Source organism: Lactuca saligna, chromosome 3, assembly GCF_052625555.1.
Source record: "Lactuca saligna cultivar CGN05327 chromosome 3, ASM5262555v1, whole genome shotgun sequence".
Taxonomy (NCBI): Eukaryota; Viridiplantae; Streptophyta; class Magnoliopsida; order Asterales; family Asteraceae; genus Lactuca; species Lactuca saligna.
The window spans coordinates 142,749,405-142,821,493 of NC_136419.1; the positions used below are offsets into that span (position 1 = coordinate 142,749,405).

Below are 72,089 nucleotides of genomic sequence, written 5' to 3' on the forward strand. Positions count from 1 at the left end.
TTTTCTTAAGAATATGGATTTTATTCTTTAAGAACCACTAATTATATTAATTCGTAAAGAATACGACTATAAACAATTACTACATTCATTCTGGAAAAAAAAATATCCCTAGTAATGATTCAAGAATTACATTTATTCTTAAAGATTAAAACTAGATGGTTAAAAAAGAAAAAATATAACATCAAATATAACAAAAACACTAATCCATTCTGAAAAAATACATTCTGATTGAATACCTTCTGATAGAATACATTCTGGTAGAATATAGTCCTGTTTTCTATGTTTTCTTCCTTTTCCACATCAATGACATTCTCTTCAAAACCTAAATCCATAAAGAAAACATAATCAACTTTGAAATATTAAAAAATCCAATGCAATCTTAGAGAATAAATATAAATTCTGATATTAAATAATTTTAATTTATTCTAACATAATGAAATCCTCAAATCACTAGATAAAAAAAAATAAAGTGTATGAAGAAGTATGAACTTGTTCAACCATTTTGATAGAATGTAATCCTCGAATCACCAATTTTTAATTGAAAAAAGACTCAAAAAATATAAAATACACCAAATTAAAGAATTAATATTTATCAAAAAAAATAATAAATGACAAACAAAGATTCTATAAGAACACATATACTTTATTCTAACATAATATTACTTACACTCTAATAGTTATCAAGAAACATGTTTATTTTGCAAGAATGATACTGTAAAAATTCTCCAAGAATGGATTTGATTATTCTTATAGGATTTGTATTATCAAGCCAATGAAATGTAATCCTAAAATTGTAATCAAAATAACTGTCATGAAATCGTATTCTGTCAAAATGTCAAAAATAACTAGCATTTCAAGAGAAAAATCTATAACAAAAAAAACGCAATCTAAGAGAAACATTTATTACAAAAAAATAATAATAAATAACTAATAATAAAAGATAATAATATGCAAACGAAAATTCTAAAAGAATCATTATAAAGTATGGATTAAAGTAATACTAAATTGGCTTACTTCACTTACTTTAAATGAAGAACCAACCCATCAAATTATATCTATACTAAATACAAATGTCGGTTGTTTTCTTTTTTCTTTTCTTTACCTTTTACTTTTCATTTTCAATCCTTCCCTTTTAACACTAATATAGCCGACCTTAAATCTTCTTGTTATTGAACCCCTCTTATTTCTTATCTTTTGTCTCCTTCATAAGTAAAAAATTTGTTCCTTCTTTTTTCAATCGCCGGCGCTTTCTGTACTTTTCCTTTACCATTCCGACGAGGTATTGTCTTATTGTATGATTTTACTTGTAATGTTTTTTATGCCCTATTTATGAAGCTATCCAACTTCACAAATTCGTTTGCCTTTTCTCGATTTTATTTTACTGCATATGTATGCTTTCCCCCATTTGGATTATTTGCTTATCCCTTTCTTTTTTCGTTCATACCTTATTTATTTATCACAGACAAAAAAATTTCTTTTTTTGATTGATTTAAAAAGTGTAAAAAGGTTGAATTTTAGTTAATACCCTATTTATCACTTTTTTCTTTCGTCATCATTTTGTGGTAAAAATTAATACATAGATTATTGTCTGCATCCTCCTATTCTGATGTTGTTTTCTTTGATTTTACTTTGCTTATCAGTTTTCTCTTTGGTTCATACCGTATTTATAACTGGAAAAAAAATCCCTTTTGGATTGATTCTAAATTTTTTAAAAAAAAGTTGACTATCGTCGTCATCCTCCTCCTGTTCTCAAAACTAATACGCATATTGTTGTCCGTATCCCACTATTATGATATTTTTGTGTTTCGTCCAAAAAAAGGTTTCTACCCCTATAAGAGCCCTAATGTTTTCAGGTTCTACTGTTCAGGGGCATAAATTCTGATTAAAAAAGTAAACAACAAATTCTGATTAAAAAAGTAAACATTTTTTACTTCTGAAATATAGCTTCTTACTAAATTTCATCTGATGTCCTTTGTTTATAAAACTTATATGAATTTCATCTGATGTCCTTTGTTTATTAAACTTATATGCAAAAAGTAGATAAAAAACTGTTATCATACACTCAGGGAAGTAGCAAGTTGCCATTGACAATTTCCTTTACAGACCATCTAACAAACTTTTTTTGGTTAAATTTCATCTAATGTCCTTTGTTTATAAAACATATATGGAAAAAATTGATAAAAAACTGTTATGATACACTCAGGGAAGTAACAAGTTGTCATGGACAATTTCCTTTACAGACCATCTAACAAACTTTTTTTGGTTCGTTAATGTAAACACCCATAATATGCTTCTTATTTTTTGCTTTTGTTGTTCTATTTTCCGCAGGTACCCTGTTGCTATTTGGTGTTGTAAACGATTCGCTTAAAGGTTTCTTTTTTGTATTTTCAGGTACCCTGCTGCTTAAAGGTTTATTATTTACTTTATCATGTATTAGTGCCTTAATCTAATTTTAGTCCAGCAAACACTTTCTTTTCATAACTAACTTATCTATGCCTCCATCACGAAAGAGACGTTATACAGTCGATGAACATATTGCATCGTCTAGCAACCATCCTACTGATTCTTTATACATAGACAACGGTGACTGTACCTATGTGTGTGAACATTGTTATGCCTTATTTTGGTACGATGAGCGTGTTAGTGCAATGTCATCCAATCGAGCACGGTATAATCATTGTTGCAAAAACGGTCAGGTCAAACTTCCATTTTCTATGATTCCTCCTCCGTCGTTGGTCACTTTATTCGATCAACCTGAATTTCTTGCCGATATACGTGCTTACAACAGTATGTTTGCGATGACGTCTTTTGGTGCAAAAGTTGACGAGTCTATAAACATTGGCTCTGGTCCATACGTTTTCAAAATTGAAGGTCGGGTTTATCATCGGCTTGGTTCGTATTGTCCTCCACCTAATGAACGCCCCCGGTTCTTGCAAATGTATATATACGACACTGAAAACGAGGTATCTAATAGGATGAGCTTCTTTGCTAATGAAAACCAAACACCCTTAAACTCTGGCATTGTCACTCTACTTATTCAAATTCTTGACAATACTAATAAACTGGTTAGACTTTTAAGGAACGCACGGGACCTTTGTCGTTCTTCTGATATACCGACTTTTTCGATTCGTCTATAAAATTCCTATAACTCTTCGCGTTATGGAAATCCTACTCCAGGCTGTATAGGTGCAATTTTGAGTGACTTAGATCCCGAGTCTGATGGTTACGACATTGTTATACGTCACAGGGTCAACGGACCTCAACGAATAAACACTCTACATCCGTTGTACATGCCCTTTCAATATCCTCTATTGTTTATACATGGTGAAAGCGGTTGGTCTCATAAACTACGCCTAACTGGTGACGAGCAAGCGAAAGATAAGAAAATAACAATGAACATGTTCTATAGCTACCAATTACACGACCGACTTAATCTGTATACTTTGATCCTAAGAGGCGGTCGCCTTTTTCAACAATACATTGTTGATGCGTATGCTTGCATAGAACAAGATAGACTTAATTATTTTCGATATAATCAAAATGCCCTTCGAAATGAATTCCTTCAGGGTATACATGATGCGGTTATGCGTGGTCATAGTAAAGGAAAAGACATCGGCAAACGAATTTTTTTGCCATCGACATTTACTGTCGGTCCTCGCTATATGTATAAACATTATCAAGATGCATTGGCGATAAGCAGAATTCATGGAAATCCACAGTACTTTATTACATTTACATGTAATGTCAAATGGCTAGAAATTTGTAGATACATGGATAGATTTCCAGCGTTAAAATCCGAAGATCGTCCAGATATTATAAAGAGTTTAGGGTAACCCTAAACCCCTTTTAAACACCCTAAACCCTAAACCCTTTTATAAACATTTAAAATTAAAGGTTCTTACAGTTCTTAATATTTTTTGGTTCTCATTTGAACCTTCATATATATATATATATATATATATATATATATATATATATATATATATATATATATATATATATATATATATATATATATATATATATATTTCTTTTCTATTTTTTTCTGTCTAAAAGTATCACAAGACATATATACAAGTCTCGTGTATAGATTAATTATACAAATTTATGCGAATAAGATAGCATCACTGACATGTGAAATTTTATCCCACACATGACATGTGAAGTTTTATCCCATAGATCTACATTAGGAAAAAAAATTAAGCCCGATCCATCACTGACATGTGAAATTCTATTATCTTATTTGTGTGATCTCTGAGGAGGTGAACTCCTAAGTCTGCCCATCTAGCTACTTGGCTCAAGAGCCTAAGTCCGATCCCTCCCCGACACCTGAACTGCCAACTGTTGGTCTAGGACGTAAAACCATCATTCTGAAAAACACATCATAACAAATGTCAGAATACTAACATAACTCGAGGGATCGCATACACTATAAGTTCCCTGGTCTTATCTCAGCCTTCCTTGGTTCGACTACGAATCCTCTGCTTTCAGTAGTACGGGCCCATACTATCTTCCACATCTATCCGTACTTTCCTCAAGAACTGCCTTGACTCCACCAAGTCCCTTCTACTGCTACTCTCGTCCTAGGCTTTCCTTAGGGTAATCACCATCCCACTCTCCGCCATCAGCTGCATAAGAAGTCCTTACTTTCTTCCCCTAACTAGCTCGCGAATACTATTACATATCAATCAGACTAGATAATTCTTCGAATGAGAGGTTCTACCCTATAACGGTTAGACTCAAACTAGAGCTGCGAAATAACGCTAAACCTAACCTTCTGAAATTATTTAGTCTAACATATTCATTTACCAATTAGTAAAAGATAGCCAGAAATCCTAAAAGCACAAAGCAAGCTGCATTCAAGCATTGAGTACAGATAATCAAGCATATAATACTCAGGCTATCATACTGACTAATTTGTACTAGCATGCAGTTCTTATAAGGTTGATACATATATAACAGGCACATAAGGCATCCTTCCTAGAACCTTAGTCCTAATCTAGCATGCAGTTCTCATAAAGTTGATACACATATCATAACATAAACTTATATGGGTAATTTGGGAGTACATACTTGAGCTCAGCTGATTGAATGCACCACACCCTTTTCTCTTTATACTTTTTCTAAAGTTCTTTTCTTTTCTCAAAAATCCTTTTATAAAATGGTTTTTCTTTTTAAAATTCTATACCAATTCATTAGTTTGAGTCCAGACACACCTAAAAGTGTGCTAAAATCCCTCAAACCAAGGCCTTGATACCAACTTGAAACATCCCAAAAATATAGTCCAAAAATTTCATTTTTAAATCATTAAGAAAACCATAAATTGTCCATTATCATAAAGAAATTCAAGAGCCATGTATCTCAAAATATCATGTCAAATACTACATCAAAATCAAATAAGAAAACATCAGAGTCTAAGAAAATCCCAAGCTAAAACTGCGGTGTGTGCCATGCGATCATCCCGAGCCCTTCCCCTTCCCCTTACTAATGGAAGTACCTGAAACCAAAACTAGAAAATGTAAGCACGAAGCTTAGTGAGCTCCCCCAAACTACCACATATCATACAATAACACATAATAACACATACTGGGCCTCGCCCACTGCATCGGGCCCCGCCCGGCATCGGACTAATATGGCATCGGGCCCTGCTCAGCATCGGACCAAACTCTAAAATACATATCATAGCAATAAACACATAACACATAAACATATCACATATAAACATAATAGACTTCCTCGGGCTTACCCTGACATTTGACCGAAGTCCGGTACACATAACATATAAGCTAATTCTGCATCATGGTTACCCCGGCATCAGGCTTGCCCCGGAATACATAACACATAACATTCATGATTCACAAAGACATCAAGCATACATATACTCTTCTCGGGTCTACCCCGGCATCAGACCGAAGTTCGGAACATATAAGATGTAACGAGCTAACCCTGGCATCAGGCCTAAACCCGATATATACTAAAATACATAAAAGGGCCGGCATTGGTGCCTTCGACCCGTTCCTACTGGAGGAAAACTCAGCTCGTATGACTGACTGCTGAAAACCTGCGTGAGGAATCCCTGTCTGCTGCTCCGGCAACTCTCCAACTATAAATTCCATAATAACACTTAATCAAAAACTAATAACTTTTCATAGGGTAAAATGACCATTTTACCCCCCAGTCAAAGTCAACACTCTAGTCAAAGTCAACACTCTGGTCAAAGTCAACACTCTGGGTTGACCAACTCGCCGAGTCAATCTTTCGACTTGTCGAGTACTATCGAGATGTTCAATAACGACGTAGCTCATCCACTCGTCGAGTTCTCCAAACTGAGATTGGGACAACACGACACGACTCATTGAGTTCCCTTATGGACTTGACGAGTCCTTCTGTCTGTTTGGACAACTTAACAGATTAAGCCCCTACCTTCTAGATCCAAGGTTCTTTGTTCGTTTTCCCATTGGAAAGGCCTTTCTAAGGGTAAAGTTTCCAACTTTACCCCTCCATAACTCTTCTAAAAGGGTTTAGACAAAACCCTAATTCCTATAAGACATGGATCTTGTCGAAAAGGCCATGGAGTCTCAAATTCACGCATACAAACCTAGATCTAGGGTTTTAACATCTGTTGGACCCATAAAGTCCTTAGCTTTCCTTCCATGCATAGTCTTTTAAAGCTAAAAATACCATAAACTTGCTCATATGCTTGCATGGCACTTCCATGGTTATAAATTTTGCACCTTTATGCCATAAAACCCTCCATAGAGCCTAGATCTGAGGTATGAGCCACTTGGGATGTCCCAACTCCAAGGACCAAGGTTCTTGATCCAAAACTTTCATAAGATGGAAACAAACAGATCTAAGAGAAAAGTGATCAAGTTGGAAACTTGATTACCAGAAAATGTGGCAAATGGAGTGTAGTTCCTGGATCTACTCTTCCCACTTGAGTCTTCTATCTTCCACAAGCTTCAAAAGGCACACAATAACACTCAAAATGGCAAGAACTAGCTTAAGATCACTTATGGTGGATTAGGGTTTCGAAGTTAGTGTTTTGGAGGTGATAGAGACTGGAATGGAGGACAAATATGATGCTCAAATAGGGTGCAAACCCTAAAGATTAGGGTTTCATCCAGCCTGTCCTACTCGTCGAGTCAGGGCTACGACTCGTCGAGTAGCTCACTAAAACCCCCACGAACAAACTGCCTTATACTCGACGAGTCAGGGCTACCAACTCGTCGAGTCCTTCTTTCAAAATAAATAGATAAATACTTAATTAAAAGCGTACCAGGAAACCGGACATTACAATGTCAGATGAAGCTTTCAAAAGTAAGCACACATAGGGAACCCCAACAATTGGTTTGATGTCAAGGGTAAATATATCACCTTTTCGTTTGGAATTTAGAAGAACTTCTTTTGTTTATTTTTTCGAAATCACACATCCTTCTTCATCAAAAACAACTTAATTACCAGTGCCCACAACTAGTTGCGAGACACTAATCAAGTTGTGTTGAAGACCTTCGACATATGCAAACCTGTTAACAGTAAATTTTCCACTCGTGACTTTCCCATAACCTATGACATGACACTTGTTGTTGTTTCCAAATTTAACCACTCCTACATTTTCCAAGCTTCGATAATCCCTCAAATTTTCCTTCCTTCCAGTCATGTACCATTTTTCATCATATTGCTCTCCACATAGAACCTGCAATCAATGGAAAATTTTAGGTCCCCAAGGCTTTTTAGGTCCTTGGTGATTAGATTGAAAAACATTGTGAAATGATGAACCTAAAACCCAATTACTGACTTTGGATTTTAAACTGTCAATTAGATCCACTTCGTTAGTTAAAGGCACAGAAATGTAATAATTCAATGGTTTAGAATTAAGATTGACTTTAGCCTTTTTCTCCTATGTTCTTTTCTCATTGACCTTTTCTTTTGGAATAGCTCTCCACTATCGAATAGAAGAATCCGACTCCTTTGATGAACAACTACCATTTAAAGATTCATTCAAGTATTTCTCATAAGCATTCTTGATTTGTTCTTGAGAAAAATTTTCACTTTGAAAGGACTTTCCTCTTCCTTCCAGCCAGTGATTGAAATGTTTCACATCACTTTTGCCTTTGACATATGAAGCTTTAGATTTCGAAGGAGGATTGGGAAAATTTGGTTGTTTGGGTTTGAAAGTTGCATTTCTCTTGGCATTTACATTTGTTCTTTCAAATTGTTGGTTTGAAAACACAAGTTTTCCTAGTGATTGAAAACGATTTTGAAAACATTTTTGATAACCAACATTGGACTTATGAAAAGTTTGTGGTGCATTCGAAAATCATCTTTAACTTGGAAATTGATTAAAATTCCTTGGTTCATTAAATCGAAAATCTTTTCTTTGAGAATGATTTTGTGAAAACCTTGCATGTTGATTAAAACAATAATTCCTTGATGAATGAGATTTGAAAAAATTCTCATTGTTTGGCTTTTGAAAATTTGGTTTGGGATTGAACTCGAAACTTGTCTTTTACCTTTTGAAAAATCATCTTGTGGTTGACTTTTTGACAATTCTTTTTGAGTTTGAGCGGGTGTTTTATTAGTAAAACACTTGTTTTGAGAAGATGTCTGAACTGGTTTACACTTTTCCTTTTCAGATGATTTAGTTAACAAAACTTTTTGTTTCTTTCGAGATTCAACGTTTTTCCAATAAACCTTATTTCTAGCTTTTGTCATTGAAGTCCCATTTTCTTTTGAAATCTTTTCAAATTGTTCTTTGAAACATTGAGCATTAGATTTTGATTTTTGAGAAACGTTGTCATTTGCTTGTTGTTCAACTTTTGATTTTTCAATTTTAAGTACACAATTTCTTTGTGGTTTTTTGTCTTTGAAAAGTGAACGATTTCTTGTTGAGGTTATTTGCGACAGTGCTTTGGTTTGAGAAAAATCCTTCTTTCGAAGCTTTCTTGTTATCTTCTTCAACAATTTTATTGATTTCAGGTTTAACTTTATCACCATTTCCTGAGGTAACAAACACCTGATTTGGGAAGATAACTTCATCTGTACATTTGAAGTTTGGATACACAACTGAATTTGATTCAAGATAATAAGGACCCTTTTCTTTCATGAATTTGTTGAACTTCTCAGTTTGCTATAATCCATATCGACAACAACCTTCGTATGGTTGCTTCTTTTGGAACATCACCATTGCCATCATCACTGTTTTTTTAACTATCTTCGACAGTTACATGTTTAAGATCATGAACTTTCGAAGATGAGGGTTTATCAGTGTCAACTTTAACCGAAGAATCAGTACAAATTTATTTACCCTTATCCATTAAAGTGACATTAATAACAGGTAGTCACGAATAATTAAAAAAATCCATCCTCCTCAATTTCACTAATATCATCAAAATCATCTTCGATATCAGCAAAATTGTTTTGAGAGTGAGATGTCAAATTCTCAGTTCTTTTCAAAGTTTTGATTTGTTCATTTTTGGTTAAGATGCCATTTACAATATCAAAAAGATCATTCACATCTATCATTCGTCAATTCTAACAACACCATATGCATATGAATCTATTGGGACCTTGTCAAAATCAGATATTTTCTTTTCACAGTCATAGGAAATAGAATCAATTCTCTTCCTTTCAAAAGCTAAAAAGGGAAAAAGTTTCCTATGCTGTTCTTTGATAATGTCAAATTAATGATGCAATGCAGTTAATTTTCAATACAAGTGCTTAGATTTATTATAGTATATATTTTGTTGTTTGTCTAAAATATTGATATCAGTTCTGAGAGAATCTCTATCACACGTTACATGAGTTAATTGCAAATCTAACTGATCTATCTTAGATTTATTAGACTCTAAAAACTTCTGAGTTTCTAGCAGTTGAGAATTGAACTTTTTGGAATCACTACTAGCATAAATAAGCAAATCATTAACATAAGAAATAGCTTCATCAAACTAAGATAAAATTGAATCATGTGTACTAGAAGGAATATTAAAAGATTGAAAAAGATAACGTACCTACAAAGTCATGGGTGACTTATGAGCAGTGGTAGAAATAAAATCACCTACTTGTGACCTTCTCCTCATCCTCTTCCTCAAAGCTTGCGAACATTGCTCCTTGAGTCGGATTTTGCATCTCTTCATCATTTGATCCTAATGACCAGATTTGATACGTCCCCTCCTCATCATCCATACCCTTCGCAACCAGAGACATTCCCTTAGTCTTTGCTCTGACCTCCTCAAACCTCTCTGTGTAGTAGGCTTCGTCCTTGACTCTATTCTTCTTGTCATCCCTCTTCCTGAGCATGCAGTCACTTGCCATATGATTCGCCCCATTACAGTAATGGCAGTCGAATCCAGAATCTCCCTTTAGCTTTTTCTCAGCCTTCTCATCCTCATTCTTCACTTCCCTTCTCTCAACCTTCTTCTCTATATTTACATTCTTCCCTGAAAAACTTCCTTTCACCTCTCTTCCAGCAACCTTCGACATTTGTGCCAAAGGGTCACCCAAATTGTTCCTTGTTTCCTCAGCAATCTCATTAACTTCGTTTTCATATGTCTTCAACACATTGCAGATATCATTTAGAGAAAAGTAGTCAAAGCTTTGTTGGGTTTTTATAATTAAGCTGACATTTCGCCATTCCTTGCGAAGACCCATGATGAAATTTAAATCGAACTCCATTGTAGACCTTTTAACTCTGTATCTGTTACATTTGTATATGAGTTCATTCACACAGTCATAATAGAGCTCAATGGATTCTCCTTCTTTCTACTTAAACTCTGACAACTCTAACAGACACTACTTAACTGAGCTTATCTTTGTTTTCTCGCTTCCCTGATACTTCTCCTTCAGTGTGTCCCAAATCTCCTTTGATGTCTTACAACTACGTACGTAGTTGTAAACCACTGGTGGAAGAGCTTCACGGAGTTCATGCAAGCATCTTTTCTCGTTTTTCTTCAGTTTCTCTGCTTGTTGACCAACATCTTGATTGTTAGCAGAAGATCCAACATTTTTCAACCTAGTCTGAGAACGAACTCCATCAATAATACATTTCCAGAGTTCATCGTCGATTCCGTCCAGATAGTCCTCCATTCAATCCACCCATTGTTCATAGAACTTTGGAATCAATATAGGAATATTTGTTCAAGAACCTAGAAGATGAGAATATGAGGTCATGGTGTTCATGTTAAAATTCACCATTGATGTACGGAAGGTTTTTGAGAAAAGCTTCAAAAATTAAGTTCTATTGGATAAAAACTTTCAGAAATCAAACACTGAATACTCAATTTAATAAACAAAATGTAGAATCGAATCAAAACAGATGATCTATGGTGATTTTCAAAATCAAATGAGCAGAAAATTTTGAATCTTGAAGGAGACTCAAAACCTTTTGAAAACTTAAGAAACTCATATTAAATTTGAATGAATCATGCTCTGATACCACATGTAGTTGTTATCAATCGGGTATAGGAATCGAAATCAGAGTTTAGAATAAATTATGAACATGAGATGTAAATAAAATATGTATGGCTCGATTACACTTTAACAATATACAGAGAAAAATAGAGTACAAGTCGAAGACTCCAAGAACTACTCTAAATCTAGTACCCATCCCATATTTATAGGGATAAAAAAAGCATACAAAAAATATAAGGGACTAAAACATTACAGCTTCGACACAAACTCTGCCTTATACAAAATATTCAAACTAGCTTTCGACACTAAGAATGACCTAGACTAACTTCGACATCTCACCACAACATTCGACATCAACAATTTTTACCCCCAAACTCCTATCTTATAAAGAGCATCATTGTAAATTCATTCTTAGGTAACACTTAAGGGCAATAGCTCTATTATCTATGTGATAAAATATTCATTATGAAAATTAGTTCAATTTGATGATTATTCATGTGACTAATCTTTTCTAAACTAATTATACATCAAAACCCTAGTTTCTAACAATTTGAAAGTAAAGTTAGTTGTTCGATGAATCAAAGCAATTGTGTTAGTGCTAATACTCAAAACTAACTTTTTGTAACTATTTAAATTGATAAAGGAAGCAAAGATGAAATCCAAGAGCAGAAAGTTGGAAACGGGGTAAGACTTACTTCGAAACAGGACTGGTCGCCTACTACCTAAAATGCTTAATTATTCCTACTTAAAAATCAATCAATCGAACAATGTAAATAAGTGAAACAAATTAAGAATTAACATCTCAAGAAACAATAAATGGGTTGCCTATAGGATTGGATGGAGTGAGTATTGAGAGTTTGACGAGTGGTCTACATAGGGGAATCAGAAACCTCGCCATTTGAGTAAAGATCGTGATAATGAGCACAAAACTTGGTGGAAGTGCTGGTTGCGAAACACTTTTTTCCTATTTACACTGCCTTTGCTTCGTCATGCGAAAAGGGTTTCCTCATCTTTAATTTTCAACCTTTAACGCCAAATTCCATACAAGCTAGAATAACTATACGAATGGTCCACATGGTCTCGTAGTCTGTATGTTTGGTCTTAACATTTGTTTTAAACTTTTAAATGACTCTACAAATATATACCCATACATTATGACATTGTCCTCATCCTTGTTAGGCTAGAGAGAATAGTGGCACGTTTGTCACACTAAAAACACTAAAAATGTTGAAACGTAGATTAGGCGTGCGGTTTGTCACTTTTGTCATGCAACATAGTTTATATATGTGTGTGTGTGTGTGTGTGTGTATATATATATATATATATATATGCACATACATATACACACACATACACACACACACACACACACACATATATATATATATATATATATATATATATATATATATATAGACACATACATATACACACACATACACACACACACACATATATATATATATATATATACACACACACTACTTTATAACCCGTGAAACCACGGTTATAAAATTAAATAAAGTTTCATAAAAGAAACTTAAAATTATTAATCAATTATTTCAAATAAATTATTTTAAATAAATTATTAATTAATTTGATATTTTTTAATTATATAAAATTATAATCGTTGATTTAAATAAATACATGAAATTATATCAATTTATAATATATATTAATAGTATTTTATTTTTTATTCTAATATTATTATTTTAATTTAATTAGAGTGTGGAATTTTAAATTTTGAATGTTGAAATGAAGAATCAATAATTAATTTAATGTAATTAGAGTGGGAAATTTCAAATTTCAAATTTGAAATGGAGAATTAATATGTTGACATGTAGAATGATAGGTGACATATAAAATTAAAGATGATTTCTAATATTTTGACACTTGTCAATAGGAAAATAAATTTATTCACTTATCAAAATAAGGAGATACGGAGATGAGAATCACGGTAATAAAATTAATTAAACTTTCATATTAGAAACTTAAAATTATTAATCAATTATTTTAAATAAATTATTAATTAAGATATATTTTTGTGGTTATATAAAACTATAATCATTCATATAAATAAATATGAAGGGTCTAATCAATGGTTTGGTCTAGGCTTTCACTGTAATAGGGTCTTTTGGTTAAATATGCATTTTTGGTTGCTTATGTAATAGTTTACGGCCAAGCTAGAATTTACGGCCGTAAGCCTCTTTACGGCCGTAAACCCAAAGGCCGACCCAGGTCTGTTATAAATAGGGGTGTGCTAGGTTGTTTAATGGTTGTTGATGCCTCAGAGTCTCGGCTGATATTCCACAAGTTGTACCAAATGTTTTTGCTAATAGAAGCGTTTGCAAGCTTGTTTACATTCTTGTTTCTACTCCGTTCTTTGTTATTATCGATTGTGTTTGTTGTTTAATGACTGGTAAGATCCGTTTCAGGACCTTACAATTGGTATCAGAGCAAAACCGGTGTCAAAGCGGAATACAATCGAGTTTTTGACTGTTTATGATTGAAATTGGTTTCTACTACGAAAGGGTTTCAAGATTAATTCACAAAATCACAGTTTTCTCGAACTTCAAGGAGTTCACGGCCCAAGCTTACGGCCGTAAACTGTGATTACGACTGCAAACTCTTATCTGTTCTTGAACCATAAGCTTGGTTCTTAGGTCGTAAATAGAGCATCTTCAACAACCGTACTCATCAAACGTAAATTCTTTTACGACCGTAAACCGAGTTTACGACCATAAACCATTCCTGACCGTGAACTGTTAATTGACCGGAAACTAATATTTTTTTAATAAATAATCTAATTTCTAATTAATATTAAATGGAGTCTCAAAGTCAAACTCATCACCACGAGCTCGATTTTGTAATGGGCACAACCACTCGAATTCCAAGATTGTTGTCCGCTGAAGGATTCCCGGAATGGAAGTACAGGATTAAGAAGTACATCAAAATGAAGGACTTCAAAATCTGGAGAAGTATCATCAAAAATCCTGTCAGAATAACTACCACTGTTGCGGAGAAAGTGGTTGATAAAGCAGTTGAAAATTACACCGATGACGACTTTGAAAAGGTGGAGGAGTAGGAAAGGGTTTTGGCTACTCTGACTATGGCCCTGTCTCCTGATATTGCTCAAGGTTTTAGGGAGTACACTTCTGCTAAGGCTTTGTGGGAAGCCCTAATCGAGGTTTATGAAGGGAATGAAGACATGAAGTAGAGTCGCCAAGATATGTTGTGACAACGGTTTAACATGTTCAACCACATTCCTGGAGAAACTCTTAAGGCACAGCTGCAGCGATTTACCACTCTTACCACTGAGATGACTGTGGCCAGGATCTTTTACACCAAGTTTGAAATAAACAAGAAGCTGTTGAATGCTCTCCCAATTTCATGGGACATGAATGTAGTTGTTATCAAGAAAACTAAGGATCTAAGCCGGTTCTCTATTGCTGAAATGATGGCGGTCATCAAGGCCTATGATATTGATGACAAATAGCGAGAGATAAATCACGTGAATTCATACTCAGCTACGAACCTTGGGATCTCTTCTAATAATGTTATTTCATCTTTCACCTTTCCTTCTGCAGGTCAACCCTTTGCTGCTTAGCAAGCTCAAGTTCAGTCTTTTTCCACTCCATCAGCTACTTCACTTCCTGCTGCATCAGCCATGCCATTCTCACAGAATCAGTCGTTCGTTGCTACTCAAGATGCTTCTTCCTCTAATGTGGCTTCCTCATCAAACAGAAAGGAAGGGTGATGAAAATCTTGCTCTTGCTACAGAGCTTGTTAACTGCTACAATGCACTTGTAGCTGGAGATCTTCCACCCTACTTGTCATTTGCTGATCTCGATCAAATTCATTCTAAAGACGTAGAAGAAATGGATATTACATGGCAAATTGCCATGGCAGTTTTCAGGGGGAAACAGTTTGCAAAGAAGACCGAGAAGAACAACTGGGGGATGAGTGCTGACAAGAAGGTAGGGTTCAGCAAGGGAAATCTACATTGTTTCAACTGCCACGAGCCATGTCACATTGCTTGTGAGTGCCTGAAGCCAGACAGAAGATTAAACAATGATTGGACAATAGTTGCAATAGGAAACAATCGGAGCGGTGCACAAGTCAACAGTGAGAAGGCGATGGTTGCGCAATCCTTTGACTGGTAGGATCAGATGCAGGACCTGAACATATCAGGACCTGAAAATGCTCATTTGGCTAAGGTTGGTTATGATGCTCCCGCTGAGATTGTTGCAGCTGAAGATTAAATGATGGAGCTGCAGTTTGCACTGATGGTATCCTCTTCTCCTGAACCAAAGAAAAGTGAGGTAAGTCTACCCTCATGCTCTCAAGCTTGTATTGATTATGGTAAAATTCTCCGTGAGGAAATTGAAACACTACGTGGTGAAGTAGAGGACCTTTTGGTATGAGGGTTACCAACTTAGAAAAGGACAAAAACCTCTTAAGTCCCAGTTAGAAGCTAAAATAAAGGACTTTAGAAGACTTCAAGAGGACTATAGTAATAAATGTGAGAATTATGACTACATAAAGAGACAGAACGCTAAGTTATTGACTGAAATTGAAACATTAAAGGGCAAATTTGAAACTGCTGATTTTAATATTCGGAAATTTGATGTATCAAGTGAGGTAGTTGCCAATATGATAGACCACGCATGAAATTTAAACATAATCAATCAAAGGGTCTAGGGTATAATAAAGTGCCTCCTCCTTTCAATAATTCATACCAGTTTCAACCTTTGTCCAAAGAAGAGATTGCTAATGAGCCATCCATGGTTTACATCAAGCCATCTGGGTTTTTTTCGGGAGGATTTATTAATGTTGAAAGTACTAACATTTCTACTTCTCCTGCAGATCAATCCTTAAATCATTCAAAGCACGAAGTTGAAGGATCTGTTTCTGAAAATAAAACTGAGTCTGAACCCGAAGTTTTAGTTTTAAATAAAGACTTTAATTTTTCTGATGTTGCTAGTGACAATGTTTTTTGTGATGTTTCTGCACCTTCTGATATTGTTTTGAATGGTTTTAAAGTGTTTGATGATGTGGTTGGCAATTCTAATGTTTGTGATTATAATAATGAAAAACCACCAGTTTCACAAGTTTCTCCATCTGATGCACCCTCACTTGTCTCACAACCTAATTCTTGTTCATGTTCATGTGAGAAAATCAAGGGTGTTGGTATGGAAAACAAATCTGAGAAATGTAGTACAAGTTTTAACAACAACAAACAGATTTGTTTCAATTGTGGTATTGGTGGTCATATAGCTAGGAATTGTCCTAATAGAATGTTTGTACATTTTGAGTCACCAAGAGGAGAGAACGAACCCAGAGGAAGGTCTTTAACAAGAGAGTCCTCTAGAACTCATTCTCGGAATGATGATTGTAAGGATGATCGTAGTAGAAAACTAGCTGTTTTTCAAAAGCATAAAAGGGTCTTTCATAACAGAGTCCCAAACAGTTTGCCAAAACCGAACATAGCCAAGCCAAGGTCGGTTTCGTCAAGAAGCAGCAATGGGTCTTCAAACAATTCTGGTAGAAAACCCAGGTGCTCCAAGCAAACTGATAAAAATCCTATTTCAAAACCACCCGGGACTGTTAGAAAACCTAATTATCAATGGTTGCCCAAAATAGCCTCCAATCCATCATCTATGTCCTCTGAGAAGTTATTAGATAATGATAAATTTGAAAAGGCATCGGGACAACCCAGGAAAGTAATGACATGGGTTCCCAAATCTAAATGAACCCGCACATTTTGCAGGGACAGTTGCGGGGGAATGTCGTCAGACCTTGGTTCATCGACAGTGGTTGCTCCCGACATATGACAGGAGATATAGCCCAACTGAACAACATTCAATCTATTAATAGGGGGTATATTTCCTTTGCGGGTGGAGAAGGAAGCAAGATCACTCAAATAGGAACCGTCACAAATAGGGTGTTAAGTTTCGAAAATGTCAACTTTGCTCCCGAATTGAAACATAGTTTGTTGAGTGTATCTCAGATATGCGATAAAGGCTATTCTACGCATTTCACTGATAAGGAATGCATGATTCTCAAGGCAAGCTTTGTCATTCCAGAAGAGTGGGTTCTTGTAAAATCTAAAAGGGATGCGAATGCTTACATCATTGATATGAATAGTAATCTTCAAGAACAAGTTACGTGCCTCTTTTCAAAGATCTCAGAACAAAATGCAATGTTGTGGCACCGAAGACTCGGTCATGCTAACACCAAGAACTTGAATCATCTTGCAAAGAATGAGATGGTCTGTGGTTTGCCTGTCAAAGACTTTATAACTTTTGAGAAGTGTGTGTCATGTGCTCAAGGTAAGCATTACCGAAAACCACACCTTCCAAAACAGGTTAACTCAATCAGTTTGGTGCTTCAATTGCTACATATGGATCTGTTTGGACCAGTCAACGATCTCAGTATAAACATAAATTCATATTGTCTGGTTGTGATTGATGATTTCTATCGTTTTACGTGGGTTTTCTTTCTATCCAACAAAGTTGGAGTTGCTGATCTAATTAAGAAATTCATTGTGTTAATTGAAAACTAACAACCGGGTGAAGGCGCTTCGTACCGACAATGGAACAGAGTTCAAGAATTCTATTCTCGATCATTTTTGCGTAGAAAAGGGTATCATGCGTCAATACAGCTCTGCTCACACCCTTCATTTGACTCTAAACTACCAGTTTTTTTTGGGCCGACGCGATAAAGACTGCTTGCTACGTTCAAAATCGCGTGTTGATTAACAAATCTCAGATGAAGACCCCGTATGAGATTATATATGGTCATAAGCCTTCAGTCAGTCATTTTCGTGTATTGGGCTGCCCTTGCACCCCTCTTCACCTAGAGACCAACCCGAAGTTTAATGCCAAAGCCGATGATTGTTACTTCGTAGGGTATACTGATCGCACCGCTTATAGGGTCTACAATAAGAAGACAAAGCAGATTCTGGAATCTTATGACGTGCGTTGGTTGGAAGAAAATGAGACGGATGCTAGAGTGGGTCCGGATTGGTTGTTTGATTACACATTGCTTTTCAAATCAACAAATGTGTCTTCGGGTAGCTCATATGGATCTGTGTCCGGTTCGAAGAATGTTTCTGAAGACGAAGACGAAGAATTTGTCTACAGACCTCCAACGGTATCCTCTTCATCATCTGAATGGGAGCCCTCTGCTTCGCCTGAGGGGGAGTCATCTATACAACCTGATAGTCCAAAATCTCCAGCTCAAAATGATACTCCTGATGCTGAAACTACGTCACTCGCTCCTATAGAAAGAGAGTTCATGTCTAAAGATGCTTCTGTTGTCTCTTCAACCTTTATGGAACTACTCTTTCCTAAAAACATTTCAAATGAGTTTTTAGTAGAGCCGTCTGGAGCAGCTCAATCAGCAAATGAAGGAGGTGTCAACATTCACAATCTTCCTGTCTCGCTTAATGATATCAGCCAAGAGATACCCTCAAGGACTTAACGCGATCATCTGATTGAAAACATCATTGGTCAGCTGGACGACGGCGTTAAAACCAGAAGTCAGACTGGAGATGTCAATACATGTCTTTACTCTTGCTTTATCTCTCAAATAGAGCCCAAGAATGTTGAAATGGCTCTGAATGAGCCCAGATGGGTAGATGCAATGCATGAATAACTACATTAATTTGAAAAACTTGGGGTTTGGAAGTTGGTTGAGTTACCAAAGGGAAAAAAGTCTCTTGACACACGATGGGTCTATCACAACAAGCAGGATGATTCAGAGGTTATTGTGCGAAACAAAGCTAGATTGGTGGTTCGCGGGTTTCGACAAGTTGAGGGTCTTGATTACACTGAGTTTTATGCTCCAGTAGCTTGCTTGGAGGATATTCGTATCTTCCTTGCATATGCCTATTCGTATCTTTCTTGTATGGCAAGGTGAAGGAAGAAATCTAGGTTGATCAGCCCCCTGGGTTTGTTGACTCGAAATTTCCTAATCATATCTACAAGTTGGACAAGGCATTGTATGGGTTACATCAAGCTCCTCGAGCATGGTATGCGACTCTAACAAAGCACTTGCTCGAGCATGGATACTCTCGTGGCACTATCGATCAAACTTTGTTTATCAAGCATGTCGGTAATGATCAGATTCTGGTGCAAATCTATGTTGACGACATTATTTTTGGGTCGACCAGTCCGCAGCTTTGCAAGGAATTCGAAGGTGTTATGAAAAAGAGGTTCGATATGAGTTCGTTGGGGGAAATGACCATGTTTCTGGGGCTTTAGGTCAAACAAAATTCAACCGGAATCCTGCTACATCAAGCCAAGTATGTTGAAGATATTCTTGAGAAGTTCGGTTTTCACGACGCTAAATCTGCATCGACACCAATGGCTGAAAGACCTCTTCTGACTCCAGATACTGACGATGATTTCGTAGATCAGACTCTCTACAGATCAATGATCGGATCGCTGATGTATTTTACTGCAAGCCGTCCAGACATCATGTTTGCAGTTTGCCAATGCGCACGTTATCAGGCTAATCCTAAACTTTCACATCTTATTGCTATCAAAAGAATTTTTTGGTATATCAAAGGCAGCCCAAAATTGGGTCTTTGGTATCCAAAGAATTTTGAATTTGATTAATATGCTTTGGCTAATAGTAATTATGGAGGTTGTGAGCTTGACAGGAAATCTACTTCAGGAGGGTGTCAATATCTTGATGACAGGCTAGTGTCATGGCAGTGCAAGAAGCAACACACTATCTCAACCTCAACAGCGGAGGCGGAATACATTGTTGCATCTGCTTGTTGTTCTCAAGTTATCTGGATCCAACATCAGCTGTTTGGACTACGGTTTGAATTACTTAGAAACCCCCATCTACTGTGATAATGAGGCCGCAATTCAAATTGCCAAAAATCCTGTCCAACATTCTAAAACCAAGTACATCGACATTAAAATTCATTTCATCAGAGATTGTTATGAAACGTTCACTTATTCGGCTGGAACAGGTTCCCACTGCTAATAATGTGGCGGATCTGTTCACTAAGCCCTTTAAAAAACCTCGCTTCGATGTGCTTGTGGGATTTCTGAAAATGATTCGTTTTGAGGATTAAGTTTTTTTTTCTTAATTCTTCTTAAATTTTAAAATTTATTCTTCTTTTTGTAGGTAGGCTAGTTTAAATTTGCGCATTTTATTTCCTTTTATTTTTCATTCTCAACCATGCACAAATTTAGGGGGAGAAATAATCAAAAAATCCAAAAACAATAAAAATCTAAAAAAAAATTTAAAAAAATATTGCTGACAGTTTTTTTTGTAGGTGTTGTGATGGGAAATGATATTAGCAAGTGATAACGGGCAATCTGAATCTGTGTAACGTACCTAAATTGAATTGTCTACGCCCTGTGCTCGATGCGCTGGTAGGCACGAAAGATTTTAAATGGACTTGACTAGTTAGAGTTGAACTTAAGGAATTCAAGGATTTGACAAACATTAACCTAGTTAGATACGTTTAGCCTGACATTACGATGCTCGGATAGGTTGAGCAGGGAGATATACATGAGAATCTACCGGTCACATTAAAAGAACCCATATCTAGAACTGTGGATTAACTTTTCCTCGATGTGCGGATTCTGTCCTTAATCCCAGTTTTGATGGGGTGACTGGGGAATTCCATTGAACTAGGTCTGTAGAAAGTTATTTTCTTGCTTTCTTTCTGTTAGTCATATGTTGTTTCCTTTGCGTTATTGAGAGATCCGACCTGGACTGTAACATATGCAATTCTATCTCTCTGCATCTTCTCTCTATGCAATTCTTTCTATCTGTTAGCCACATACTGTCTCCTTTGCATGACTCATAATCCGACCCGGTACACAGTATATGCAACATTCTCTTCTCAATCCCTCTAAAGCTTCAGTTAGTCATATGTTTCATCATTTGCTTGATTGGAAGAGATCCGACCTAAATGTACAGCATATGCATTCTAAATCTATCTTCTCTCTTAATAATTGTCTGTTCACCCGGTGTAAGGAGTATTTTGGAAGTCCTTGATGGCTGGGGCATATCAGGAAGCGGGAAACACGTTCTAATACAATTAAAAATGAACACATACAGATTGTCTGTAGGTCTCGCAGCTCAATTTAGGTGGATAACAATATCCATGGTAGTAGTCAGTTAAATGGTCACAAGGAAATTTATTTAAGAATAAGGGCTAATAATATATATATATATATATATGTGTGTGTGTGTGTGTGATGTCATTGGTAAATTGTCCAAATTCCGTCACAAATGTTTTGTGGTTAAGTGGACCACAATACTGGCGATTGATTAGACGAAGAGGTGAAAATAAGGGCACCGACAAGTGGAATAGGACTGTCCAACAACTTTGATCCCAGTGTCACAAATTTATTCTCAGTAATTAAATTTTTAAGTTGTATATTTTATTTGATTTTATTTTTATTTATTTTTATTTTTTTAATTTAATTTTTATTTAATTAATTGTTAAAATTTGACGGTTATTTTTAATTTTAAATTTTGCAGATTAATTTTATTTTATTTTATTTTATTTTATTTTAATTTTGATCCTCAAAAAGTTTTGTTTTTGAAATTTTTGAAAATATTAGATTGTATTGGACTGTGCCTTACACTGTGTGGTCAGTAGGTAAAAGGGTTTTGGGGTAGTTAAGGAGTTTACAGCCGGAATCCTCCTCATTTCTCTGATTCCATCCGCAAACTCTCCTCCTCTCTCTCTCTACTCGAAAATTTTTCTCGTTTTTTGTGAAATTGCTCTGATAGCTTTGAAGGTATCACGTTTTTTACCAGGAATATGGGCTTGTTTCAAAGATTTGATGATTTTTGAGCTTGAAATCGACGAAAAACAATTTGTCGGGGTTTACAGCCCCAGCTTACGGCTGTGAAGAGTTTACGGTCGTAAACTCCGTTTGCGGCTATAAGCTTACAGTCACGGGTTTACAGCCGTAAACCCCCCTTTACCGCAAACTCCATTTTGACCTAAAATTTAATTTTATAAATTATTAATTCATTTTTGGGCTCAAAGTTAAATCATTTAAAATATTAATTGCTCAATTTTCTCTCTTGTCTTACTTGGTATGTTTTAGTGCAGTTAAAATGGCGGTATTAAAAATTTACAAATATGCACAACCTGACGATTATTCTTGCTGATCCTCCAGTGGCTCATCTGGACTTCAAATCAATGATTCATGGGTTACGAGAATGTTGTTCGGCCTCTGCCATTACTATGAACACTGTTGTCTATCAGAAAATCATATGCAAGTTCTGGCAGACTACCAAGATGACGAGAGATGACGATGGTGCTGTGACTGTGGATGCTGTTGTTCAAGGATGCAAAATTATAATCAATGAGCAGTTCATCAGAGAAACATTACTGATCAATGACCTTCCAAGATTTCCTACCGAGATCGGCATTGAAGACGCTTAGAAGATTTTAAGGAAGATGGGGTATGAGGGCGTCTCTCCACCTACGATGAAGAAGCATCTACCGCCCTACTGGAGATTTTTAGCTCATGTGTTTGTGAGTTGCATCTCCGGCAGGAGATCTGGTGCAGATGAAATCTCACTGAGAAACACTGGTGCTATAGTTTCTCTAGTTGCCGCCCTATTGGAGATTTTTAGCTCTTGTGTTTGTGAGTTGCATCTCCGACAGGAGATCTGGTGCAGATGAAATCTCACTAAGAAACACCGGTGCTATAGTTTCTCTAGTTGTGGGCATCGGTTTCAATTTCTCAAGGTTTATACTGGATGAATTTGTGGTTAACATCAATGCCACTACTAGGGATACCTTCTTGATGTATCCCAGGTTTATTCAGTTATTCATAAACAAACAGTTCCCAAACATGGTAAAGGATGGTGATACGCTCAACATGAAGTCCTTGGGCCCACACACCATTGGGCTAATTAAACAGAATCGTAAAGGAAAGGTCACTTTTCAAGGACTTTACCCATTAGTTAAATTTGGACATTTCGCAGAACCGAATGAGGCGTCTGAATCTCATAATTCCTCTGATAAAGTATCTTCAGAACACACCTCGTCTGAAAAGATAATCTCGGAAGGAGACGTGATTACTGTCTCGGATCAAGAAAGGGAGGAGACAACCGCTCCTAATGTGGCTGTAGCCGAGGAGCATGTTCTAAGATCAGTGCACATTGAAAGCGACTACAATGAGGGGTCTTCTGTTAATGTGACTGAGGCTGAGCAATTTGAAGACCTTTATCTTACTGGTTTTGATCAAGATGACATTCCTACAAATTTCGGAAGCAATGATGATTTCTTAACAAACATAAATCTCAACACTCTGTTGGATAATGTCAGTGATGTTTCTATCCCAGCAACGGAGACAAGGGAAACTGAAGACGTTTTTTACCCCACCCCCATTTCTAAAAAGCAAGTGGTTGGTTCTACGACTCCTACGGTGACCGTGTCAGGGATTCCTCCCATTGACAGTGTTTTGCCTACATCTGGACCACTTCAAGATGATCAATCAACAGACCAGACTGTGCAACCCCCATCCAAAAAAAGACAACGAGATCCTAGGTTCGAGCTTTTGGATTCTAGCTTATCTCAAGGCATGCTAATTACTCCAACTACCACTCCTGTTATTGTAACTACAGAACCGTTAAGTGAAGGCCCTAGTACCATTTTTGAAACCGGTGGCTCTTCTGTTCCTCCAGGGTTTTCTCCCCCAAGGGCAGATCTCAAAGAGGCCTCCGTGCGTTTAGCTCAGCATCTGGCTCAAGAACAAACCGCTGCACTTTCTTCTAAGGCCAAAGGAATTGCCTTTAGAGAAGGTCAGTCAAGAGAAGAAGACTCTGTGATTGATGAACTTCAGAAGAGAGTAAATGTGTTGGATCAGAAAAATATTGAGCTCAGCATTCGAGTTGAAGATCTTCTGAGTGAGAATACTAATTTGAAGCTTCAAGTTTCTGATCTCTAAGAAGATAGATCGAAAAAGACTAAGCAGATCTCTGAGCTCCAAGCTCATTTCAATCTTTTGACCTCCAACTATTTTGATCTCAAGAAGAAGCTTGAAGAAGATATCGGTGCTAAGTATAAGACATCTACTGATGAGTATAGAATTAATCTTCATTCTCATGCTCACCCCATTGTTGTGCCAACTGCTGAGACCTCACGGGTCGTGAACCACTTTGAAGAAGAGCCTGCCCATGCTCCACATGTTGCAGAGATTATCAGAGACAGACAAGCTAAAGCCGCTGAGAAGGGACAACTCTTATTCAAGAGGAGTTCCAAAAAAAACGCACCCGGGAACAAATCCACAATCACTGTTACGGATCTCGAGGCCGTAAGGTTTAGAAATACGTATGGTGATCGGTTGGGAATCATATCTTGGGGTTATCATGATCCTTTAAATATGTGGATTGTACGGAGAAAGAGCGGCAATACGGAGCTCTATAAAGACTGTCATGACTTTAACTATTGGACCAGGGTGGATCTTTCAGAGTTGTCTCAATCTCCTTTCTCAAACCCGACAAATAATCAAAAAGCAACAAATTTAAAACACTTCCTGGAAGATCAAGTGAAGAAGGGATTTCCATCCATGAAAACTGATGAATCCGTAATAAAGCATTATCCTGACATCATTTATCCCAAAACTGGTCATCCCCTCCAGGTGGTGATGTGGCCTACTACAAATCAGGTCAAACAAATTCCAGTGCTTCAGATTTATCCGGATGGATCCTTAAGTTCTATGCTCTATTGGGTATTTGATGAAACCACAGCATCTGTTTTCATCAAGCTAAAGGAGGGATGCATTCATTTGTATGACATAAGGGATTTGTTCCAGTTTAGGAAACGGGACATTCATCATCTAAGCCATTTTCAGATCAGAGTTGCTGAGGAGATATTTGAGTCAGCCACGAAAGAATACACTGCTATGGTTGCTGAGATTATAAACAAGAGAATGTGGAATGGAGCGATGGGGCTAGAAGATGTGATGATTGCGGACAAAGATTAACTTCAAACTAGCACCAAAGCAAAGGGGAGATTGAAGTGTCTAATCAATGGTTTGGTCTAGGCTTTCACTGTAATAGGGTCTTTTGGTTAAATATGCATTTTTGGTTGCTTATGTAATAGTTTACGGCCAAGCTAGAGTTTACGGCCATAAGCATATTTACGGCCGTAAACCCAAAGGTCAGCCTAGGTCTGTTATAAATAGGGGTGTGCTAGGTCGTTTAATGGTTGTTGATGTCTCAGAGTCTCGGATGCTATTCCACAAGTTGTACCAGACGTTTTTGCTAATAGAAGTGTGTGCAAGCTTGTTTACATTCTTGTTTCTACTCTGTTCTTTATTATTATCGATTGCGTTTGTTGTTTGATCACTGGTAAGATCCGTTTCAAGACCTTACAAAATACATAAAATTATATCACCTTATAATATATATTAATTTTACTTTAATTTTTATTCTGAAATGATTAATTTAATGTAATTAGAGTGTGAAATATAAATTGAAGAATCAAATTTTAATTTAATGTAATTAGAGTGGGAAATTTAAAATTTAAAATGAAGAATTAATAGGCGATATGTGGCATGATAAGTGTCTTGTAATATTAATGAAGATTTCTAATATTATGACACTTGTAAATAGGAAAATAAACTTATTCATTTATTAGAATAGGAAGATAAGAATCATGATTATAAAATTAATTAAACTTTCATAGTAGAAACTTAAAATTATGAATCAATTATTTAAAATAAATTATTTTAAATAAATTATTAACTAAGAGATATTTTTTAGTTATATAAAATTATAATCGTTGATTTAAATAAATACATGATATTATATCACCTTATTTTATATATATATATATATATATATATATATATATATATATATTAATTTTATTTTATTTTTTATTCTAATGTTATTAATTTAATGTAATTAGAGTGTGAAATTTAAATTTTGAAATTTGAAATGAAAAATTAATTATTAATTTAATTTAGCTAGAGTGGGAAATTTAAAATTTAAAATAGAGAATTAATAGGTTAACATGTGGCATATAATATTAATGAGTATTTCTAATATTGTAACATTTATCAATAAGAGGTTAAACTTATTCATTTATTAGAATAGTGATATATATATATATATATATATATATATATATATATATATATATATATATATATATATATATATATATATATATATATATATATATAACTAAAAGTTTCATTGAAATACTTAGAACAATTACACTTGAAATTGAAAGACAAACAAAATTAAAATTACACAAAAGACACTTGAAATTAAAACATGCGAAACATTAAAACAAGGGAAATTGAGTAAACTAACCATTTTTTAATTATATTTTAATAATAATAACATTTTTTTGCAAAATGACCACTCTAAATGGGTCATTCCTGACCCGATTTTTTATTTGGTGAATGGCTAATGGATCCGAGCCGGTAATGTGGTGCCCCATATAAATACAATATTAACTCATTTCAGATTTCATTTTGTATCACCAACAGAGCATTCCGAACACCACTAAACAAAAAATATATTTTGATAGTGGTGATGAGATGCAAATTTTTTAGGTTTCCGATATGTTTATAATTATACGCGTTTATTTTAGATTATACATTAAAACTTGTATAATTTATGCATTTATATTGGTATTATTAGTTTTTCTTTGAATTTTATAGTTTCTAAGACACTTATATGATTATATATATGAATATATGTATTCTACATCAAAATTTCTTATAAAAAAAACTTCATTTTGACTAGTTCGGAACAAGTCCGAAATAATAAGAACTCTTCCGCACTACGATGAACATTCTGGAATTTTGTTCTGGAATTTAGGTCCGGATTTGCATTTGAGATTGTTGCTCTGGAGTTGTGTTCCAAAATTTTGGTCTGAAATTGTGTGTTCAGATGTCCTTCGGAACATACGTACAAAAATGCCTAAATAATTACTCTTTTGATTGTATCACGACAGAACATACGAAGCGATAGTTACTACAACCTTTAGGCCTAAATTTCGGTACGAAATCATGGCTCATTAAATAACCAACTAGTTTGTGGGGTCATGTTTTGGTGATTACGTGAACATGCATGATCGTTGTGAACTGTCACACTTCACTCTATCACTATCTTATGTGCAAGGGATTTAATACTTTTGATCCAGTTGACCTGCAAAAGCTTCTATTTTCGGTTGGCGACTATCGAGTTTGCTTCGAGAGGAAGGCATTATGCTTGGTCACCGGCTTGCGGGGTAACACCAAGTTCCAGGTATGTTTCTTTTAAGTATATTAATATTATAGATGTTGGGTTTCCTTTAAGTATCTTAAGCAATACTTCAAACCGACATCTAACTAAGGTGTCGGAGAGTAAATTGAGTTTTTAACTGTTATAAAATTACTTGTGTTTTTTTTTAACTGTTTGCATTTTAGATTTTGTGTTGGAGTTGTAGAAGAATGTGAAGATTGGAAAATATAAGTATTTCTCAAGTTTTCTCATCCTTGAAAAAGGACTTTGGTTGTGTGGATTGTAAAGCCACTTATAAACTTTTAGTCACAAATTAAGAATAAATATAATTATGGCTAACAAGCAAGAATAATATATGTATCATGTGTTTATGGGTTTTACATAATTAATAAATATTAAACTTTAAGTGACAACTAACTGCGTTTTTCACAAATAGACTTATGTTTTCAGCAAAAAAAAAAATTATGGAAACTGTTGTTTTTTTAAGTTATCAGGTAGAACTAAATAAGCTAAAGTGGATATCATTAAGTTATGGGGAAATTTTTACAAAAGCCGTTGTAGTTTTGTTTTTCTTCAGTTTAACCACCATCGAAAGAATTTTTTTTTATTTTTGTTATAACCGCAAAGAGTTTGTTTTTTTATTTCAATAAAATTAGTACATATGCTATGAATTCTATAAAAACTATTATAATTTGGATTTTGTTCATTTTAACAACTCAAAGAAATTTGTTTTTTCAATTTAACCATTAAAAGTTTGAAATTTTTTAAATAAAAACATCTTTAACCTAAAAAGTAATCTTGTATTTGTTTTTTGCAACTTAATAAAAAAACTTAAAGCAGTTATTTTATAAAATGATACAAAAATATCAATGATTAAATTAGAAAAAAGTTCTTTCAATTATTAAACAAAAAAGAACCAAACTACAGTTGTTTTTCTATTGAATTCGGCCTTAAATTATTATGTACTTTCTAATTCCTTCCACTTGTTTACTAAAAATAAAAAATCCACCAACTATTCTTATAATTTATAAATAATATTTAAACATCATACTTATAATTATCAATAACATTGTGAGTAAATTATATCGGTAGTGGCTCCTCCATCAGCACTTCCCTAACATTCATCCCCCATGATCTATCAACGAGAGGTGCTAACTCTTTACAATTACAATATAAATATTTAAATAAACAAAACTAATAAAAAAAAGTTCACATGCAATTAAGAAAAGGAAATTACTTCCTTTAAGTCATAGCTTACAACGAGTATAGTTAATTCCTTTTTTAAATCCATAAGCAGCTTAACAACATTCGTGCATGCTTTCCAATCTAAATCTTAAATGTAAATTAAAAACTTTACTTGCAATAAAGTCAACCAAAATCATCCACATAAGCAATGGAAAGATAAGGTTGATAAGATTTTTTCCCTATACCAAGACCAGCTATAGGTTCATCAAGTATAAGTAACTCTGAAATTTATAACTGAGTTAGTGAAAGTCAATAATATATGATATTGACCAAAAAGTTTAAAGATGAAAAAAAAAGTAGGTAAAAATGATTACCAGTTGAATAGCAAGAGCAAGAAGATGTTTGTAGCCACCACTTAATGAGTTTGGATTTTTATCAAAATAAATACCATTTAATCCAACCTAGCATTTTTAAAAATAATAAATATTAAAATGAATATTTTAAAAAATGTGGTAAAGTAAAAATACTGAAGTAATAGCTTTTTCAAGCGTATTAGCAATAAGGTGTTTAGTTTTAAGATCAGTCTTCTGTCTAGGCAACCCAAATGTAATTTCATCAAAAACATTATCTGCCACAAAATATTGGTACACAATAATTTTTAAATAAGTCTGTCATAAATCAATGAATTAAGTAACACTTAGAAATTCAAAAAAAAAAAAGTAATAAATACCTTTCATGAAATTGAAAAACAATACCAACTCTTTCTGGAGATAGTAACACAAGAGGCTGATCTGGAGTACCATTTTTAGTGTATCTTTGAATGTAAATGGATCCTGAAGTTGGTTTAGTTAAACCTGCAATTAGTTGTATGAAATAATTAAAAGAAATGAAAAAAGTAAATGTAACGAGGAAAAAAATAGTATGGGAAATATTAACCTGTAAAAGAGTAGTTTTCCACTTCCGCCAAAAAATCAAGCCAAAACTGTAACACACAGAGTTGTATTTTACTATTTTGTATTAAACCTTACTATATGAATAGGAAATACATATGTGGAATGGTCTCAAAAAATGAAAATGTTTAGGGAAAAAAAAGAAAAAGAAAAACAATAAAGAATAAAGAATAAAGTTGTATTGTATGTACCGTTTTCTGGAATAGTAAAAGGAATGTGATTTAGAAGGTTGAGTTGAGTTCCAGGAGGTTTGTATTTAATATCATTTATCTATAATCATACAAACAAATACAACTGTCAAGTTTCAAGAACCAGTTTTACTCATGTAGCTAAATTAATAAAAAGGTACATAGTTACTATCTAAAACCATATAATGTCAAGTTTCGAAAAGCCTAACCAATTATACCATTACACTTGTAAAGTTTATCTTATTATAATAGTGAAAATTGATTTGGATTTGGATAATATATAGATAATTAATAGAGCAAGTGAAAGTCAATTCTTCAAGAGAAAATTTTGAAATGAAAATTTGTGAATAAAACCCTATAATTCTCTCCACATGTATCAGATTTGATGTTTAACTTCATTGAGCAGAATCAAAACTACTCAAAATTTATGTATTTTCTTAATCATATAAATTGTGGATAGCAACAGGGGGATGAGGAATTGTGAGGACATAGGGCTAAGTAACTATTTGATCAATTTCTTTCCAATACTGCAAAATATGTTTTTTGGTTTTTAAATTTCACGGGATTTTGATCATTTTAATCATAAATAATCAGTTTATAGTGTTTGGATAACCTACTTATGTTTATGATGATATGATAGTTAAAGCAGAATATGCATTGTCTGCATAAGGCTATGAGCCAATCGATTTATACTCAAGAAAATGACGTTTTGACCCCCAAACTCCTATCTTATAAAGAACATCATTGCAATTTCATTCTTAGGTTACATTTAAGGGCAATAGCTCAATTATCTGTGTGATAAGATATTCATAATGAAAATTAGTTCAATTTGATGATTAGCCATGTGACTAATCTTTTCTAAACTAATTATCCATCAAAACTCTAGTTTCTAACAATTTGAAACTAAAGTTAGTTGTTTGATGAATCAAAGCAATTGTGTCAGTGCTCATACTCAAAACTAACTTTTTGTGACTACGAATATCTTTTCAATTGATATACGAAGCAAAGATGAAATCCAAGAGCGGAAAGTTGGAAACGGAATAAGATTTACTGCGAAACAGGAGTGGTCGCAAGTGACTAGAAATGCTCGATTCTTCGTGCTTAAAAATCAATCAATCGGACAATGTAAAATAAATGAAATGAATTAAGAACTAACATCTCAAAAAAAAGAAATGGGTTGCATGTGGGGATTAGATGGCATGAGTGTTGGGAGTTTGATGACTGGTTTACATTTGGGAATCAGAAAGCTCGCTTTTTTAGTAGAGATCGTGATAATAAGTACAAACTTGGTGGAAGTATTTTATGCAACCAACTCTTTGCCTATTTACACTGCCTTTGCTTCGTCTGGCGAAAAGGATTTCCTCATCCTTAATTTTCAACATTTAACACCAAATTCCATAAAATCTAGAATAATTACCGAATGGTCCCTGTGGTCTCGTAGTCTGTATGTTTGGTCTTAACGTTTGTTTTAAACTTTTAACTGACTCTACAAATCTATAGCCATACATTGTGACATTGTCCTCATCCTTGTTAGGCTAAAGAGAATAGTGGCACGTTTGTCACACTAAAAATGTTGACATGTAGAGTAGGCGTGAGTTTTGTCACTTTTTTCATGCAACATAGTTTATATATCTATCTATCTATATATATATATATATATATATATATATATATATATATATATATATATATATAAACTATGTTGCATGAAAAAAGTGACAAAGCTCACGCCTATATATATATATATATATATATATATATATATATATATATATATATATATATACACTAGTTTATAACCCGTACGAACCACGGTTATAAAATTAATTAAACTTTTGTAGTAGAAACTTAAAATTATTAATAAATTATTTTAAATAACTTGTTAATTAAGAGATACTTTTTTAGGTATATAAAATTATAATCGTTGATTTAAATAAATACATGAAATTATATCACCTTATAATATATATATATATATATATATATATATATATATATATATATATATATATTTATTTTATTTTATTTTTTATCCAAATGTTTTTAGTTTAATGTAATTAGAGTGTGGAATTTTAAATTTGAAATTTGAAATGAAGAATCAATTATTAATTTAATGTAATTAGAGTAAGAAATTTAAATTTTCAAATTTGAAATGAAGAATTAATACGATAACATGTGGCATGATAGGTGACATATAATATTAACTAGTTGTAAGACTCATGTATTACATGGGTTAATTTTAAAAAAATAAATATATAGGTCTAAATATTTAAGAACTTTGTATTTTTAAAATATAAAAAAATAATGAATTATTATAATGGAAATATTTTTTTACCTTTTGAATTTAAACAAATAGTTTAGATAAATAAACAAAAAAACAATGAGCTTTAATTTTGAGAATTTTGAAATTAAAATGTAAGTTCATTAATAACATTGATATCCAGTTATTACTATATTTATTGCAATAATTACATTAAAATATTATGTGAATTTTTTTAAAAAAATATATATATACTTATATGACATGTGGAAAAAAATTCAAAAAATAACAACAAAATGACAATTGGCAAATTAAATGAGAGTGTGACAAATAACCAAAAAAAACCTTCATTTATTAGAGTAGATGAGGATTTTTAATATAGTGACGTTTGTTAATAGGAGAATAAATTTGTTTATTTATTAGAATAAGGAGAGGAGATATGGAGATGAGAACCACAGTTATAAAATTAATTAAACTTTCATAGTAGAAACTTCAAATTATTAATCATTTATTTCAAATAAATTATTAATTAAAAGATATTTTTTAGTTATAAAAAATTATAATCATTGATTTAAATAAATATATGAAAATATATCACCTTAAAATATATATTTATTTATTTTTATTTTTTATTCTAATGTTATTAATTTAATGTAATTAGATTTTGAATTTTAAAATCTGAAATTTGAAATGAAGAATCAATTATTAATTTAATATAACTTTAATAGAAATTTTAAAATTTCAAATATAGAATAATATGTTTACATGTAGCATGATAAGTGGCATATTAATGGGGATTTTCAATATTGTCACACTGGTTAATAAGAAAATAAATTTATTCATTTATTTGAATAGGAAGATGAGAACCACGGTTATAAAACTAATTAAACTTTCATAGTAGAAACTTAAAATTATTAATTAATTATTTCAAATAAACTATTGTAAATAAGTTATTAATTAAGAGATATTTTTTAAGTTATATAAAATTATAATTGTTGATTTATATATATATATATATATATATATATATATATATATATATATATATATATATATATGTGTGTGTTTGTGTGTGTGTGTGTGTGTGTATATATATGAAATTATATCACCTTATAATATATATTTATTTTTATTTTATTTTTTATTCTAAAGTTATTAATTCAATGTAATTACAGTGTAAAATTTAAAATTTGAAATTAAGAATCAATTATTAATTTAATGAAATTAGAGTGGAAAATTTAAAATTTAAATATAAAATGAAAAATTAATAGGTTGGCATGTGTCATAATAGGTGATATATTATATTAATGAGGATTTCTAATATTGTAACACTTGTCAAGAAAAAGAAGAAACTTATTCATTTATATATATATATATATATATATATATATATATATATATATATATATATATATATATATATATATATAAAACTAAAATTTTCATTGAAATACATAGAAAAATTACACTTGAAGTTAAAAGACAACGAAATTAAAATTACACAAAAGACACTTGACATTAAAACATGTGAAACATTAAAACAAGGGAAATTGAGTAAACTAACCATTTTTTAATGTTATTTTAATAATAATAACCTTTCTTTTTTTTTCTTTTTGCAAAATGACCACTCTCAATGGGTAATTCCCGACCCGATTTTGTATTCGGTAAATGGGTAATGGATCTGTCCCAGTAATGTTGTGCCCCCTATAAATACCATTTTAATTCGTTTCGGATTTCATTTCGAAATCTCTCATTTCAGATCACCCTACAGAGGATTCCGGACACCATTAAAACTGAAAATATATTCTGATAGTGGTGATGAGATGCATTTTTTTAGATTTCCATTATTTTATAATTATATGCGTTTATTTTTAGTTATACGTTAATCCTTGTATAATTTATTCGTTTATATATGTATTATTAGTTTTTCTTTGAATTTTATAGGTTTAAATATATGATTATATGTAGGAATATATGTATGCTACATGAAAAATTCTTATAAAAAACTTCATTTTTGACTAGTTCGAAACAAGTCCGAAATAATAAGAACTCTTCTGCAGTACGATGAACATTTTGGAATTTTGTTCTGGAACTTATGTCCGGATTTGCGTTTCGGATTGTTGCTCCGGAGTTGTGTTCCAAAATCTTGGTATGGAATTGTGTATTCAGATGTCCTTCGAAACATACATACAAAAATGCCAAATTATATATTCTTTTGATTGTATCACAACAAAACATACAAAGCGATAGTTACTACAACCTGTAGGCCTGAATTTGGATGCAAAATCATGGCTCGTATAAATAACTGATTAGTTTGTGGAGTCATGTTTAGGCAATCATGTTTTAGTGATTACATGAACATGCATGATGGTTGTGGAATGTCACCATTTACTCTGTCACTATCTTATGTGAAAAGGATTTAATACTTTTGATCTAGTTGACCTACAAGAGCTTCTATTTTCGGTTGGCGACTATCGGGTTTGCTTTGACAGAAAGATATTCTGCTTGGTCATCGGCTTGCGGTGTAACACCAAGTTTTGGGTACGTTTCTTTTAAGTATTTTAATATTATAGATGTTAGGTTTCTTTGAAGTCTTTTAAGAAATACTACAAACCGACATCTAACTAAGGCATCGGAGAGCAAATTCAATTTTTAACTGTTGCTTATAAGATTACTCGTATGTTTTTATTTTGTTTTTTTTTTAACTATTTACATTGTAGATTTTGTACTGGAGTTTTAGAAGAAGAAGATTGAAAAATATAATTATTTCTCAAGTTTTCTCATCATTGAAAAAGGATTTTGGTTGTATGGAGTGTAAAGCCACTTATACCCTTATAGTCACAAATTAAGAATAAATATAATTCTAATAAGCAAGAATAATATATGCATTATGTGTTTCCATGTTTTGCATAATTAATAAATATTGAACTTTGAGTGACAACTAACCTACACGTTGTGTTTTTCACAAATAGAAAATTAAATGAGCTAAAGTGGATATCTTTACTTTAAGAGAAAATTTTCACAAAAAATCATTGCATTTTGTTTTTCTTCAGTTTAACAACCACCGAAAGAATTTTTTATTTTTGTTTTAACCGCTAAAAGTTTGTTTTTTTAGTTCAATAAAATCAATACATAAACTTTGAATTCTATAAAAACTATTATAATTAACTTTGAATTCTATAAAAACTATTATAATTTGGAGTTTATTCATTTTAACGATTCAAAGAAATTTGTTTTTTCAATTTAACCATTAAAAGTTTGAACTTTTTTAAATAAAAACATCCTTAACCTAAAAAGTAATCTTGTATTTGTTTTTTGCAACTTAATGAAAAAAACTTTAAAATGTTATTTTAGAAACCGATACAAAAATCTCAATGGTTAAATTAGAAAAAAGTTATTTCAGTGGTTAAACAAAAAAGAACCAAACTACAGTTGTTTTTTTATGTAATTTGGCCTTAATTTATTATCTACTTTCTAATTCCTTCCACTTGTTTACTAAAAATAAAAAAATCGGCCAGTTATTCTTATAATTTATAAATAATATTTTAAACATCATACTCATAATTATCAATAACATTGTGAGTAAATTATATCGGTAGTGGCTCCTCCATCAGCACTCCTCCAACATTCATCCGCCATGATCTATCAACCAGAGGTGCTAACTCTCTACAATTACAATATAAATATTTAAATTAACAAAATTAATGAAAAAAAAACTTCTCATACAATTAGGAAAAGGAAATTACTTACTTTAAGTCATGGCTTACAACGAGTATAGTCAATTCCTTTTTTAAATCCATGAGCAGCTTAACAACATCCGCACGCGCTTTCCAATCTAAATCATAAATGTAAATTAAAAAATAAAAACTTTACTTGCAAAAAAGTCAACCAAAATCATCCACAAAGTCAAAGAAAAGATAAAGTTGATAACATTTTTTTCCCATACCAAGACCAGCTAGAGGTTCATCAAGTACAAGTAACTCTGGAGTTTGTACCTGAGTTGGTCAATAACATATGATATTGACCAAAAAGTTAAAAGATGGAAAAAAAAGAGTAAATTACACGAATGGTCCCTGTGGTTTGGGGTAATTTGCATGCTTGGTCCTTAACTTATTTTTTTAACTCGGAAGGTCCATATTGTTTGTTTTTGTTACACGCTTGGTCCCTAGAATTTGTTTTTGTTACACGTTTGGTCCCTATCTTACTTAAAAAGACTATTATTTAAATAGAGAAAATAGTGAGATAAGTAAGGTAATGTAAGGTGGGTAGGGTTGGGGTGTGTTTATTTTAAAAAAATAAATAAAAAATCAAGGGCAAAATAGTCTTTTTAGGTAAGACAGGGACCAAGTGCGTAACATAAACAAACATTAGGGACCTTCCGAGTTAAAAAATTAAGTTAGGGACCAAACGTGAAAATTACCCTAAACCATAGGGACCATTCGTGTAATTTACTCAAAAAAAAAAAGATAAAAGTGATTACTAGTTGAACAGCAAGAGCAAGGCGACGTTTGTAGCCACCACTTAATGAGTTTGGATTTTTATCCAAAGAAATACCATTTAATCCAACCTAACATTTTAAAAATAAATAAATATTTTGTAAACATGAATATTTTATAATAAAGTAAAAATACCGAAGTGATAGCTTTTTCAAGCCGTGTAGCAATAAGTTGTTTAGTTTTAAGGTCAGTCTTCTGTCTAGGCAACCCAAATGTAATTTCATCAAAAACATTATCTGCGACAAAATACCTGTTACACAATAATTTCTTAATTAAATCAATGAATTAAAGTAACACTTAGAAATTCAAAAAAAAAAAAAAAAAAAAAAAAAGTAATAAGTACCTTTCAGGAAATTGAAAAACAATACCAACTCTTTCTGGAGATAGTAACACAGGAGGCTGATTTGGAGTACCGTTTTCAGTGTATCTTTGAATGTAAATAGATCCTGAAGTTGGTTTAGTTAAACCTGCAATAAGCTGTAAGAAATAATTAAAAGAAAAGAAAAAAGTAAATATAAAAAAAGAAAAAAAGAATAGTATGGGAGTTAATTAACCTGTAAAAGAGTAGTTTTTCCACTTCCACTTGGCCCAAAAATCAAGCCAAAACTGTAACAATCAGAGTTGTATTTTACTATTTTGTATTTAATGTTAAGAAATGAAAAAAGAAAAAGAAAAAAGTTGTATTGTATTTGTATATTTGTATTGTATTGTATGTACCTTTTCTCTTGAAGAGTAAATGTAATGTGATTTAGGAGGTTGAGTTGAGTTCCAGGAGGTCTGTATTTAATATCCTTTATCTATAATAATACAAGATGAAATTCAATTCTTTTAAACTACTTACATTTCTACCAATTTGAAGAGAAAAATATGTGTTTAGTTGATAAATGTAACAAAGATGAAATAAAAACAATGGAAAGTTCAAAACGAAATGAGACTTACTTCAAAACATGAGTGGTTGCATGAGACATGAAATGTTTGATTCTTTGTGACCTTGACACTGCTAAAAGAAGAATCAATTGGATAATGTGAATAAGTGAAATGAATTAAGGGTATGTTTGGTAATATGCAATGATATTAATAATACAAGAATTGTTCCCTTCTCCTAAAGATTGGAGTATATTTGATTATCAACATGAGATGTACAATGTACAATAGTTTTAAAACAGAGAAAAAAAAATCTCAACAAGTTCTTCACTTTTTCCTCAAAGAACCCCAAGAGTTCAAGGCTCCAAGACATTCCAATGAGCTCAAAAGCATTGATAAGATTAGGTGATTCTTGATTTTCTTCTGCCTGAAACAAGAAAACTGTTTGATTTATTTGTTGTTTTGAATAACACAGAAGCTAAAAATAAGTACTTTTGTTCCAGATAGAGATGACACAAGTGGACTTTTGATTAATGATTTGTAAACAAAACTGTGAATAAAGATTGTATATGAAAATTGAAAAGACAATTGATCAAAAGGAATCACCCTTTTTAGAACTAGATTGTTCAGACAATTGATCAAACGCTTGGTAGGGATCATTCGTGTTTCAAACACCAGATGATATGAAGTTGTAAATTAATAACCATATAATAGTGAAATAGAAACCTAATAATGTTTCGATTTGTATCTTAATTGGAGATGAAGTTTGAAGTGAACCCCGTGAAGTTTGTTCATGTGACAGACCCTTTGTATGCGTTGGGCATAAAAACCCTAACCTAGGTTTTCTAGATATCAACAAGATAGATGCGAATCATACCTTAATCAGAGAAGGAGGTTGTGTTGGGACTGCCGGAGATGATGAAGGATTGAGTGGCGATGAAGGAAGCAGTGGCGATGACGAATGAAGGACTACAGGGACAAAATAAACTTGTACAGAGTAATTGAAGGTATTATATTGAAGGCATCAGAATTGAACATATTATGGGCAGCTTATCACAAAATTGAACATAGCTTGGTCTGGGGTCGAAGGTAACAGAAAACAGGGAACCAAAATCAGATTAACATTCACATAAACAGATTCACATTCACAGAAACCTGAGAACCAAATCCGAAGCATCAATTCACTGATCAAAGTGAGTGTCCAGATTTTCAATGGAGAAATAAGAACATATTTCATGGTCTGGGTTCGAAGGTAACAGAAAGCAAAGCAGGGGTCGAAGAACAGATTTCGTATATCTCCTATCTAGTAGATAAGAACAGATTCCTGATGGGAAACTGAAGAAACGCGAATCCAGCGAAAAAGAAGAAAGAGCGACAGCAGAAAAAAAAAATGAACGAATGCAGGAAGAAACAAACCTGTAGCTATAGGGTCGAAGGTAGCGCTCCGGCCGGTGGCTTCACAGGAGAGAGGCGATGGAGAGAAGCAGTGAAGCGTATTTTGTAGTATTTACAAAAAGATTTTTATCTGAAACGACTTATCGGAAATCGAATAATTTAACCCATTTATATTTATAAAAAATGACCATTTTGGAATTCCAGAGTAGTATTTCGGACATTTGTTTGGCTTTTTTTTTTTTTTTTTTTCACTATTTGCAAAAATAAGTTTTTTTTAATAAAGTTTGTACCTATAAAATCTAAATTACAAATGTAATCATAAAAATCAACACAAGACTAATAAATATATAAACTTGAATGATTTGTTTAATAGTAATATTATAATGTTCAAATTGTCTATATCCTTATACCTTAAAAAAATATTCGTCAATCGTTTATGATATGATACTGCTCATGGACCGATCTGTCAATCGTTTATGATATGATATTGCTCATGGACCGTTTCTACCTTCTTTAAAATATGATTTTCCGACGATCAACATCTTCAGGAATCAACACAAAAACACCCCACAATCTCATCTATTGTTAATCTGTTGTGATACGTTTGAGGCCTTTTCGAGGGTCATGTTGAAACTCTCATGTGAGATTGCATTGGTTGGTTCCGTACCCTAGTAGTTGATACTCATTAACAGTTTGTAGATGCGGACACTCATACCTATAAACCATTCTTCTTCTTCTAAAAAGTAATCGTTCTTCCGGTGACTATCGTATATAGTCATTTTGAATGTCTTCAAATCCAAAGCACCCAAAAACCTTGGATGATTATTTGGTTTTGGGCCCTTTTAGATTGTGGATTTGGGCCTTAGTTTCTTATTAAACAAGGCCATGAGCTAAATGGTTATTTTACCCTCAAGTATGGATTTTGGCCATAGATTGGAACCCAAGTGTTAATTGGGTGTTATTTTGGTAATGATAGATTAGGGAGTCTTCGGGGCCAGCAACTAGGGATTTCTTACAGTGAGATTCAGCATTTGAGGTGAGTTTCCTTACTAGGTTTATTGGGTCTAAGGCACCAATGTCGGTCCGTATTGATTATACTAAGATGCTAGGAGTCTGCATGACCCTTTCATATGTTATGTGTTGCTACGTATACCGAGCGGGGTTCGATGCTAGGCAAGGCCTGAGGACTGAAACATATGCTAGTATTCATGATTATTTTATGTGTTAGCATGATTATGTGATATAGATTATATGTGTATAGCAGGCGAGGCCTAGTGACAGACGAGGTCTGAGAATAACTGTAACGCCTCATTTCTGGTAAGTAATTTAAATATGTTTTTTTTTCAGTTTTCAAGGGGAACTCGACGAGTCAATAGCCCGAATCGTCGAGTAGAGACGGGATTTCGAGCACGTTTAAGTAGGCAACTCGACGAGTCCATATTCTTGGACTCGGCGAGTCCGTCATTCTGGGTGAAACCCTAATTTCAAGGTTTTCACCCTATTTAAACAACTTTTTGGGCCTCAAGTCAGCCCCCAACACTTCCAGAACACTCCTCTCGAAAACCCTAGCACTCATTTTGGCTTTTTGAGTGTATTATGTGATTCTTTGAAGATTTGGAGAGAAGAAGGAGGGTAGATCCAAAGGAGGAGAAGAAGATCCAAGATCTTGAATCCATTTCAGAGCTTTGTGAGGTACAACTCAAACATTTACTGTTTCCATGTTTGAACCTCCATTAAAACCCCAATAAAGTCATTTTTGGGACATTCCTTGGCTTGTTTATGAATAGAGAGCTTATAAGAGCGAAAGGACATCAAATCTAGTAATGATCAAACTCTAGAAGCTCAGATCCATTGCCTTTATCGAGTCAAATTCGTATGCAAGCCTATATCTACACTTTTAGTCCATTTAGAGCCCTTTAATCAGTTGGATATGCATGCATGCATGTAAAGTTGGAAACTTTACATGTAAAAACCACCCTAGGAAGCCAGATCTATGAGTTGCATGCGTTGGAATCGATCAAAATCATTTGTATGGTGTTTGCATGCAAGCGACTCGACGAGTTGTTCTTCAACTCAGCGAGTTGTTCTTCAGACTCGACGAGTTGTTCATCTGACTCTGTGAGTCACAGTCTGGACGTGTTCATATGTTGAAGGAAAACTCGACGAGTTGTTCATACAACTCGGCGAGTCGGATAAAGTTGGACTTGATGTTAGCATCAAAGAAGAACTCATCGAGTCTTTGCCAAACTCGACGAGTAAAAGCAGGTAAAGGACTAGATTGGATAATAGGGACTCGGCGAGTTGACGGCCCAAATTGGCGAGTCTGGTCAACTGAAAGTTGACTTTAACCAGGGGTAAATAGTCATTTTACCCTAAGGGCGTTTATCAGTACCTGACATAGTGTTTGTGGGATTTGTAGTCGGACAGTCCCGGAGCAGTAGCCAACCAACGTTAGAGTTAGCATCTCAGCAGCCAGCGTTATGAGGTGAGTTTCCTTCCAGTAGGAACGGTTCTATGGCCATAATGTCGACCCGTTTAGTTAGAAGTAGTTCCGGACCTCGGTCCGATGCAGTAGTTAGATTGCTTGATGTCTTTGTGATTCAAGCATGTTTTGTGTTATGTGTTCCGGACCCTGGTCCGATGTGTCACAACTAGGAATTTTGATGCTTTGTAACAACAACAATGATAACAAATGTGAAAGCATGTACGATGCTTATTCAATAACAACAAAACACCCATCAAACACTTTATGCAAGCACATCAAATAGTCAACAAAGAATTGAAAACCCTAGAAATCTCGGTTTAAGTCCATTTTAAACTAGGACTTCCTTATTTGGCCTAATGGGCCAATAAGTTTCCAATTTGACTATTTTGGGCTTAGAAATCTTAAATGGGCTCTAATTGGACCCACTTTCATTTATTTTAATAATTTGGGCCATATTGAGCCTAGAATGAAATAAAATACCCTAATGGATCTTATTGGGCCATAACTAACCTAATTAGCCCTAATGAGCCATAAAAATCATTCCTTGATTTATTTTGGGCTGTGAACCCTCTCGAAAGACCATTTGGGCCAAAAATCATCTAATTGGATCATGATATGGGCTTAAGCATGCAAGGCCCGAATCTTCTTCTCTCTTATCCTTTTCTCGGCCCAAGAAGAAGAAAACAAAAAAAAGGAAATTAATGAAATAAGGAGGGTTAGCCACCTCCTTATTATATTTTGGTCTTCCATGCAACCATCTCATGTTCCCCTGCATCCATCACATCCTTATATCTCTCTTCTCCCTTCTCTTTTCTTCTTCGGCCGAAAGCACCAAGGAAAAACACACACATACTCTCTCAAAAATCTATCTCAAACACATAAGAACTCTCTTCTCCTTTTCATCCAAATTTTTGAGAATTAGAAGCATTCCAAGGAGTTTTCATTCAAAAATCACTTCAAGTCTTGGTAAGTTCTTACTTAAATCCAAAGTTTAACTTCTATACCTCATCAAAAATCATCTTTTAATTCATGCAACTTCATGATCATACTCCTTAGAAACAATCTACTCTCAAGGACTTCTAAGGAAGCTTGTTAGGTTGAAATCTTCTCTCAAATCTTCATCAAAACCAAATCCAAACCTCAAGGTGAGTTCATACCCCTCTTTTTCGGTTTTTACAAGTTTTATGGGGGAGAAGACAAGTAAAATATGTATATCTATGTGTATGTGTGTGCTATGTATGATTTTATGCATGTATGTGTGATTGTAAGTGTTTATGTGGTAAATATGCAACAAAAAAAGAAGAAATCTCAAGATCTATGACATAAGAAGGAAAACAAACATGATCTAAGGTATACCACACTAAACAAGTCAAGAAAAATACCCTCTAAGATTTAAAATAGACATATTGTAACATAAAACAAATTTTGGGGCTTAAATTATCAAATAAACAAAAGTTGGGTAAAAAGTTGCTATACATGGTTTTCTTGAGGGTCAAAAGAGTCAAAACAGTTAAAATAAATGTTTTGTGACAATTATGCTCTTCAAAGGACTTGAAATGTAAATAATAGCTCAATGGGCCAATTTTTGGGCTTTTCGGCACATTAAGCCCAAAGTTGCGAAAAATCTGATTTTCAAAGGGCTAAAATGAAAAACTTCTCAAAACAGGGGATAAAAAGGTAAAAAAAAAATTATTTCAAGGTTTAAAATGTGTTTCTTTCCTAAAAAGGACCAAAAATGTAAACTTTTTGGATTTTGGGCCAAAATAGTAAAAAGTTGCAAAAGTTTGGGCTTTGACCGCAAAATACTTTTCTAGAAGGGCTGAAACTGTCAAAGAATAAATTTTGGGCTAAAAATATCAATTGAGTAAGTCTATAGGTCAAATGTATCAAGAAAATGATTTAAGGCCTTAAAATGTATTTTTTTTTATATAAAAGGGACTAAAATTGTCATCTTTATTAAAGAAGGGCTAAAATGGGTCAAACCAACTTTTTGAATCAATCCTTTTACTATCAAGATGTTTGAGTCAAAAAAAAATACAAACTACAACTCTTGAAGTTGAATATATATATAATTCCAAGAATCGTTAACAAACAACCGAGCGGCCTCGTGTCAATCCAAAATAACAATCGTCCAATCAAACCTTCCAACAATTATACAATTCCTAAAAACAAGTAAACAATCCAAACTTTGGGCTTAAAAGTCCAATCATGCTTGTTGGAGCCTTCGTGATCCATTAACATGATTTTGGGCCCAATGAATAATAATAAATGTTTTTGGGCCTCCTACGGCCCAATTTCATATTTAAGGGACCCTCAATGGTTTTTAAGTGCTATTAGGCCTTGGTGACCCATTAGTACTGCTAGTAAGGTCCAAGTAATCAAATACAGGTCGATAATCAATAGTAATCAAAGTCAATTGGGATTTAGTGAGTAATAACAGGTGGCACCAACGTGTGCTGGTCGTAGTCTGTAGTTATAATCAAAGTCTCCTGGAGGGAGAGCGAGAGTTTGTGTATAGATCTATACGGGGGTGACTCCCCCACACCTCAGTTGTTCGCTATAGTTAGACTCGACCATGCATGGTTATAACGACTCACATAAATAAATCCAATATAAATCAAGTAATCAAGGTAATTCAAAATCATTCATGTGATGGATAACCATTTAAACCGTTATATGATATTTTTATTTTGGAAAACATCGGGTTTTCCAGGGAAATTCAACATTTTCACTTGTACATTTAATACAAAGTTTTTCAATTATACATGTTTTGAAATCATCATGCATATATTTACGGATCTTCACACCTTTTTATAAACAATGGTCTTTTCAGAAAATATCGGATTTTCTGGATTGTTTGCGTTCAAACTACACAAAACATTTTCATATCCAACCTGCTTATGAGCTCACCAACATTCCATATGTTGATCATTTTTCAAAATAACTTGTATTTTCAAGTAACAGGTAAGCTGAGGAATAAGTACCAAGTATGTTGGTGTGTTTTGCTTTTGAAAACTATCAAACAATTTATGTATAGATGTGTAACGTTAAACAATGTACTTGATGTGAACAATGTCAGTTGTAATATATTGATGCATGGTGATGTTTATGTTATGATTCATGTATATTCATTGTGATGATATTCAATTTAAGTCATACGAGCCCTCGGACATTTCCGTCGTCTGGTTCGGGGGTGTGACACGATGCAGTATGCAGTATCTATATTCATGCTAGTTGATATGTTTATGATATGTTATGATTCAGTCAGTTTCAGACTTCGGTCCGATGCAGTCAGTTTTGGACTTCGGTCCGATGCAGGGGACAAGGTCCCAATCAGTTTTGGACTTCGGTCCGATGCAACCAGTTCCGAACTTCGGTCCGGTGCAGTTTTCGGACTTCGACCCGATGCAGAAGGCAAGGCCCTGGTTAGTTTCCAGACTTCGGTCTGATGCAGTTTCCGAACTTCGACCCGATGCAGAGGGCAAGGCCCTGGTTAGTTTCCGGACTTTGGTCCGATGCAGTTTTCGGACTTCGGTCCGATGCAGTGGGCAAGGCCCAATATGTGCTTTATATGTTATTGTATGATATGTGGTAGTTTGTAGGAGCTCACTAAGCTTCGTGCTTACGGTTTTCAGTTTTGGTTTGAGGTACTTCCGCTAGCAAAGGGAGGAGCTCGGGTTGATGGCATCACACATACCACAACTTCAGTTTATCTAGGGATGTTTATACTATGATAGTTTGACAATTTTTACGATATTTTGAGATACATTGTCTATGATTTTTATATGATGTTCAATGACTATGGTTTATTATTAAATTAAAACAAAATTTTTAGACTGTATATCTTGGGATGTTACAATAACAGATATGTACACCGAGCGGGGCTCGATGCAGTGCAGGGCCCAATGTCGAGTGAGGCCCGATGTTGGGCGGGGGCCAAGTATGTGATTTATTATGTATGGTATGGGGTAATTTGGGGAACTCACTAAGCATTGTGCTTATGGTTTTCATTTTATGTTTCAAGTACTTCCAATTGCAAGGGGAAGGGCTCATGATGATTGCATTGCACATACCATATGAATTCAACACTTGTTATTTCACTCTAATACATTTGTTTTAATTAGGATGTATGGATCATGTTTGAAAACTATTTTACTTAAATTAAAAAAATAAAAAATTAAGACCATGTTTTTGGGATGTTACAAGTTAGTATTAGAGCATTGGTTTAAGGGATTTGGACACACTCTCGAGTGTGTCTAAACTCAAACTAAGGATTTGGTAAAGTTTTTTTCAAAAGAAATATATTTTAAGAAAATGGTTTTTCTAAAATAATAAAGGGTGTGGTGCATGCAACCAGCTGGGCTCGAGTAAGTTTTCCCAAATTACCCATACATATTATTTGATATGCTTTGATATGTGAATCTATGAATCGCATGCTAGTTAGGGCTAAGGATCTGCTCAGTTTTTACATGATGCTAGGAGAGATACCTTTGTATGCCTGTTGTAGGAGCTTGTTGCATGTTAGTACTGATCAGTCAATGATAAGATGACATGTTTAGGTTATGATTGGTTCCAATTATTTGATGCTCGAATGCGGTTTGCTTTGTGCTTTTAGGAGTTCTAACTAGCTTCAGCTAACTAGTAAACGAATATGCTAAATTACATACTATGGGAACTAAATAATTTTAGAGGGTTAGGTTTTAACTCTATTGTGTAGCTCTTGTTTGAGTCCAACCGTTATAGTGTGAGACCTCTCATTCGAAGAATTATTTAGTTTTAGTGATATGCAAGGTTGTAAAAAACGCTCGACGTTAGCTAGTTGGTGGACTGGGGTCAAGGGATTAATCGGCTAGGCGGAGATTAATCGGAGACCATTAATTGCTAATTTTTTGAATTTTAAAACATTAAATATAACTAATATCATATCAAAGTTTGTAAATACCACTAATATGATAACAAAATAGGTTAATATGATTAATACAACACAAATCATGCCTCAAATAGTTTCCATTCAAATAATACTTCTTCAAAATGTTAAAATTTCATCGTTTTATAATATTTCACTCATTATGTATGTAGGGATTAATCGCTAGGCGCCCTCTAATCGGTCGAGTAGCGCCTAGGGATTAATCGGAGAGTAATCGAGACTTAGTCGGGATTTTTACAGTAGTGGTGATATGTAATTGTATTTGTGAGCTAGTTAGGGGAAGTTAGCGGGAGTTCATTTTGCAGCTGATGGCAGAGAGTGGTATGGAGTTTTCCCTAGGAAAACCTAGGATGAAATCTAGTGCTAGGAGCCTTATCTGTAAGGCAAGGTTATATGGATTTAGAGTAACCTGGTTGAGTCGAAGCAATTCTTGAGGAAAGTAAGAGTAAATGTAGAAGGTAGTATGGGCCCGTACTATTAGATGTCGAGGATCCTTACTTGATTCAATGAGAGCTACAATAAAATCAAGGAGCTTGTAGAGTTGTGATTGTGTGTATTCTTATGGTTTATATGGTCTATTTTTAGTATGATGGTATTGCGGGGCAGACCTATTGGCAGTTTTGGTGTCGAGGAGGGTTCAGGCTCAGGATCTGGAGCTGGGCAGCTCAATGAGTAGACTAGGGAGTTCCTCTTGTCAAAGATTACTCGTTGCATTCTTGATCAAACTCCTGTGATCTGCGGCACATTTAGGGAGGGTATCCTAGAGGTTTTGGATGAGCGATTTAGCTCATTTCATTATGAGATGATGGCGCTAGCAAAAGCACGATTTTGAATTTCAGGGAGTTTTGGGCATGTGGAGCTCCGGACTACCATAAGGTGAAGGACCCCATTGAGAGCAGGCATTGGTTAGCAGATGTTGCTAATGCTTTCTGCACCAGTCGTTATCCTAAGGGGAGCAATGTCAGATTAGCTTCCTGCCTTTTGAAGGACATGGCACGAGACTGGTAGGAGGAGGTAGGACAAGCACTGGGTGATGATGCGGTTGATGTGATTAAGGTGCAACAGTTTGCATTAGTGATCAAGGTGCAACAGTTGGCTCGAGAGATTTAGGATCTCCTCCAGACTACAGAGACAGTGGTTGAGATCACCGTGATGTTTAGGGAGAAGGCACTTCTGGTTCCGGAGTATGTGGCGGATGAGGAGATGAAGAAGGCCTAATATAATGAGATGTTGAGGTGCAACATTTGGCAGTTTGTGAGCCGATCCAGATGGCAGACGTTGGAGGATATGATAGCTCGAGCCAGAGAGAGGGATATTGACTTGGAGATGGAGAGGAAGAGGAAGTCAGATGAGGTTTAGACATCAGGGGGTTCGAACAAGAGGCCCAAGGTATCAGATTCTAGATCGAGGGGTCGTCCAGGTCGTAGTCGTCATGGCAAGTGCGGTGGGACGCACGAGGGACTGTGTAAGAGTGGTGGTGGTTTTGGTTGCTTTAAGTGTGGCCGGACGGGTCATTATAGCAGGGATTGTATAGCTACCACCACCCAGGGATATGAACTGATTTTTTTTCATTGAAATCAGAAGGGACACAAGAAGGCCTAGTGTTTGAGTTTGGCTACAGCAAGACCGGTGTCAGCACCCGCTCCTGTGACTCTTCGGGTTACTGATGGCCGCCAGGGCTGGGCAGATATGTCTACAGCTGGTTTGTCCTATTGATGTTGAGATTGTTGATGATAGGACGGTCTGGTTATGAGGGTCCAATAAGGATGTACTCTCTAGTTATTCAGCGAGCAGTATCTAGTCGACTAGGTTCCCATTCCTTTGTGGGAACAAGGATATCGTGGGCATGGATTGGTTGAGCCCTAATGGGGCAGTGATCGACTGTGAGAAGCAGTTAGTTCGAGTTTGGACCCCAAGTGGAGGAGAGTTGGTGATTCATGGCGAGAGACCGCAACGTAGGCCGATTATGTGCTCTACAGCGAGGGTCAGACGTTATCTTCATCAGGGTTGCTTGGGTTTCATCGCCTATGTCATAAATACCCTTAACCTGAGCTTCTCTGATCATGTCTAACAAGGGCGAAATTATAGTCATCATCACACAAATGTCCCCGATTGGGGATCTCGTCGTCTTGTGGCTCAATGTGTAATGCCCGGGTTTCAGGGCTAAGCATTTTTGTCAATGTAATAGTCTAGGTCAACTATTGTAACTCTTTTTGAAGTAATAAATATGAAATATTTGAGTATTATGTGAATTATGTGTGTTTATGTGTTTATTATTTAATTATAAATGTGTAATTAATAAAGAATAAAAATGAGTGTCAAAATTAAAGTGTGAGATAATCCCGATATCTCTACACAAAGTTGTAGAATATGTCTCAAGGTTTCCGTAGATATAAAGAATGCCGAAATCCGAGCTATAACGAAGAAGTTATGACCCGCCGAAGTTTTACGACAAAACCGACACGGCACCGGGAGACGTAAATAGTGAATTCACGATAGAAGACTTTTTAGCCTTAGCAATCTAAACAAAAGTCATAGAATATGTTAAACTAAGAACATCGATAAAAAGAACGCCCAAATCTGACTTCGTATGAAGAAGTTATGATTTTTCTAAGATTCGGCTTAGCAGTGCACGGCCCGAAACTCGAATTTTAGTTCGAGCGGTTTTTGGCTTACGCGACCTAAATGAGAGTTGAAGATCTCATTCATAGGAACTCAACGGTAAAAAGACAGATGAAAACGGAGTCCGTATGAAGGAGTTATGAACTCTTCGCGGTCATTTAACAGTCTAAACGCCTCCTACTGTTAAATTTGAGATCGGTCGAGAATTAGCCGACGGAGTATAAACGAAAGTTGTAAATCTTGATTTTACCTATGCATGGATATAAAGAACGTCGAAAACGGAGCTCGTATGCGAAAGTTATGATTTTTCTAAGTTTGAGGGCTGACACGCGATAGGGGTGACGTGGCACCACCAGAATTGGACACGTGGCACCACCAGAAGGCCACCACATGGACCAACTCGGCGAGTAGGTCCCCCCTACTCGGCGAGTCCATCAGAATCCTCCCCTATAAATAGAGGTGCCGGGTTCCGTCATTTCCTCACCCCTCACCCCTCTTCTTTCTCTCTCTAAACTCTCTCTCTAAGCTCCCTAACCCCCCTAAAAGCCTAGGTAAACCCCCTAGCACCCGAAGGAAGCCCCGAGGCTCCCGGAGTCCCGAGAAAAGAGCCTTTCGGCTCGGGAACGCTGCTCCAGTGAAGCCCGGTTTTCGAGAAAAACCCACTGTAAGTGAGCTGTACCTATCCTATCTTTAGTTTAGCTTATGTTTTAATATAGGAATGTTATTAGGTCCTTAAAATAATTATTTGGGCTATTATTATGAGTTATATTAAGTGTTATTAACACTTATATAATAATAATAATAGTCAGACAATTAATTTGTCACGGTTATCATTAGACTAAACCCTAGTGGTATCGATACTAGGTTTTATCGAAGGAATATCATTTTGAGAGTAGCGAAGCGTTGTCCGAGTGCTGAGTCACCACCTAATCAGGTGAGTGCATAGTTACTTTCAACTTACACATAGATATGAAGTATTTTATATAAATTACGTGCTATGTGTGCATATTATCTGAATACTTGCTATCTATGCTAGATGAACGTTGTTATACATGTTTTCAATGATTTAAACTGTATATGTATTTTATATCTACGAAAATGTTGGGGTAAAACATGGGTAGATGTAATAGGTGATGTGTGATAAAATGATGAGAGGCATCGATGTTGTTGTTGTTGATCCAGTCATCTAGCGGAGTATAGATGACGACCACGGACTCTTCTAGACAGTCCAGTGGAACACTAGCAGGCTCGCAACCTGTAGGTGTTGTGAACGATGTGTTCACCGGTGTACTCCATCCCCCACATGGTTGCCTATTAGGAAATTTATTGCTGAGGAATCCCCTTAGCAGTAGTGTCCGTCCCGATGATGATCCTTAGGCTAGGTCCCTTATGATAGGTGTTTAGGGACGTAAAGTGAGGATAACGGGAATGGGTAATCGGGTTATTGTTGATTGATGAAATTAATAAACTTATTTATTGTGGGTTGAAAACCCTATGTGCTCACCAGGCTCCCAAGCCTGACCCACTCAGTTTTATGTATTACAGGTAGTGGCGCATGAGCATAGGTGTGATGTTTTGGACGAGGGATTACGGATATAGGCCTGTAGATATGAAATAATGTAGTAAGGCTTATATTGTACTGTTTATACTTTTGATCTGTAAGAACATGACATCCCGAGTCTTTTAATGAAATACATTTCTATGGAAATGCTTTTGATAAATCTTTATCATATTATTGTTTTGGGACAAATCCTGCAACCCTTTTATTAAAAGATAACTCTGATTTTGAAATAAAGTATAAACAAAACCGGTCTTTTCTGGCCGTGATTTTGGGGATGTCACAGTTGGTATCAGAGCATTAGTTTAAGCGAACTAGGAATTTGCAGGATTTCTAGACTTAAACTTAGAATGCTAAGCGATGATTGTGAGGTGTGAGCACTAGCTTATTTTAGGAATTGTGCCTAAAATGCTTTTATGTGCTAAATGCTTTATGCATGATATGCTGTTATTTTGTTAGGATCTATGGTCTGTTGCCGACCGGATCTGGAAACCTTATGTGTTTAGGATTCTAAACGTACGACTACGATATTAGAACTAGCATGGAAACGTTTCGGAGTGATAAGGACGATTTAAAACGTCTCTCCTAAATAAAGATCTAAATTCACCTTATTCGGTGTATAGATCAAGATGGCAAGGACCCGTAGCGGAACCGTGAACGCAAATGGGAACAGACACCAACCCCCAGTGTTAGAACAAATACCAGTTGTGGAAGCCGCTGCCGGACCAATAACGATGGCCGGAGTGCAAGGGATGATCCAGGCAATGTTGGATCATCAAATGGAGGAAACCAGGCGTTTGCTCCAGCAAAATCGAGAGAAAGCAACTATTCAGATCGAACAGCCCGAGTTGAACGAAGGGCAAACTGAAGAAGGAAACTACAGTGGGACTATTGGTCAAGCCAACCCACCGATAGTTAGGCAAAACCACCAGGATGGAGGAAATGATGGACGTGGATGCAAATACAAGGATTTCATGGCATCCAAGCCACCGAGTCTATCGGGAAGCCCGACGCCGGTGGAAGTCATGAACTGGATCTCTGAGATGGAGACAATGTTTGAGAGTTGCAAGTGTAGCAATAGGCAGAAGACTGCTCTCGCAGTTCCTCTATTGAAATCTGGAGTACTAAGCTGGTGGAAGCTATTAGCTGATTCAATGCCCAAAGGTGAAGCAAGCAAAATGTCGTGGGAGGATTTTCTGGTACAGTTGAAGATGCAATACTGCTCTGAGCAGGATCTTCTGGAGATCAACAACGAATTCCGGAATCTGAAGAAGGGAAGAATGAGTGTTACTGAATATGCTGCAAGCTTTACTGAGAAAATGAAGCTTGTTCCTCACCCCGTCCCAACTGAACTCTCCAAGGTTAACAAATTTGCCCTCGGATTACCAGCGGACTTCGGTCCAATGGTCAAGCAAACTACCACTCTGAAAGCCGCCATCTGGGCTGCTAAGAATGTGGAGACCCAGATACGAGAGAAGGGTCTGGAGAGAGCGGAAGTGGGAGAGAAAAGGAAATCTGACGTATCCTCGAGGTCCGGTAAGAAAGGTAGATTCTCGAAGTCTGGTTTGAGAGGAGGAGGATCAGAAGCAAAGTGGTGTGACAAGTGCAAGAAGAAGCACTCTGGGAAGTGTGATGGAGGGGTCACTTGTTACAAATGCGGAAAGCCTGGGCACTATGCTAATGAATGCACCCTCAACCAGAAGGCCTGTTATGGGTGTAATGAAGAAGGGCACATTTTGAAGGACTGCCCGAAGAAGAAGGAGGCAGGAAGACCCAACATACCACCGAAGCCGAAGGCGAGAGCCTTCCAGATGACGCTCGAGGCTGCAAAGGAGGCAGCAGACGTCGCTTCAGGTACCTTTCTTGTAAATGGTTTGCCTCAAATATACTGTTTGATTCCGGAGCCAACTACTCCTTTGTGTCGCATAAATTTAGTGCGAAATTAGCATTACCTGTAGAAAAACTAGATAATGCCCTGATCGTAGAAGTTGCCAGCGGTAAATTCGTACCTGTTAGTAATCGTATTAGGAACATCGTCATTGACCTAAACGGAAACGAATTCCAGGAGGAACTATTACCCATAGAGTTAAACGGTTTCGACATCGTTTTGGGTATGGATTGGCTTAGCGCCAACGATGCCGAGATATTATGTCGAAAGAAGATAGTTAGGATAAACCCACCCGGAAAGGAATCATTTATGGTGTACGGGGACAAACGCAGAGTGAGTTCTGGAATCATCTCCTTGATGAAAGCCAGGAAATGTTTGTCCAAGGGATGTGCATCGAACTTGGCATTCGTAATCGATGCTAAGAAAGAAAAGAAAGAGGTGCAGAATATACTGGTTGTGTGCGATTATCCAGAAGTCTTTCCTGAAGATCTTCCCGGATTACCAGCTGATAGGCAAGTGGAGTTTCGTATAGACTTATTACCAGGAACAACACCGATAGCAAAGCCACCTTACCGATTAGCACCGACAGAGATGAAGGAGCTCATGACACAACTTCAGGATTTGTTGGACAGCGGATTCATTCGACCTAGTTCATCACCCTGGGGAGCTCCGGTGTTATTCGTGAAGAAGAAGGACGGAAGCATGAGGATGTGCATAGACTACCGAGAGCTGAATAAGGCAACGGTGAAGAACAAGTATCCATTGCCGAGGATTGATGACCTATTCGATCAGCTGCAAGGTTCGAGCTACTTCTCAAAGATCGATCTTAGGTCAGGATATCATCAGCTGAAGGTGAGAGAGCAGGATATTGAGAAGACTGCATTCAGAACAAGATATGGACACTACGAGTTCTTGGTTATGTCATTCGGACTAACCAATGCTCCCGCAGCATTCATGGATTTGATGAACAGGGTTTGTAAACCATTCCTCGATAAATCCGTGATAGTGTTCATCGACGACATTCTCATCTACTCGAAAAGCCAGGAGGAGCACGGCAAGCATCTACGAGAAGTGTTGGAGGTGTTAAAGAAGGAGAAGCTTTTTGCAAAGTTCTCCAAATGCGACTTTTGGATACGGGAAGTCCAATTCTTGGGTCATGTTGTTAACCAAGAAGGAATAATGGTTGACCCCGCCAAGATCGAGGCTGTAATGAAGTGGGAACGTCCGAAGAGTCCCACGGAGATTCGAAGCTTTCTAGGATTAGCCGAATATTATCGACGATTTATCCAAGGCTTTTCTTCGATAGCTGCTCCATTAACAGCTTTGACCCATAAAGGAGCTACGTATACATGGAGTGAGAAACACGATGAGGCGTTCGAGAAGCTAAAGAAGAAGTTGTGTGAAGCACCGATACTTTCTCTACCCGATGGAGTCGAAGATTTCGCAGTTTATAGTGATGCATCTGGAGTCGGGTTGGGTTGTGTTCTGACCCAAAGAGAAAAGGTGATAACATACGCATCTCGACAATTGAAAGAGCACGAAAAGAACTACCCCGCTCATGATCTGGAGTTGGCAGCGGTAGTATTTGCCTTAAAGATATGGAGGCATTACCTCTACGGCACGAAGTGCAAGCTCTTCACTGATCATAAGAGTCTCCAGTATCTCTTTAATCAGAAGGAGTTGAACATGAGGCAACGATGTTGGCTAGAACTTCTCAAGGACTACGACTGTGAGATACTTTACCACCCGGGTAAAGCAAATATTGTTGCTGATGCTCTCAGTCGGAAAGTCAATCTTGAAAGGAAAAGGCCAAGAGCGTTAAGAATTGAAGTCGTCTCAACGATTGTGGAAAGTATCAGGAAAGCTCAAGAAGAAGCTTTAGAAAAGAATGACCGAAAGAAAGAACGTTTGGGAAAAACGTTAATGTTCGGTACGAACAGTCGAGGACTGAAGGTATTCCAAGATCGAATTTGGGTACCTAAGACGGGAGGAATAAGAGATCTTCTAATGGAAGAAGCACACAAGACCATGTACTCGATTCATCCCGGTAGCACTAAAATGTATAGGGACCTAAAACCCTACTACTGGTGGCCGACGATGAAGCTCGATGTTGCGAAGTATGTGGCTGAGTGCGTAACATGTGCGAGGGTTAAGGCACAACATCAGAAACCGTATGGGAGTTTAGAACCTTTACCTGTACCCATGGGTAAATGGGAAGACATCACCATGGATTTTGTGACTAAACTGCCCAGAACGAAGAACGGACACGACATGATTTGGGTAGTCGTGGATCGTTTCACCAAGAGTGCACACTTCATAGCAGCCAACGAGAAGTGGTCTATGGATAAGCTCGCAAATGCTTACGTGAAGTAAATTGTAAGACTTCACGGTGTCCCTCTTACGATTGTGTCAGATCGTGATAGTCGTTTCACGTCGAGGTTTTGGAGGAGTCTACAAGAGGAGTTGGGTACAAAGTTGTGTTTGAGTACTGCTTACCATCCGCAAACTGATGGTCAGAGCGAAAGAACGATTCAGACATTGGAAGATATGTTGAGAGCATGTACCCTCGAATTCCAAGGGAATTGGGACGAGCACTTACCTCTAGTAGAATTTTCCTACAACAATAGTTTTCACTCGAGCATCAAGATGGCACCTTATCAGGCCTTGTATGGACAGAAGTGTCGTACGCCGTCTTGTTGGCTTGAAGCCAGAGAGAAGCAGTTTATGGGCCCCGATATGGTCCATGAGACTGCTGAGAAATTGAAGGTGATTAGGGAAAGAATGTTAGCAGCTCAGGATCGTCAGAAGAGCTATGCTGACAAGAAAAGACGACCGATAACCTTCGAAGTTGGGGATTCCGTTTTGCTTAAAGTCTCACCGTGGAAGGGACTTATACGATTTAGGAAACGAGGAAAGTTGAGTCCAAGGTTTATTGGACCGTTCAAAGTTCTTCAGAAGATTGGGAACCAAGCTTACAAGCTGGAATTTACCGAAGAACTCAATGGTATTCATAACACCTTCCATGTGTGTTATTTGAGGAAATTCATGGGAGATGTTCCCGACATAATTCCAATTTCAGAGTTAAAGATGGATGAGAATAAACGGCTGATTGAAGAGCCTGAGGCAATTGTTGACCGTAAGACTAAGAAGTTACGACGCAAGATGGTAGACTTGGTGCTAGTCCGATGGAAACATTCGAATGGGCCGAATCTCACTTGGGAAACAGAGGATGACATGATGAGTCGCTATCCACATCTGTTTGCTGATGCATGATTCCGGGACGGAATCATCCTAAGGGGGAGAGAATTGTAACGCTCGGGTTTCAGGGCTAAGCATTTTTGTCAATGTAATAGTCTAGGTCAACTATTGTAACTCTTTTTGAAGTAATAAATATGAAATATTTGAGTATTATGTGAATTATGTGTGTTTATGTGTTTATTATTTAATTATAAATGTATAATTAATAAAGAATAAAAATGAGTGTCAAAATTAAAGTGTGAGATAATCCTGATATCTCTACACAAAGTTGTAGAATATGTCTCAAGGTTTCCGTAGATATAAAGAATGCCGAAATCCGAGCTATAACGAAGAAGTTATGACCCGCCGAAGTTTTACGGCAAAACCGACACGGCACCGGGAGACGTAAATAGTGAATTCACGATAGAAGACTTTTTAGCCTTAGCAATCTAAACAAAAGTCGTAGAATATGTTAAACTAAGAACATCGATAAAAAGAACACCCAAATCTGACTTCGTATGAAGAAGTTATGATTTTTCTAAGATTCGGCTTAGCAGTGCACGGCCCGAAACTCGAATTTTAGTTCGAGCGGTTTTTGGCTTACGCGACCTAAATGAGAGTTGAAGATCTCATTCATAGGAACTCAACGGTAAAAAGACAGATGAAAACGGAGTCCGTATGAAGGAGTTATGAACTCTTCGCGGTCATTTAACAGTCTAAACGCCTCCTACTGTTAAATTTGAGATCGGTCGAGAATTAGCCGACGGAGTATAAACGAAAGTTGTAAATCTTGATTTTACCTATGCATGGATATAAAGAACGTCGAAAACGGAGCTCGTATGCGAAAGTTATGATTTTTCTAAGTTTGAGGGCTGACACGCGATAGGGGTGACGTGGCACCACCAGAATTGGACACGTGGCACCACCAGAAGGCCACCACATGGACCAACTCGGCGAGTAGGTCCCCCCTACTCGGCGAGTCCATCAGAATCCTCCCCTATAAATAGAGGTGCCGGGTTCCGTCATTTCCTCACCCCTCACCCCTCTTCTTTCTCTCTCTAAACTCTCTCTCTAAGCTCCCTAACCCCCCTAAAAGCCTAGGTAAACCCCCTAGCACCCGAAGGAAGCCCCGAGGCTCCCGGAGTCCCGAGAAAAGAGCCTTTCGGCTCGGGAACGCTGCTCCAGTGAAGCCCGGTTTTCGAGAAAAACCCACTGTAAGTGAGCTGTACCTATCCTATCTTTAGTTTAGCTTATGTTTTAATATAGGAATGTTATTAGGTCCTTAAAATAATTATTTGGGCTATTATTATGAGTTATATTAAGTGTTATTAACACTTATATAATAATAATAATAGTCAGACAATTAATTTGTCACGGTTATCATTAGACTAAACCCTAGTGGTATCGATACTAGGTTTTATCGAAGGAATATCATTTTGAGAGTAGCGAAGCGTTGTCCGAGTGCTGAGTCACCACCTAATCAGGTGAGTGCATAGTTACTTTCAACTCACACATAGATATGAAGTATTTTATATAAATTACGTGCTATGTGTGCATATTATCTGAATACTTGCTATCTATGCTAGATGAACGTTGTTATACATGTTTTCAATGATTTAAACTGTATATGTATTTTATATCTACGAAAATGTTGGGGTAAAACATGGGTAGATGTAATAGGTGATGTGTGATAAAATGATGAGAGGCATCGATGTTGTTGTTGTTGATCCAGTCATCTAGCGGAGTATAGATGACGACCACGGACTCTTCTAGACAGTCCAGTGGAACACTAGCAGGCTCGCAACCTGTAGGTGTTATGAACGATGTGTTCACCGGTGTACTCCATCCCCCACATGGTTTCCTATTAGGACATTTATTGCTGAGGAATCCCCTTAGCAGTAGTGTCCGTCCCGATGATGATCCTTAGGCTAGGTCCCTTATGATAGGTGTTTAGGGACGTAAAGTGAGGATAACGGGAATGGGTAATCGGGTTATTGTTGATTGATGAAATTAATAAACTTATTTATTGTGGGTTGAAAACCCTATGTGCTCACCAGGCTCCCAAGCCTGACCCACTCAGTTTTATGTATTACAGGTAGTGGCGCATGAGCATAGGTGTGATGTTTTGGACGAGGGATTACGGATATAGGCCTGTAGATATGAAATAATGTAGTAAGGCTTATATTGTACTGTTTATACTTTTGATCTGTACGAACATGACATCCCGAGTCTTTTAATGAAATACATTTCTATGGAAATGCTTTTGATAAATCTTTATCATATTATTGTTTTGGGACAAATCCTGCAACCCTTTTATTAAAAGATAACTCTGATTTTGAAATAAAGTATAAACAAAACCGGTCTTTTCTGGCCGTGATTTTGGGGATGTCACACAATGCGTCAGCCACCACATTGGCCTTCCTTGGATGGTATAAAATCTCGTAATCATAATCCTTCAGAACATCCAACCATCTCCTCTGCCGCATGTTGAGGTTTTTTTGGTCCATCAAATACTGTAGACTCTTGTGGTCCGTATAAATGGTGAGCCACACACCATACAAATAGTGCCTCCAGATCTTGAGGGCAAACACCAACGCCCCCAGCTCCATATCATGCGTGGGGTAATTCGCCTTGTGAGGCTTCAACTGCCATGAGGTGTAAGCAATAACATTCCCCCTCTACATTAATACCGCACGCAACACTGAAATCGATGAATCACAATACACCACTAAATCATCCAACCCCTCAGGTAGCACTAGAATCGGAGCCTCGCATAACCTCCGTCTCAGGGTCTCAAACGTCATTTGCTGATCCTCACCCCACTGAAAGGTCACATTCTTCTTGGTCAAGCGGGTCAATGACACATCAATCTTGGAGAAATCCTGGATAAATCTCTGATAGTAGCCCGCAAAACCCAAGAAGCTACGAATCTCGGAGGCATTTTTCGGTACCTCCCACCGTATCATAGCCTCCACATTGGCTGGGTCGACCAAAATTCCGTTTTGATTGATAACATGCCCCAAAAACAGAACTTCCCACAGCCAGAAATTGCATTTGGACAACTTCGCATAAATTTTCTCCTCCCTCATAGTCCCCAGTACCTCCCTCAAATGTTGCTCGTGATGCTCCCTAGTCTTAGAGTAGACTAGAATATCATCAATAAAAACAATTACCAACCGATCCAACATTAGCCTACACACTCTGCTCATGAAGTCCATGAATGCAGCTGGGGCATTGGTTTTTACAAAGAAATCATGCCAGTATTGACCGAGCTCCATTCGAAATGTTATATGGATGGAGGTGCAGGACCCCAGTGGGTTGGGACGAGGTTGGGCATCGAGTCATGGTGAGCACTGAGGTAATGCTCAAGACTACCGAGTTGATTCAGCAGGTGTGCGACCAGTTGCGAGTCGTGTAGAGACTGTTGGACTAATGTTTAAGTCCATAACTATAATTGGTAAGACTTGACCCGACCCGACATGGTCCATTTGTGTTGCATGACATCATGCATTTGGATAGACTAAAATGAGAGAAATAACACTTAAGGTTTGTTAATATATTATAAGTTCTAATATATTAATAAGGTTATTTAATTAGTATTAATGAAGAATTAATTTGGAATTAATTAAGTGATCAAAAGGAGACTAATTAAATATATGGGTTGATTGTGTAAATCATTCATTCTTATATATGTGGGCTTGTGATCCAAGATTCCTTATGTTGGACTAAGTCCATGGGGTGACCCATGGATACTCCATGGAGGATAAAATCCATGGAACATAAGGAATGGGTAAATTCATGAATTACATGGTGTAACCCTAATAGCCACCATATAAAAGAATCCCATGGCTCAAGAAATCGTGCACTATATGTGAGTGTGAGGGCTAGATGATTTCAAGGAGTGTTCAAGTTTCTCTCAAGTTATTCCAAGTGTATTTGGTGTTGTGTGAACCATTTGAGGTGTCACACTTGGGGCACTAGGCACTCAAGCTTCATGAAGACTTTCTACATCAAAGAGGTATGTAATTCTAACTTGATATATATTCATATGAATCATATTATTATGCTAGTTAGGATGAATACCTTGGAAAGTTCATATTTGTATGTATAATAGAGAAAACATAGATCCAAGGTATTTAGGGTTGCATGTACACTTAGGAGTGTTAGAATGCTCAAAACCCAACAGTGGTATCAGAGCCTAGGCTTGTTTTCTTGTTATACTTGCAAAACTACTTAAAAAATCGACGTTGTTTGCTATCTGGGCATCAGAATCGGCGAGTCCATCAGGAGACTCGACGAGTCCATGCCTAAAAAGTGATCAAATCGATCCAACTCGCCGAGTTGGTTCATGCACTCGACGAGCTGGAACCCCAGACAGCATAAATTCGACTTTTTTGGTTGTAATTGGTCTATGAACATTACCCTAAAGTGTTTTTTGGACTTATAAACTTGTTTTTGATGTGGTAATGTTCATGCTAATCCAATTTAAAAGATAATTGTCAATAGATTCATGTTTTGTATTAGTTTAAGGTTTAGACTAATTACATGAAAAAGTTTGATTTGAATTATCTTATTTTATGAGTTGCTTAAATTAATAGAAAAGTTAATTGATTATGTGTTTTCAATCCATTTTAATCTAAGAGTTGATTCTAAAATGTGTTTTTGTAAATTTTCCTCAAGTTATATGAAAAGTCACATTTAAGTTTCATAAAACTCATAAAAGTTGGCAATGGTTACAAAAATGAAGAGTCTTGTCCTCAAGTTATGGAGGTTCAAGAGTCACTTCATTAAGTAATAAAATATGTAACCTTAATTAGTTCCATAAGTTACAAATAAAGAAAAACTATATTCATTTATTAGTTTAAAGTCTTCCATAACTTGTCCTCAAATTATGGAACTTGAAGAGTTTTTGGATTAAAACTACTTTAAACTCATAAGTTATGGAATTAATTAGTTTTGAATAGTTTCAAAACTTGCCCTCAAGTTTTGGAATTTGAAAAGTTTCACTTATGAATACTTTAATTCCAAGTTAGCCCTTAGAATTTTAAAAGTTAAAATTCAACCCTTAAACTTTATAATATTATAAGTTAATAATATTTATATATATGTATAAGAGTAAAGTTAGTCTTACCATTAGTAGGCCTCAGTCACGAAGTCGGTCTATAAGGGGGGGTATAAGGTTACTGCCTATAAAATGGCAGTTTAATGGGTGTCAACTCTCACCCACCGCTTCCTTGACTGGTGGAGGGTCGTTAGCTGAACGGGTAGGACATGGACTATAATTCTCCTGTCATTAAAAGTATTAATGATAAATACTAAGTAACTAAACTCTTATTAATACCCAATCTTAGTTACTTAGGAAAATGTGAATTTGGTGCTAACCCATGAAATTACACTTTGCACTTTGCTTAAGTAGTTATTGGAGCGTGTGTGGTTAACCGGCACACTAACCTGGACTTAACAAGGTAGGCAAAGGGTAACTTAATATTTATCATAGTATCAGTGGAACGTGTGTGGTTAACCGGCACACTGATTAAGGGGTGAATATTAAGGGTACCAAGTATATTTGCATGGTTATTCACACCTTGTTTTGTGATCCTCGGCATCCCAGTCACAAAAACCTGAAGGGCACACTCGAGATTGAAACATGCCTTTGAACAGTTCAATGAATCTTAAAGATCTAGGAGTTTCAAATCCTATTAAAACCTAATAAATTATTTCGTTTTTCATGATGGAAATTGGTGAATCGTCATTCACCTTCCTTCAAATATTTTATAGCTTGGATTACAGCATCCCTTTCTAAGTTATAAAATAGTTTGTTGGGTCCTAGACTTAATATTTCATATTAGGTGTCATATTAAGGACTTTAAATCAACTATCTTGAATATCTCCCAAAAAGGATGTCTGGTCTAGACATTTATGATCTTCCCAAATCTCTTGAAACAAGCTTTCCAAAATAAAGATGGTGTCTCATGGATATCATACTTCTTTCACCTCCTCCAATTATTCTCCCTAACCCACAAGTTCCTAAAAATTTTAAGGTCACTCAAGCCTATTGGCAAGGCAAGGTCTAGGTGTGACCACATCTTGGAGATGTAGTCACATATTGACAAGCCGGGAGAGTTAGGTGTCAAAGTCTTGAGAAAGTTGGTGGCTCAACTACTTTCTAAGTTACATAGTGAGATCTTTTGGGAATTCTATGAAACAGACTAAGACAAGACCCTTAATGATCTTATCTATTTGCTAAGATCAACTTCCTAAAACGTTGTGGGCATTGACAATGATGACATTGGATATCCAGTAAAGTTCTCTCTTCCCAATGGAAAGGGATCGGCCATAGTCAACTCGGTTGACCAAATGGTAAAGAGAGAGGCTAAGTCTGAGATAGTCCCATTATCAAGGGTCCATAGGTAACTATTGCCAAAGGAATGGGCATTGGTTGCGAAGCTGCCAAATTTACCTAAGGATGTTAAAGTCAATAAGTTTGGCTCTACTTCAGGTAAAGTCCATTGTCTAATTCTATTAAGTACATGATGATTCTGATCACGAAGATGGATTTCAATCGCATGGTTAGGTGATCAGAATTTTGGGCTATTACTTAAGAGTTATGATATTTATATTACTTACGAATAGATAACAACAAGGTTTTCATATGGATTGTAAGATTAAGTTTTTCCGCAAAGTTTTAAAATAAAAGAAAAACGTTTTGATTTTATTTATTTTAAGTATCCTTACAATGACATTTGTGAAAAGTTGTTGCTTATAAGATTCCATTGATAGCAATATTGGAAAAATGGACTTGATTCTTTTGGTTGTGGTAGTGTCTAATATTACCAAATAAGGAAAGATTCTCATCACCCAAGGTTCAGTTGGACCGAAACTTGGAATCATGCAAGTTGTATAGTATGATGAATGAGAACTTCCAGCTTGAAAAATTAAGACTAATTCCTTATGTGAATAAGGAAAGGACTAAGGGATCGAGTACACATTCTTGTGCACTGGTCAAGTCCACCACAAAATATCAAGAAGATATTCGTTGTGATTTACTTAAGTTCAGTAAATATGGCTATACTTATAAGTTTAAGTATAAGTCTGTAGCATTGGAGAAGTTTCAATGTGAGACAGAACGAATAGGAAGAATCAAAGTATGGCAGAAAGATAAAAGTTTCTCAAATCTAAAAAGATGGGAGAGTACTTTAGTATCATGTTTATGATCATCTTAATGATTAAGATACCATATCACAATTGGTCCTCTAAAGTCATCTTAGTGCATTCTTATGACTAAGAAGAGGAGTCATGAATTGTTGAAATGGTTAAATCAAAAAGATGAGTCATACTTCATTCCAAAACAGTTCTTAGAGTCATACTCCAAGATTGTAACTTGAGTGACATATCTTAAAGAGGGTTTGTTAACACTAGTCAAATGTAAGAGTAAAAGGTTATCTACTCTTGTACATTTGAAATTGGTAAGTTGTGATGTTTTGGATAAAACAGAGACCAACTTAGGCCAATTGTGTGAAGTGTTTGTCTTGATTAGAATCTACATTATCTCTTGAATATTTGACATGAGAGTCTTATATGTCAAGAGGACAGTAGGAGTCTTAAAGGTCATGAAAGTATCAAGAACTGATCAAGAATAAAATCTGAAGTTCTTCACTAGCACACGACTTGAGGTTTATAACCTATCGTGTTAACATATTCTGTGCCCATTCTAATTAAAGTTGGCTTTGCATATGAGTTCTTAGAGTTCTCAATTGGTTGCACAAAAACTTGGAAGCAATGGCAGACCCTTGAGCTGCCAGATGGCAAGAAATTAAGATTGAGTTTAGTCCATATGAGTTTGGATTTGTCATTATCCTTGTCTTGTGACTATGGTTTTGACAATTCACATGGATAATAACACTTACACCATTAAATCTAAGTGTCATAAGGTTTCTCTCCGATTCATGAAAATGATGGCGAGGAAACACTTTCACTAAGTAGATTTTAGCTAGATAGCACTTGTGATATTTGCATTCTCAAAGTCGTTGGTGGAGCGTGTGTGCTTAACCGACACACTAACATGGACTTGTGAGAAGTGCCAAAGGTCTAAACAATTAAGACTTTGATTACGACATCGCTTTTCATAATTCTTAAAATTGTTTAGACACACCTGTGAGCTATCCAAGATAATGTATATGATATTGATAAAGTTTTATCAAAGCAATCTAGTATCAGAAATCTGAACTTTGGTAAGAAAGTCAATAAAGTATTGATTTCTAGAAGTCCAGCTAATTTCTAAGTACATGTCAAAGCTAATGGGGGCATAAGTGTTATGCTAATAATCATCATATTAGTGGGAGCATGATAAGTATTGCAAGTTAATTAGCAATGTTAATTATAGAAAACAAAAGATTTCAATTGGGAAAGAGTTGTTTTGCTATAACTAAGGGAGAGGAAATTATACTTCATCTCAAATCTAAAATCTTAGATTGAGATTTTAATCGTATTTAGTCAAGGATATATATATATATATATATATATATATATATATATATATATATATATATATATATGAATTTCGTGTTGGAATGGCACAACATAAGGAAATTCTGTATATGGGTCCATTATTTGCGTTCTAAAATTCGATTATGATTACGGCATCCCTTTTCATAATCTGAATTATGAGAACTTGGCAAATAGAAATGGAAATGTTATAGCAAAAGACTGGTTTAGTCTTTATGTGAGACATCATGAATCGTGTCCCATATGCTTCGGATATAGGATCGATTACATGTGCTATATTCGTCATTTCTAAAATTTTCCAAATGTCTGGGGCATTAAGAAGGGAAAAGGTCTAGAATTGGATATGACTAAAAGGATTAAACAATTTTCAAGGACAATCTAAGGTTTACAAAAGATTGCTTGCTCAAGGACAATTGGAAGTATAGTGATAATTCTAGAAGGACCATATTGACATAATCTGTAAGGAGGCAACTCTTGTTCAGAAGTGATAGTCAAAATGGAATTTGGAAATGTTTCAAAGTTAGAAATTATTCAATCTGTGTAAGATTAGGAAACTTAATGCAAGAATGATGTTTCCAAGGAGTTGATCTCCTTTGGAATGCTCTGTAATAGTTGTTGTCAAGTCTTTCTGACTTTGTGTATAATCATTACAAGAGGATCAATGCATATAAGTTTAGAATCTAACAAATTTCAGTAAATGGCATGAATTTGGAATTTTTTCATTTGCAGTAAGGATTTTGGACTGTGAAAAGAGGATCATTGGAGTTATGTTCAATTGATCTATTTCACAAAGAAAAGATCATAGACAAACATAGTATGCATACTTGGTGTATTGCATGACTAGTGTTTAGAAAACATAGTGTACATGCTTGGAGCATGGGACAACTATTGTTTTAAATTCAAGAATAAATTTGATAGCTGAAACAGTATACAATGAATAATGTGTAATCATATGGTGATAAATAAAAGGTGTTTTATTTATGTTCATAGGTTTTGATACCATATTGGATTCAATTATTATTGTGTTTCACTTTGCATGTTTTTAACTTCCAAAAATAACTAGGTCATTGTTCTGGATGACTAAGTTATTTAAACCATCCACAGTCGATCATATGTTGGAAGTAGATATGAATTAAGACTGCCATGGGTTGGCTTGTAGAGGTCTAAGATGTTGGACAAATGGCTACAACACTCATGAGTGCTCATAAGTTCTGAGTATTGGATTCAACCTGCGCTTATTGGAATCACTTCATGGATTTTATCACGAGTGATCATGAGATGATAATATATTATATTCTTCAAACCTAGAGATATGAGTTGTTACTATGAGTTGGTTATGCATTGATTGCACGAAAACGCATTGGTAACTCAATGTTATAAATCGTGCCTTTGTGTATGATTCAACAAGTAGTAGAACAAGCCATATAAGTCGAAGTTTATCAATTCCTTTTACCTTCGGGATAAAAGCGATATATGTGGGCCCCTCGATGATTTGATGATGATAAATGGAAGTGCTCGACCGGGCCAGGACTGATTTGATTTGTTCAATTAGTCAGTCATCATAAATCGGAAATCGGAAAAAAACAAATGGACAGAGAGAATGATTATAATCCATGTCTCAATCCATATGATATCTAGAATAGAGGAATATATGATCCCTTATCTAATGGACAAGTCATTGACAAAGGTCAGAGTTTATCTACAAGATCAGAGTTCGACAGAAGCTTTTGAGAGCTACGATTGCCAGTCGGTTCTTGAAGTCATACACAATAATAGTTTTAGACTTATCCAAGTAGGAGACTGTTGGATTAATGTCTAAGTCCATAACTATAATTGGTAAGACTTGACCCGACCCAACATGGTCCATTTGGGTTGCATGGCATCATGCATTTGGATAGACTAAAATGAGAGAAATAACACTTAAGGTTTGTTAATATATTATAAGTTCTAATATATTAATAAGATTATTTAATTAGTATTGATCAAGAATTAATTTGGAATTAATTAAGTGATCAAAAGGAGACTAATTAAATATATAGGTTGATTATGTAAATCATTCATTCTTATATATATGGGCTTATGATCCAAGATTCCTTATGTTGGACTAAGTCCATGGGGTGGCCCATGGATACTGCATGGAGGATAAAATCCATTGAGCATAAGGAATGGGTAAATTCATGAATTACATGGTGTAACCCTAATAGCCACCATATAAAAGAATCCCATGGCTCAAGAAATCATGCACTATGTGTGAGTGTGAGGGCTTAGATGATTTCAAGGAGTGTTCAAGTTTCTCTCAAGTTATTCCAAGTGTATTTGGTGTTGTGTGAACCATTTGAAGTGTTACACTTAGGGCACTAGGCACTCAAGCTTCATGAAGACTTTCTACATCAAAGAGGTATGTAATTCTAACTTGATATATATATATATATATATATATATATATATATATATATATATATATATTCATATGAATCATATTATTATTCTAGTTAGGATGAATACCTTGGAAAGTTCATATTTGTATGTATAATACAGAAAACATAGATCCAAGGTATTTAGGGTTGCATGTACACTTAGGAGTGTTAGAATGCTCAAAACCCAACAGAGACGTCAAAAGAGCTTTGTCGATCGACAACGATCATCTCTCGAGTTTCAGGTGGGGGTTTGGTTTTACTGAAGATGTCGCCCTGGAAAGGGATTATCAGGTTTCGCAAGAGGGTCAAGTTGGGGCCTCGGTTCATAGGCCCGTTCAGGATCACGACCCGGGTGGGAAAGGTAGCCTATCGTTTAGAGCTGCCAAAGGATCTTAGTAAAATTCACAACACCATCCATGTGTCTCAGCTTCGGAAGTGTATTGCCGACAAGACCGCATTTGTTTCCTTAGAAGACATTCAAGTGGATGGGAGACTGAATTATGTCGAGAAGCCGGTCGCCATCCTATATAGGAAGACAAAGGGTCTTCGCAACAAAGAAGTGAAGTTGGTAAAGGTGCAATGGCAGCATCGAAAGGGCTCTGAATGGACGTGGGAGCTGGAGGAGGAGATGCGGGAGCATTACCCTGATCTGTTCACCACTATGGACTTCGAGGAAGAAGTCTAGTCCAAGTGAGGGAGAGTTGTAACACCCAAAAATCAGGTATGTCTTGAAACCCTAAGGAAATTATATTTTGGCATGAATATTCCCTTAAGTACGCTGGGCGTACTTAAGTGTACGCTTGGCGTACTATGTATGGCTGGTCGCAGGATGAACTGTGGTACGCTGGGTGTACCAAGGCTTACGCGGGGCGTACGTGCTAGTGGTGCAAAACCCTAATTTTCGGGCATTAGGCCTATTTAAACGATCTTAATTCCCTTGGACTTAACCCTAGAGAGCCTCCATAGACTTAGAGTGTCCTTATGCCCCAGAGAACCTTGTGAGATCATTCTTGAGCTTAAAAGAGTGCATTTGTGACTTTATAGTGTTCATTGCAAGAAGAAGAAGTGGTCAAGCAAGCTTGTATCGTATAAGTGCTTCAAGATACTGCATCAAACTCACCTTACAACGCTTATGGAGGTAAAAAGCTTGCACCTTTCCATCTAAATCCTTAGATCTAGCTAGGGTTTTCTAGTTTTGCCCATTTGGTTAGTTTTGGACCACTTTTGAGGAGTTAAACAACTCTATCAGAGGAGGATGACATATCTGAGGTCCCTTAGTCGTTTAAAAGCATAAAAATGGGATCTTGATGGATGTTTAGTCATCATGCATGGATTAAGAACCTTAAAAATGTCTTAATGGAAGTGTTGGATGATTTTAGGGCATGCAAGGGAAGAAAGTTGTCAACATTATGCCTTAGGACGTTTTTAGAGACTTAGATTTGAGTTTTGGTCATGAGGAAATCGAGAATTAAGCACTTAATGGGAAAAGGGCTTAAGTTGCTTGTACGTTGGGCGTAACTAGCTGTACGCGGCGCGTAGTCCCCAAACCCTCAGTACACTGCGCGTACCAAGATGGTACATTGGGCGTACGTAACAACAGTTGGGCCTTAATCTGTTTTGGGCCTTTGCGCCCGTGGGCCTCAATTGAGTGTAGGGCTTGGTTGTATTATGTGAATTATGGGCTTTTCAACTGTATGGGCCATGGATGCAATGGTTGGGCCTCATTGCGCTAGGAGGACCATTAAGGATATTGGACTTGGACTTGGGCCCATAAGCAGGATATTGATTATATTACCATTATTATTGTCCAGCTTGGGGGATTGCAGACTGTTAAGAGGGCATTGTTTGTATTCAGCAGATTGAGTTGAGTCTCCTCACCATACCTATGGGTCTACGACACCAAGGCCGACCCATTTTGTGATTATGATACGTATGCCAGACATTCGGTGATTTGATATGTTATGTGATTATATTGTGTGTAAGACCTCGGGGGGTTCGCGAGGCGCTTAGGTGTAAGACCTTGGGGGGTTTCCTTGGCATCCTAGGTCAAAGACCTCGAGGGGGGTCCCGAGGCACCGGACTAAGACCATGTAGGGATTCCCATGGCACTCAGAGTAAGACATTGGAGGGTTTCCCAGGGCTTCCTTATGTGAATTGCATGCATGCTTTATGTGTTTTGGGTAGATGACTAGCTAGTATGATGTGCTATATGTAACACCCCGTAATTTATTTCGTCGCTTTAAACCGGTTCCGTTAGTAAAACCGTGTCGTCCCTAATTTTTCCGTTAACTTTGGATTAATTTAATCAATTGCGACTTCCATTTAAATCTCATAAGTGTTGGGATATATTTTAATTCATTAAAATATTTTCTATTTCATTTAGAAAATATTTAGTTTCGTCTAAATCGTAATTACGACAACTTTATCGGGTGCGGCCAAAAGCATCGTATAGCGTCAGTATCGGGTAGAATTCCACCGTGTCCCCAACTTTCAACATATATAAAGTTGAGAGAGCCTCATTTGAAGCCTTTTCCACTCTCTCTCTACTTTCTCTCTCTAAAATCCGATTTTGAGCCAAAAACACCCAAATGAAGCTTCAAAACATCAAGGTAATTATCCTAGCTTATAGTTTAACATCTTTGTCCTTCAAATTTGGAATTTTTATGAGGAATGAAACCATAAACAAGTGTTTATGGTCTAGGGACCTCCTTAGGCCGTGAGCACCTCATATGAGGGTTTTGAAGCCTCAAAACCCCTCCAAGACACTTCTAAGGCTTAGATTCGGCCTAGAAACTTGCATGCATGAGCTTAGGACCCCAAAATCATAACATATGATGTATAGACATGAGTTTACGGCCCAAGCATGTTATTGGACCGTAAACCCTCATTCATGGACCATACACTCATGTTAATGAGTCAAAATTCCCTTAAACACCTTCAAAATGCTTCCATGGGAGTGTAGAACCTCATAAACCTTCATGTGATGCACCAAAACATCCTCAAATGCATCAAACTTGAGTTTACGGCCCAAGAACATTCTTGGACCGTAAACCCACCTCCTTAGACCGTAAACACCCAACAAAGGGTGTTAAGGTGCCTTTAATCCCTTAAAAAGCTTGGTTTTGGACATAGAATCACATGTGATTGAATTACAACCATCAAAGCCCTTAATTCATGGACAAACATGAGTTTACGGTTGTAAAATCATGAGTTTAAGGTAGTAAACTCCCCAAGAACATCTCCTTAGACCTTAAACTCATTTCCCAAGGCCATTTCAAGTCCCGATCACTTCCTAAGCCATGAAATCGACCCTAGAACCTTCCCGTGTGCATTGTATGACCATTTGACATCCAAGAACCCACCACCCATGAGTTTACAGCCTTAAACTCATGGGTATATGGTCAATGGGCCGTAAACCCCTTAAGGAGTTTACTCTTGAAGAGTAAACTCCATATTTAGGCCTTACACACCCTTAGATGCTACCCGGATCACTCCTAACACTTGAATTTAAGTGTTTTCGCATCTTGGAGTGTATAATCATATCTAATTAGTGATTTAAAGTCTAATTAGATACATTTGCATATCATTTCATATTACATAGGAACCTCACGCGTTATCAAGCCCCGAACCGATACTTAGCATCCAATCTGACACACTTCTCGACCGATGAGTTCATACCCCTACGCTTTTTCCGTGTTTTTCAACGTTTTCAGGGGGGAATACAAGCAAACTATAACTGTTTTTGAATTTATAACATTGATATGTTTCAAATAATATCTGGTAAACTTATAAACACTTTAGCCCCTTATGTATTATGCTGAGCATAAGGGATGATTTATCAACTACAACTAAATGGATTTTAGTTAAGAAAATAACCAAACTAATCAAATTATTATGGGAATAATTTGGGGTTCTTTAGTGTTCGTTTTATCATGTACTAATATGTATATAAAGTTATTAGATAAACTATGTCTAATTCAGTTTATCTCCGTATCATTTGAATGTATTGCCAGATAGTTTCATTGTATGTATCTATATTCACTGTATTATGTTTCATAATCTTTTGTATGTTTGATATCGTATGAGAACCCTATGAATAGTTTAGTACTAGTTTGTGAGTTAGTCACTACCCTTTATGAATGATCAGTAAATCCTCCCCGGAAGTGTAACCAGAGTCTCCTGGAGGGAGAGCGAGGAATTTGTGAATAGATCTATTCAGGACTGATAATCCCACACCTTAACTGCTAGCTACAGTTAGGCGGGCACGCCTGGGGTGACAAATTCTGGATATCGTCCGACGTCTGACTAGCGTCAAGGAGGTCTCGTTGTCGTATCAGCATGGTTACCCGACTCACAACACGTATTAATATAAGTTTATTCACGACTTGGTTTTGGATTTGATTTTATATAAATCTTCTATCTTTAGATCTTATATCTAGTTTGGGATGGTAATCCCATGGTTTTTAGTCTATAGGGTTCATATCTATTTTAGGATGTTATTCCTATGGTTAGAATCTATATCTAGTTCGGGATAGTGATCCCATGATTTTATCAAACAATCTTATATCTAGTTCGGGATAGTGACCCCATGATTTTATCAAACTATCTTATATCTATTTCGGGATAGTAATCCCATGGTTTTATCAAACTATTTTGTATCTAGTCTGGGATACTAGTCCCATGGTTTTCAGTCTATATTTTCAAGTATATCAAACTATCTTGTATCTAGTTCGGGATATTAGTCCCAAGGTTTTCAAACTACTTTCTATCTACAGTTCGTGTATATTAAAGTATTTTATATCTAATTCGGGATAGTAATCCCATGATTCTCAATATATAGTTTTGTGTATTAAACTATACTCTGTGTTATTCAATCAATCTTGCATTTAGGAAAATATGGGATTTTCCTGGGGTTAACATATAACGCGTAATTGAACTGTAATGAAGGATAAATAAACTGTTTAACATAAGAAAATATGGGATTTTCTTGGATAACAAACCTTTTCGGAAAACTAAAGGAAACTGGTACATTTTCAGAAAACAAACACCTTATGAACTCACCAGCTTTATGTTGATTTTCAAACTGCTTGTATTCTCAGGTCAGTGATAGACAGGTACCTAGCAATCTTTTTGGAGAAGACGGAGCGTACTGAAGACCTCGTCTTTACTTTTGTTAATATGATGCATATGTATATCACCTGTATAACTTTACTTTTGAAACAAATGTAAATTTCTATATGTAATGTAATGGTTGTTTACTTTACTTACTATGTGCATTGGATTTGATATTCAACATGGAGTCTGCCCCGGAAATGTTTCCGCCTTCGGTTTTCGGGGTGTGACACTATACGTGGTTGTATGTGTGTGCTATGGGGAACTCACTAAGCTTTCAAGCTTACCGTTTGTGGATTTGTTGTAGGTACATCTGAGCCCGAGGGCAAGGGCAAGGCGTGATGGC

At 35.8% G+C, this 72,089-nt stretch overlaps 1 protein-coding gene and 1 pseudogene across 7 annotated transcripts; both read right to left on the reverse strand.

Annotated features, from left to right (window-relative positions):
- Positions 1-28,697: 28,697 nt before the first annotated feature.
- Positions 28,698-34,563, reverse strand: LOC145036047 (ABC transporter I family member 11, chloroplastic-like; annotated as a pseudogene).
- Positions 34,564-35,739: 1,176 nt separating this feature from the next.
- On the reverse strand, positions 35,740-39,142 carry LOC145037323 (ABC transporter I family member 11, chloroplastic-like). 7 transcript variants are annotated; one of them, XM_078985961.1, is made up of 12 exons: positions 39,014-39,141; positions 38,475-38,566; positions 37,929-38,024; positions 37,673-37,730; positions 37,451-37,530; positions 37,288-37,339; positions 37,077-37,210; positions 36,869-36,983; positions 36,718-36,804; positions 36,184-36,232; positions 35,988-36,072; positions 35,740-35,903 (listed from the first exon to the last, which is right to left on the reverse strand). In XM_078985961.1, exons 3-12 carry the CDS (start codon positions 37,988-37,990, stop codon positions 35,825-35,827), a joined length of 801 nt encoding a protein of 266 aa, XP_078842087.1. In that variant the 5' UTR covers positions 37,991-38,024; positions 38,475-38,566; positions 39,014-39,141; the 3' UTR covers positions 35,740-35,824. The 7 variants fall into 7 exon arrangements, with proteins under 7 accessions (XP_078842087.1, XP_078842083.1, XP_078842088.1 ...); XM_078985957.1 differs by having other exon boundaries at positions 37,673-37,733; XM_078985962.1 differs by lacking the exon at positions 38,475-38,566 and having other exon boundaries at positions 39,014-39,142.
- Positions 39,143-72,089: the final 32,947 nt, after the last annotated feature.

Bases quoted from the DNA above. Each gene is read 5' to 3' on its own strand.
- LOC145037323 (XM_078985959.1), bottom strand. From the start codon at position 37,990: ATGCTTTTGAGCTCATTGGAATGTCTTGGAGCCTTGAACTCTTGGGGT. The intron at 36,233-36,717 runs GTAATCACTTTT...TGACCAACTCAG, and splicing joins TTGCTCTTGCTGTTCAACTA to GTACAAACTCCAGAGTTACT. The intron at 35,904-35,987 runs GTAAGTAATTTC...TTGTAATTGTAG, and splicing joins GTTGTAAGCCATGACTTAAA to AGAGTTAGCACCTCTGGTTG.